The sequence below is a fragment of the Myotis daubentonii genome, chromosome 6 (assembly GCF_963259705.1).
Source record: "Myotis daubentonii chromosome 6, mMyoDau2.1, whole genome shotgun sequence".
Lineage (NCBI taxonomy): Eukaryota > Metazoa > Chordata > Mammalia > Chiroptera > Vespertilionidae > Myotis > Myotis daubentonii.
This window is the reverse complement of record NC_081845.1, coordinates 87,426,892-87,496,476: the sequence shown is the minus strand read 5'-3', so window position 1 is coordinate 87,496,476 and position 69,585 is coordinate 87,426,892. Positions and strand designations below refer to the sequence as shown.

Genomic DNA, 69,585 nt, shown 5'->3' with positions numbered 1-69,585 from the left:
TCTCTCCAGTCTCTCTCCAGCAGCATTTGTTAGGGCTGCACTTTGGAGGCTCCCGGAGGAGACCCCCACTCACCCCTCCCAAAGTTCACTGCCTTGTCAAATGGAGCTAATCTCTTATGGGAGGAAAAAGCCTCATTCAAACGGGGGTGGGGGGAGGGCAGGGGGAGGGGAGGTCTCCTTGGCTGCAGCCTGAAAACACCCCGGCCCATAATACCCCTTTTGTTCTAGGCTGGTGGGAGGGGGTGGGCGGTGGAATGAAAGAGGGGGGATATTAAAGGAGCAGGTGAAAGACGGGTGTCTTCAGCAGCCAGAGATAAGCGCTTACCCCCTTCTAATCTGACGGAGGCCTATTATCTTCCCGCCACAGTCATTACTATTAATATTAAACACCCCCCAATCCGCTAGAAAACAACCCGAAGGGCTGGCTCCCTGGCCCAGCCAGTTCGGCGGGGGAGACCTGGCCCTGACACCTCCTGCTACTGCACTTGACCACTGCTTGGTCTCCCCAGACCCCAGGTCCCCTTGAACTTCCCCAGGACCTGCAGCCCCCAGAGCTCCCCTTCTCCTCTCCCTCCTCCTCCCCCCCCCAGCCTCCCTGACATCAGCCCTTTCTCTCTCTAGCAGACCCCCCATTTCAGCATTATTTCTGGGGGTTTCTCTGTCCCGAAGCCCTCTTATCTGCGCTCCTCCCTGTAACCCGGGCAGGAAGGAAGACAGGAGCAGGAGGAAGGTTTATCCCCCCCCCACCCCCGACTTTGATATCTGACAGAATTGGATTTACCTTCCAGGCTGGGTGACCAGGGGCAAGTTCCTTAACCTCCTGAGCCTCAGTTTCTCATCTCTAAAATGGGCACCAGCTGCCCTGGCCAGTGAGTTCAGTGGTTAGAGCATCGGCCCACACACTGAAGGATCTTGGATTCGATTCCTGGTCAAGGGCGCAGACCTGGGTTTCAGGTTTGATCCCTGGTCCTGGTCCAGGCGGGCACGGTTGTCAATCAAATGATGCGTCTCTCTCACATTGATGTTTCTCTCGCTCCTTCCCTCCCTCTCTTCCATTCTCTCTAAAAATCAATGGAAAAAAATATTCTTGGGTGAGGATTAACAAGTAAATAAATAAAATTTTAAAAAATAAAATGGATGCAAGTTATAGTCCCTTTGCAATGGGATTGTCTTAAGGGTTACATGAAAGAACCAATGAAAGGGCTCTCAGTACGCGCCTCATACATTTTAGTGGCTCAGTAAACAGTGGTGGTAACTGTTGCTACTTGAACAAAAAAGTGACTCCAGGCAGCCGGCCCATCCATTCATTCCTTCTTTAAGCCACCGGACAATCCCCGGCCCGACCCCCTGCCCAGCCCCGTGTTGAGCACTGCAGAGTCAGGGATGGAGAAAACCATTCCTGCCTCTGAAAACTCACAAACCGGTGGCAGCAAGGGACATATAAACAAGCAAACGCATCCGTATAGTGCTTGGTAATATGAACCACAAGAGAAGTGAGTACAAAGGGCTCTGGGAACGTGGGACAATAAATCCCCCTCCGTGGGTGCTGCTGTGTCTACACTAGCAAAGGATTAATTGCCTATTCGGTATCTACAAGGCGGCAACGCCAGTTATCACCATACTCATGTCTATGGTTATAGCTCCCGAGAGGAGAGAGTCATCGGGCTTCTGTCAGGAGCGGCAGAGGTTGAGCAGGGGGCTGCGGGGGGCCCCTTCCCTGCTCCCGGGGTCCTGGATTGCCAGGCTCCCTACGGAGCCTCCAGATGTGCAAGGAGGAAACTGAGAACCGACATTTACACAGAGTCCTCCTTGGAGCCCGGCCCTGGGCTGGGTGTTTCGGTCTGAGGGCTCCCACTCCCTATCACCACCCCTCTCTGTACTCACGAGGCATCACTGCACTCATTTCACAGGGAAACACACGGGCTCAGAGAGAGGGCGCGACCTTCCGCCGAGCCCACTGCCAGCAAATGGCAAGGCGAGACTGTAAGCCACATCCCTCTGGCTCCAAATGCATGTTATTTCCATTTCTAGGGCATCTCAGATTTCCAAGCCCGTCTTCATCCCATCTCCCTCCTTAGCATTGGGGAAAGCTTGAAAAAATACACAAGAGGTAGGAGGGGACTGGGTAAGGAACACAGCCTCCTGCCAGCCCCCAACATTTTTTGGTATCGCCTGTTTTATCTTAGAAGTCTATATAAACTTTGACTTTTACTCCATAATATAGCTGTTTGTGTTATAAATAAAAATAATGTTTTAAAATAGAATTAAAAACTTTCCCCCTGCCCTATCCGGTTTGGCTCAGTGGGAAGAGCGTCGGCCTGTGGACCAAAAGGGTCCCAGGTTCGATTCCCGTCAAAGGCACGTACCTCGGTTGCAGGCTCCTCCTTAGCCCAGGCCCTGGTTGGGGCTCGTGCAGGAAGCAACTGATCCATGTGTTTCTCTCATATCAATGTCTCTCTCTGTCTTTCCCTCTCTCTTCCACTCTCCCTAAAAAATCAATGGAAAAATATCCTCGGGTGAGGATTAACAACAACAAACAAAAAACTTCCCCCAAAACTCTTGGACTGAAATGTGAAGTTCCCAGGTGTGGGGAGCATTTGTTTGTGCCTGCCCAGCAGCCTTGTCCGGTGAACGCACCCTTCCCCCCCCCAACCCCACCCCCTGCAGAATGGTTGCACCCCGTGCCTGAGATTCTATAGGGCTGCCAATCATAGCTCCCGCCGCTCTGGCCTCAGGGTGAGAGCAGGAGCCAGGCCTAGCCAATCATTGCACAACATTTTCCTAGCTGCTTGACTCATCTAAGAAGTGGGCATGTGACCCAAGCTAGGCCAATAGGAGCCTTCCCCTCGGGTTTATGGACGCAGGGTGCTGGGAGTGGCAGCGGCTGTCCTTCCGCTGAGAGGAGCATGAACTTGTCTGCCATGCTCTTCTACCCACTTCCCCGGCCTCCAGCAGACGTGAGCCCCGAGCTCCCCTTCCCTCCCCTTCCCTCCCCACTCCCAGTACAGAGGGTGGGGCATGAGGCCACCCCCACCCCCCGCCCCGCCCCAGGCATGCCCCTGCACACACATATACTCCCATCCTTCCTGGCTATTTGAGTCAATAAATGTCTTACTTAAACTGCTTGGAGGTGGGCTTCTATCACTCGTTCCCTAAGCAATACCTCCTGGGACACTCAGTCTACTTATTCCTCCCAGCTCGCCAGCCCCTGCAGGCAAGGGAAGGAGCAGGGGCCCAGCAGGCTTGGGGACTGCAGAAGCTCAGCCTATACGTGGCATGGGCATCACCTTCTTCTGCCAGGCACCTCTGCGGGCTCTCCCTCTGGAGGTTATGGGTTGCAAAGGACCACAGGCAAAGGGATGACAGGGAACCCATCCCAACAGGGGGCTCCCTGCATCTTCAGCAGGAGGCAGCCTCGGCCTCTGTCTTGGAAACACTCCCAGGAACCCTGTCTCTGAGACAGTCCACATCTTCCCAGCTGCAAGCAAACCTGTTTCACCTTGTCCTGCCCTCGTGAAAATTAGACAATAATTAGTCTTTCCCCTCCTTTTCCCTTCCTTCCCTCATCTCCTCCTCATTAGTCCTTTGCCCCGTTTGTGTAGGTTCACGTATGCAGTGTGTGATGTGGACTGGCTAAGAGCCCAGGCTCTAAACACACTGCCCAGACTCAAATCCTGGCTCTGTTACTTCTTAGCTGTGTGACTTTCGCCAAGTTGCTTGCCCTCTCTGGGCTTCAGTTTCCTCATCTTCAAAATGAGAACGATTATATGAATTAATACATGTAAAGGGCTTAAGCCATTCCTGGCACACAGTAAGCACTCAACAAATATTAGCTACTATTATTGTCATATGTTAATACTGGCTGTGTGTGTGTGTGTGCGCGCGCGTGTGTGTGCGTGTGTGCGTGCGTGTGTGTGTGCGCGCGTGTGTGTGCGTGCATGTGTGCATGTGTGTGTGCGTGCATGTGTGTGTGCGTGTGTGTGCGTGTGCGTGCGTGTGTGTGTGTGTGTGTGTGTGTGTGTGTGTAGCCTCCGCCATCTGACTGAGAGTTCCCTGAAGGCAGGAGACAGACCTTGTTCACCTTAGAAGGCCCAGGGTCGGGAAGTGCTTAGCATAGAGGAAGCTCAAAAAATATGAACGGAATGAATGGTGAGTTACAGAAGGTTGGTTGGCTGACTACTCTGAGGATTTGAAGCCTGTCCTTAGGTCAGTCAATAGCCCCGCCTGGGTGGTCATCCCTTCTCCCTTCTCCAGCCCCCAGGAGGGGAGCTCTGTCGGGAGGAAGGAGCTGTGAGCAGAGTAACAAGGAAAGCAAAAGCAGCCAGCTCTGCCCTGCGTCCAGCCCTGGCAGTGCCCGAGCAGGTCACACACCACACAGCACTGATGCAGACGGACCGAGCGCCACCCCTAAGTCATCTCACAGAAGAGGAAACTGAGCTTAGGGCAGTTGTGTGATTGTCCCAAGGCAGACACAGCTGACTGCGGCCCAGCTGGGGCCGGCCACCAGACTTGGGTAGATCTCTGTCCACACGTCCCAGTGAGCAGGTGCTCCCTCCTGCTCCCCTCCTGGCTGGGCAAGGAAACAGGCCTGGGCCGCGCCGCATCCACCACACCACCTGAGTCCCCCGCCGGCCAGGCAAGCACAGAGGGGCCCGAAGCAGATGACTGAATTCCTCTTCCATTTATCTTGACACTTGTCCAGCCCAGTGGGCGGGTGATGGAGAGGAAGGGGAAGCCCAGAGTCCAGGAGTGACAGTGACTCCAGAGCACACAATGGCCCATTGTGCCCACCCCCACCCCCACCCCCGGGTCCCCTTCCTCTTCCACCACGCCCAGCACACAGCGTCCTGTTTACCTGCCTCCGGGACCTGGCTCCATCTCAGGTGCCACTCCAACTGGGCTCACGCACAGGCATTGCCAAGCCCTCTGCCCACGGGCCGGGCTTGGCAGCAGGGCCCCTCCCTGGACTCCCCCGGCCTTTGTCCTACCCCACTCCCTCCCCCCAACATGACACCTCCTCCTGGCTCAGGGCACAGCATCTGGCACACGGGAGGCTCTCCAGAAATGGTTCCCGACAAAAGGAAGTGGTTCCTTGGCGACAACAGTCACCTTCGGCACACGGACCCCTGAGAAGGAAGGCCTCCTCACAGCCTCCAAAGTGGGAACCGCCATGGAAGGACTGGGCTGGGGGCCGTGTCCGCTAGACTTAGAAAAGGCTCCCTTCCCCGCTCCCTTTCCCTGAGCCTGGGGTTGTGGGGGAGGGGGGCAGCGTGGGAATACAGAAACTGCCCGTCTCTGGGGACACATGACCCATTTTAGGCGCTCTCTTGGTGCAGCTGGGATGCCATTCTCCCACTCTCTCCGAAGTCAGAGGTCAGGGGTCAGGGCACCACCAAGGCCTGTAGGGACAGAATCCCAGCCAAGAGGACAGATGGAGAGGCCTGGCTCCTTGGGCCCAGATTCTGTTTGGGGGTCAAGAAGCCAGGTAGAGGTAGGAGGGGGAAGCCTGGGGAATGAGTCAAGCATGAGTCCATCCCCACATTCTCCAGGCCCTGGGACTGTGGCGGGGGAAGAAAAATAGAAGGGGAAGTGAGCTAAGGGAGAGAGAAGGGGCACCCCTGAAAAAAGCCAAGAGGCAGGTGAGGAATGGGGGAGCAGGAGCCACACCCTCGGGTAAGGAGGCCCCAGAAAGGAGGGCAAGGTGCCCGCCCCCGCCCCCCCTCCCCCGTCCCCCACTCAAAGAAGAAGCAGACCACAAAGGCTGTGGCGGAGCTTGGAGAACATCCAGTCCAACCCACTCATTCTACCCATGAGGAGCCCAAGGCCCAGGGAGGGGACAGGTCTTGCCTAAGGACACAGAGCAAGTCAGGACTCAGCCCAACCCAGAGTCACAGAACAGTGGCTCCAGGCCAGAGACATTTCTTGACTTTCTGCTGAGCAAGGCAGGGGGCTTCGGAGAGTCCCGCTCTGCTTGGCTTCTGGAAAGTGAGAGCAAGAGCAGCCATCACAGATGGTCCCCCCGCCGTCCCCCCCCCCCCCCCCAGTGGCCAGGTACCCGAGGGAGGAGGCACAGCCAGGCCCGCTCCCCACTGCACACGGCACGGTCTACCTAGTGTCACCTGAGCCAAGGTTTGGCAGGTTTCCTACTTTAGCATCTCTTTAGCCTACCACTTACTCTGTGTGCCCAGCACTGTGCCAGGTGCTGAGGCTGGGAAGGGAGAACAGGGCAGAGTGCCAGGGAAGCTACAAGGTGGTCTGTCCACAGCCTTTGGGAGAGAGACCATTAAAGGGGTCATTCATTCAGAGCTCACCACAGGCCAGTTGCTGGCCCTGTGTCAGCCCAGCGGATCCTTACAGAGCATTTACTATTATTAGTCCCACTTTTCAGAAGATGAAATCAGGGTTCAAAGAGGCTGAGAACCCTGAGATCCCGCAGCTGATGTGGCAGAGCGGGAAGCTGACCACGCCCTCTGGCTTCAGGCCCTTCTTGCTCTTAACCACTAGGCTGAGCTGCCGCCAGAGGAGCTTCAAGAACGGGGAGCAAGGAGGCCCACCACCCGCACCCTGGGGTCCAGCACACCCCTCCTTCCAGCCCGGCCTGGTGAGTCAGTCCCTCCTCTGGGCACACCCTGAAGCTTTTATAAATACCACACTTGGGCCTTATTTTCTGCCTTGTCTCAGAATTAATTGCTGGCATGTCTGTTTCCTCAGCAAGTTTAAGGACAGAAATGGTCCGTCATCATGAAATCTCCAGTGCCCAGCACAATGCCTGGCCCATGACAGGTGCCCAATGGCTGCTTTTGGAAGGAGCGAAGCTGGGTAGCAGGACATCTCCTATGAACAGAAAACCCGGCCAGGAGAGGCCTCGGCTCCCAGGGGCAAGGAGGCTCATCCCTCTCCACCTCCTGCCTCTAGCGCGTGCCTGGCATACAGTCGGTGTCCATAAAGGCCTATTGGAATGAGTACAGTCCACACGGAGGATGGATGCTCCAGATAGGAGGCTTCTGTGGGGCCTGGAGGTCAGGAGGTTTGGGACTGCATCTGGATTGGGGCCAGAGTCAAGCGTCTCTCTCCCAGAAGCCTGAGGCTCAGCCAGGCTCCATGAGGGCTCACAGGGGACTGGAACTCAGGGTCCGGGACCTTTTAGGTGCACAGGCTGTTCCTAGGGACTCTGCCAGGACTCAGAGCAGGGGGCCGGGGGCTGGGTCCAGTGAAGAGGAGTGAGCAGGCGGGAGGTGATGCCTGAGGTCAGGGCTCCAAGCCGGCCACTGCTCTCTGCACCACTGTCCCTGACAGCAGAGGGGCAAATGCCTGCAACTTGGGCTTCCAAGTCTAGGAGAGGAGCCACGGAGACTGTGAGAGAGAGGCGCTGAGAGGCGAGGAGAGAGAGACCCACAGAGGCCTCTGGGGAGGGGAAGGAGGGTTACTGAGGAAGGAAGTCTGTGCTCTGGGCCAGCCAGGCCTCTGGCAGCAGCCCCACTAGGCCAGGGTCCCAGGGATTTACTGACTAATCCTCAAGTGACACACTGTCCCTGATCACTCTCTCCTGCGCCTCCTCACACCAACCCATTGTCTCTGGACGCCCGGGCCCAGGGCCTCTGCCACCCATTCGCTTCCGGGGCCATGGAGGTTCCTGGCCGCCTCCCTGGGCTTTGCTCTCTCCACCTGGGGTCCAGCTGCTAGGCCACCGGGCAGTGCCACGTGGGCGCCTGGCAGCGCCTACTCAGCCCGAGGAGCTGCTGGTGAGCAGGGGGATGTGCCAGAGCTGCTGCCTCCGTGCCGGCTGATGCCATTGCTCCTGGAGTTTGAGGGGGAGGCAGCTGGCGAGTGGGGGCGTGTCCCCAAGGAAGTGGGTGTCAGGGTGCTGGGCGAGGGGCCAGAGGAAGGCCAAAGTCGAGGTTTTCACTGACCCGAGGGGGCGGGGGCAAAGGGAATTCATAAAATGTTTCTTTCTTCTTTAATGGCCGTTTCTCCCTATCTGAGGGCCGGGGTGGGGAGGGAGTGAAGACGGGCGGCGGGGGCAGGGCAGGCCCTCCACAAGTGACACTTAATTCCTGGTCTGGACTGGGCCGGCGCTTGAAAGCAGCTAAATTAGCAAAACAGAAGTCAACTGTCGATTGCTTCATTGGAGGATTAAGTGTGATAAATGGGGGGTTTGTTCGCTCCCAGGTCCAGATGTTGTGTCTAAGTGAGGGTTTTTTTCAAGTTCTTTTTTTTTTTTTTTTTTTTTTTACATTCTTGGCCCATGGCCCATATATATTTTGGATACTGCTGGGAGTATATAATATCATTGGAAAATGATGCGGTCTGCTAACCTTTTAAATAACATTTCCTCCCTCCTCTATTTTCTAATAGTTTGTTTTTCTTTCCATGTTTGCCTTTTATTGGGGGAAATTTTTTTTGGAAATTAATGAGGCCCAAGTTTGGAGACCAAAATATATATATTTAAATATATATATATTTTAAAGGGAGTGTGAGAGGTGGAGGGGTGTGGAATAAGGCTGGTGCAGAGGGAGGGCTACCCTTTGTGTCTTTTAAAACTGTGCTGGTTTGATTTTTTTTTCTCTTTTTCTCCTCGGAGCTGCCGGTGCCCCTCCGCGCCGGGGCTGCAGGGCGACGCGCGGGCCGGAGCCGGGAGCCCGGACTCTCCGCCGCGCCCGGTGCCCGATCGCCCTGCCGGGCGGCCGCTGGGCTGCGCGCCGCGGGCCATTCCCCCCGAAGCCGGGCCCGACGTGAGAGGGGGCGGGGTGGGGGCGCCTCCTTCCTGAGTGAAACCTACGGAATCCGGCAGGAATTCGGGCCTCCCAGATTTAAGAAAACAAACAAAGGAAAGATTGTCAGAGAGGGGCCGCCAAGAGCCGCCGGGCCGCCACACTGCCCTCCGCACTCACCCTCGGGGCGCCCGGGATCTCCCGGCGGGGGCGGAACCCGAGGCTGGGGGGGCTCCCCCGGGTGGTCCCCGGTGGGCTTTCCTGCCCTGGGCCTCGGCCTGCCTGCCACCCCGCTCTCCCTGGGGATGAAGAGGCCCCGGGGCGCAGGGAGAGGAGGGTGCCCCTGGGGTGGCTGACTGTAGAGGAGCCCCCATCCCCGCAGGAGTCTTTCTGAGCATCCCCTGCCCCGCGGCAGCCCCTCGCCAGCCCCAACCCGCACCCGCCCCGCAGCGTCCAAGTCTCCATGCGCGTTTGGAAGGAGCTCTGGACACCGTGGTTGCTTTGGGGCCGGGGCTCCTCGCAGCCAGGACTAGGTCCCCGTGCGGCGGGCCCAGGCCCAGCTTCCCGGGTCCAGGAAGCTTTATAAAAAGCAAGAACGTGAGAAGGAGGTTTTGTTAAACGAGAGATGACACCGTAACACAGCAGCGACCGGCGATGAACATGGGGGTCTCCGGGCCGGTCGCCCTCCCTGTCCCTTTCAGCGTTTCCTCCGAGTCTGGGCCTCTCTCCATTGTGCGATGGCACCAGCCAGCCTGGTTCTTCCCGTCCCCCCCCCCCCACCCCCCCAGCCCCCTGCGTGTCTCTCTCCGGCTCTTCCATCTCTGTCTTCTAAGTCTCAGTAAAGCTCAGTCTTCTGGGCCTCCCTTTGTCTCTGGAGCTCTTTTGGGAAAAGTCTGTCCCTGTCTGTCTGTCCCTCTCCGTGTCCTGTCTCTGAGTCTCTGTGTCTCTCTTTCCCCCTCCCCAGCCCCTCTGTTTCCCCACTTGGACCCTGAGTAGTTCAGAGGAGCGACCTGGGGCCGAGGCCGCGGGGAGGGCCTTGCCCGCGCGGAGGGAGCCTCGCGCCCGCGGCCCAAGGAGCGCGCGGCGCGAGGACGCGGCATCTGGAATTGCGCGGCGCTCACGGCCAAGGCCGATTGTTTAGTCTGCGCGGCGGGGAGGGCGGCCCGCGCGGTGGCCCCACATCTGGAGCCGCGGCCAGACGGCCCTGCTGGCGGCTGGCCGGGGTGCGTGTGCATTTTTAACTCTGGGATTTGCTGACAAGTTAAGAAGTCAGAAAGTCAGTGGCGGCGGGAACTGGCGAGGCGCACCAGGAAGGGAGGGGCAGGCCGAGGGCCCGGCGCACAAGCCAGGAGGAGACACGCTCTCGCTCCCGGCGCGCACAGCCGCTAAGTGCGCTGGCCCAGCGTGGCTTTCCACAAACGTCCCCCCACCCTCAGCTGCTGAACGCCAAGAAAAGTGTTGACTTTTCTTCCAGATTGCTTCCCTCCCCCGGCTTTATCCCCTCCCAGTCCTCCTTCCTCTTCATTAATTAAATGTCTGAATTGTCCCGAAATCCCACACTCCACCCCCACTGGTCAGAGCTCCTAGGAGGCCAGCGGCCTCTGAGGGGGAAGCCCTGCTGGAGCTCAGGGCTCCTGTGCTTTGAACGAAGCGCCCAGAGGCCCAGAGAGGGCCAGCGACTTGGTGGAGGTGGCTCAGCACAGTTGAGTGGCAGAGCTAAGACCAGAGGTTAACTCTCTTGACCCCTAATAGGGCTCTTGGCACAGCTCCGGCTCCCTCTTGGGGCTGGTCCAGACCGATGAGCGTCCTCACATTGTCAGAGTTCCTTCCCATCCTCAAATACATGCCTTTGCTCTTCCATTCATTCATCTAACAAATATCCACGGCACACAGCGTACCAGGGTGGGGGAATGCGACTGTAAACAAGACAGTCATGTCCTTATGCTCAGAACTGATATTTGAGTGGGAAAAACAGAGCTGCGGGGGAGAGGGAGACTTCATCGTGAGCGAGTACACTCTGCAAAGTTACCAAGGAACAGGGACAACATAGTTCATGTTTATTGAGCACTTACTATAAGTCAATCATTTGCACTAACTCATCAGTTCCCCATAATGGCCCCTACCTGGGCAGGTCCCCCTTTGCAGATGGACAATCCGAGGCCCGGAGAGGTTAAGTAATTTGTCCAAGGCCACACATATCCACAGGTGGTGGGGCTGAGGTGCAGATTCAGGTTTGACCCCAAAAGCGGATCTCATCCTCCGGCATTGGGGGCTGAAGAATGTCACGGTTATTCGGCACTGGGTGGGGGCATCCGATTCCTCCCAGCAACACGACAAGTATTCACCGGCCTCTGCCGGAGCGATCGTCACTAGCACGTGTGTGCGGCTCCCCTCTCTGTAAGGCCGGCCACCACACCTTGGAGATGTAAGCATCATTGTCATCTCCACTTCCTCGTCTGGAAACTGAGGCCCGCCAGGGCCCCGAAACCTTCTCCGGAACAGGGAGTTCCTTTTCTCTTCAAGTTTGGTCTGATTTTTTTTTTCTTGTTTTCTTTTCCATGGAAACAGCCCTCAGCACCCACCCTCATCCCCAGGGAATAGTGCCCTCTCTTGGCCTCCGTATCCTCCCTTTTGAGATGGGCGGTCTGAGGCCGCGCAGATGTACTTTTCTTGGGCAGGAGCCTCCTTTGCGAATTCGCTGGAAGCTCCAGCTTACCACCTTAGGACAGTTTACACGCCCACAGAAGCCCACACACTCACTTTTACGAGTCTTTTTGGGAGATGTAGGGGCTCCTCAAGCTGATCCGTGGGCATCCTGGGGATTCCAAGACCGCCAAGTGGAGAATTTCTGTCCCGAGTGGTTTCTATACTCACCAGCCGTTGGAAACCCCACTGCTGACTTAGAAGTACGGAACCGCAGCACATCCCTCCGATGCCCTTGGATCCCTCTGGGATTCTTTCCACTGAGGAGTCAGCAGCTTGAAGCCCTGGGTCTTTTTTCTCTCTGGAGGCGTTCTTACCTTTGGAGTTGTCAGGGGACTGGAAGAGGTGGGAGGCATCCCAGTAGGGCCAGGGGCACATGCTTGTGTGTTCTGACCACGGAGGGTGTGTGACTAGGGTGCCTCTGGGCTCTTCCCACTTAGATGCCACCTGGATAGGGAGACCTCCCCTCAACCCCGTCACCACCAGCCACACCTTACCTGCTCTGAGCACCTCAAAGTGGTGGCTCCAGCTTATCACAAGAGGCCTATGGGACAGCAGAGAAGGTGGCAACGTCCCACTCTTACAGAAGGAGCAGATGAGGCCCAGAGTGGTCATGTGTTTTTTTTTTTAAGTATATTTTTATTGATTTCAGAGAGGAAGGGAGAGGGAAAGAGAGATAGAAATGTCAGTGATGAGGGAATCATCGATCGGCTGCCTCCTGCATTCCCCACACTGGAGATCGAGCCCGCACCCGGGCATGTGCCCTGACCGGGAATCAAACCGTGACCTCCTGATTCATAGGTGGCCGCTCAACCACTGAGCCACGCCGGCCGGGCCAGAGCGGTCATGGTCTTGCTCAGCATCACACAATGAGTTCAAAACTGAGCAGTGGGGAGAGTCCAGGTTTTCTCGGCTCTGAGCCCAAACCTCCTTTGGCCACAAATAATGATGGTTTGCCTACTGCGTGCAAAACTGTGCTGGAGGCTGGGAGATAGGCAAGGGCAGGCTTCAGCAGAGGAGGCGACTGATGCCACACCTCATGCCCCCCCTCATGCCCCCTGGGCCAGCCTCTCAGTTCATCTGCTGCTGTGATGGCCAGCGGACCATGAGCCTGGAATTGCCCACCCCAACCAGCCTTTCTGCTTCTCACCTCACAGTTTCTCTAGTGCTGGGCCTATGGGAGCTGTGCTCAGCCCACAGGGCAGCTCAGAAGTGCCAGGGGTTTACGGTCCCAGGGACAGCCCTCAACTAAAGAGGGGCAGGAGTGGGTGGATAAATGCTCAGTGGGCGGAGCAATTCTATGATGTGTCCTCACGCTTCCCCAGCAAGTCCCATCGCCCAGAGATGAGCTCTCATTAACCACCCTTCATTACCTGCTTTCCTTCCCTTCCCAGCTCCAGCTTCCAAATAAACTACATGCACTCAAGTTCTGGTCCCAAAATGTTTTCAGAGGACCCAAACTAGGACCAACCCTCTCCCACAACACCCCCAAACACACACACGTGCTCACGCATGCATGCATGAACACACACACACGCGCGCACACACACACATACACATGCACACACACATACACGCGCGCACGCACATACACGTCTCTTTGAAAAGGCAGGGCATAGAGAAGCGTGCTACCCAGTCACGTCTGGGTGGCACCAATAGTAAATGCTGACAAGCATGGAGCTCTGAGGCTGTGCCCCGTTCTGCACTCACTTCATTCAACTTCACAGCCATCCCATAGTGATACCGATTTTACAGGGTAAGAACCTGAGGCTGACAGATTAGCCTGCCCAGGTCCCTCTGTTTAGTGGTAGAGCCAGGCTGTGCGCTCAGGCCTGTCCACCGTGAAGCAGCTGTCTCATACTGACCACACTGGGCTCCCGGGGCCAGTGTGGAAGGAATGGAGCCCAGAGAGGTCCATGAGGGCCAGGGGTGGGGAGGTTTCCTGGAGGGGGTGGGGCTTGGCTTGGGCTTGAAGGCCTGGGTAGGCTCTAACTGGCCAGAGGGAAGAAGGGAAAGTTCTGGGCAGAGGGTGAAGAAGTTTGAAAACAACAGGGAGGAGCTGGGTCTGGCTGCCCAGGGCTGTGTGTCTGGGAACTCAGCAGGTTGAGGCCTGAACATCAGCCCAGGGGGGTGGCCTCTTCCCTTCCCCTCCCCCAAGCAACCTGTGTCAGAGAGGCCTCACCTGGAGCCATCTGCAGGCCCCGGGGGGAGGCGGAGGTTAGGGACTGGCCAGAAAAGTCCTGCTCAGGTGTGGGCTGCAGAGGGTTCCCACCTGGTCGGTCCCCTGTTTCCTGGCCAAGCACCCCTGGACGCAGGCGCTCCCATGTAGTAAATAGATGTGTAGAGCAACCACTTCCATTTAAAGCTCTGCAGACCGAGGGGAGGAGGGCCTGCAGGCCATCTGGGCCCTTGTTTGGCAATGTTTGTGCTCACAACAAACCTGATAGACAGAGATTTATCGCCGTTTAAATTAGCTGGGGTTGGTTCCTGCCTGCGTTTCCACCACGGCCCCTCCCCACCCCCACCCCCACAGACACTGCAGATTTACGGTGAGTGGGAGGGCCGGGGGCTCAGGGAAAGGGAAGGGAGGAGGCTAGAGCAAGGTGCGGGCTTGGAGCAGGGGGTGGGATGGCCAGGAATGATCCAGCAACAGAGACAGAACTGAAGGACAGTGTGTGTGTGTGCGTGTGTGTGTGTGTGTGTCAGGGAGTGGCCGAAAGACACCTGCAACAACACTCCCCACACACCCACACACACAGCTCATAGTCACCTTAACTGTTAGGCATAGGGGCGGTGACCTGCTAGGCCACCACTACCCGGGCGAGGGCAGGAGCCAGGGGGGATGCACAGCTTTGGCAATCAGGGCCCGCTGGGGTCTGCACAGGCTCATGCAGCGTCCCGCACGGTGAGGCGTTCTCTGCTCTCTGGGCTTTCTGTACGTGACCTCGGCTCACGCTGCACACAGCGCTCCGACACTGTGGACACGGTGATCACTGCTGTGCCCTCGGTGCCAGCTCCTTCCTCCCCTCACAGCAGCCTCTTCCTCCTCCTGCAGGAAGGGGGCCCAGCCTTGTGTTCCCAACTATTGCAGAAATGATCCTCACCCCTAGATGTTCCTGGGGTCCCCTTTCGTGGGTCCTTTCCCCCTCCTCGCAGACAGGACTCGCCGTTCCAGCCAGGCTGGCTCTGTGCCCACATGGACTTTGCCCGCCCCAGTCTCTGCATCTTTCCTCACGTCCTGCCTGGTCCGCCCTCCCCACACCTGAAATCCTCTGGCCTTCAAGCCCATCGCGACTTCCCCACGAGGCGGGTCCCGAGCTCTTTCCATGTGGCTCGGGCCTCACTGTCAGAGACACCTCGGTGCCCTGGGGAAGCACCTGACAGGAAGAGGAAGACACAGGCCAGGGGCTCCCGCCTCCAGAAGCTGAGCCGCCCTAGGAACCCTGGCTGGGATTTCATTAGAAACGCAGATCCTGTTGCTAAGAGGAAAATCAAGATTTCACCCAGTGATCAATGCCCACTTCCTCAGCTTATGGATGAGAAGCCACAACCAGAGCGGGCAAGTGACCTAACTGGCCCTGGGTCACACAGTGAGCTCAGCACAGGGCCAACGGCAAATAATGACGGCGTGCCTACTGTGTGCCACTGATGCTCATTCCGGATTCCGTGATGTTCCGTGTGTGTGTGTGTGTGTGTGTGTGTGTGTGTGTGTGTGTCCTTCTTCCTATGAGATTGTGAGCTCCGGGGGGCAGGGGCCAGATCCAAATGTTTCTGTCTCCACCAACAAGAAAACGACTGAGTGCCATTTCATGGGCTTTCGCCCCCAAGTTGGGCAGCTCTCCAGGGAGCCCATGTCGCCATGTCTGTGGTCCCCATTTGAGAAGGCTGTGGGCTGAGCCGGGGTGGGGGTGGGGAAGGGGCAGCTGCTTCCCCTGACAGAGTCCCCTTGAACTGGAACCCGCACCATCAAAGGCGCTCCCCTCAGAGTTTCCAGCACACAACGTGCCTTCCTTGCCAGACCCCGCGTCGCCCGGGCCCGGGGAGCAGAGCTGGTTACCTGTTTGTTTGCTTTTGCCTGGAAGCGTCCTCCGCTGTAATCCGAAGGAAACCAGAAGAACTTCCTCTCCCCCACAAACCGAACGTCAGCCCACCATCACCCTCAGGGCCTGCCGTGCCCCGTGGGAGGCGCCCTTGGGGCCGGGGCCTGTCTCCAGGTCTCCACTCCACCAAACAGGAGTGTCACGGGAGCTCTGAATAAGGCTGGCTCCCTCGCGGGAAGGAGAGCAGACTCCACCACACATTCCTGGGTTCTGGTCCCCGCTCAGTAACTTACCCACTGAGACCTCCCGGGCAAGTGACTTCACCTCTCTCTGCTCTAGTGTCTACACGTGCAAAAGAGGGAGGGCTCGCAGCGCCTGGCCCCCTCCTGGGCTTACCACCAGGACTGAATGCGATCCTGTGTGAGGGCCCGTCCTCACCCATCGATACTGTCCTGGGAGCAGGGGCCTCAGGAATATGCAAGTGAGCTGCTTGGCAAAGCTTCCAAGGAATGAGAGGATGTAGACGGTGGCGTTGAAGAGTCAGAGAACAGGGGAGCTGCCCGAACATGAGACAGCCCTGGTGGGGGGTCGGGAGGGGCCCAGGGGGGACTCTGAAAGTGGGAAGAGAAAGATCTGGCACCAAAACCAACTCGGACTCTTCCTGCCGGGAGCTGGCCCTCAGCTTGGCGTAAACCGCCTCCCGGGGCCATTTTATGTGATCGTGATGACAAATCTGTTACAGCACTGACGACAGGGCAGGCAGGCACTGCAGCTTCCCCCGGGACCTGGGTGGTAGGGGTAATTGGGGTTATTACCACTGTCCGGTCCTGCAAGAAAGGGCCTGGAGCCCTGAGGGCTGAGTAACCAGCCCAGGCCACTCCATCCTAAAGGGTCAGCCTGGGTCCGGCTCCCAACCCCCAGCCCTGCCCAGGCCTCACCAGCCAAAGGCCCCTGTAGTTCTGACCAACCTTCCCCTGAGGCCACACGAAGTCCGAATTTCTCACTATCAGGCTGGGATCTGATTCTCTCTCCAGCTCCGTGGAAATTACCAAGGCCCAGGGGCCAGGGATGGGGGTGCGGGAGGGAGAGTGAATTGGCAAATAAGACAGGATCCTGGCCTGGGGAGTTTTCCACTCACCCCTCCTGGACCAGGCAAAGGTACAAAAAAATAAACACAAAAAAACAATATGGAGACCCACATTCCATAGGTCTAAATACTTAAAAGGTATAAATCAAGTTAACAAACTGTTAAGTAAAATATGTTGTATGCTCCCATGCTGACACACACCTTCTAAAGATCTAGAAGGCCGGGCTCAAATGTCCATTTCTCAGTTCACAGGGAGGAACTGCCTCTTGCCCCCAGCCCCTGCTCCCGGGCGGCCCGCCTTCCCTTCCCATCCCCGGCTCCACCTGAGCCGTGAAGAGCTTGAGCAGCACACGCGTGACGCCCAGTCCGCACGCACAAGCTCTCTGCACATCCCCTGCGTTCAGCTCGGGGAGAGGAAGCACAGGCTGGCCCTGGGGAGGCGGCCTGCACGGGTTGCACACGAGAATTCGGGGGCCCTAGGTATCTGAAGAATGATCTGGAAGGAAGGGGGTTCCCCGTGGGCTCTACAGGCTCCTTGCCCTGTGAGGAGGCCCAGAGGAGGGCCCTAAGTAACCCCCCCTTGCCTGGCACACCCAGGCTAGAGGCCCTGGAGCTGAACGTGGGTCCCTCTTCGGTCCTGCCGCCTTCCGCTCCCTTTACCCCTCAGCCAACGTCTGACCATTTCGGTGACTTCCTTTTCTAAACACAGCTCCTGCGGTTCAGGCCTCTCTCATCTGTCAGGGGTCCCCATAGCAGCCCTCCGCCCTGCCCTCCCCTTCTCCGCAGCCAGAACGATCTTTCTCCAGCACAAACTGGATCACACAGGGGCAGGCTTGACACCCTCTGTGGCTCCCGGCTGCCCAAACCCTTCAAGTGGCTCCTGGCCCTTGGTGTTCACCCCCCACCCCTCCCGCCCCTCCAGCCCCACCCACACCCTGCCCTGTCTCTAAGTGGCGCCCTGGCTCATCTACGCTGATCCCTGGCCCCTGCAACATGGGGACATCCACCCCAGCTCCTGCTGTCCCCTCTGGCCCATCTCCCGTCTCCTCTCTGGGCTAGTTCTTGGTCATTTAAGATTCAGTCTGTGATCAAACCTCCAGCAATCCTTTCTGTCAACAGCCCGGCCGTGTCTCCAGGTCCACCAGGGCTTCCTAACTTGTGCTTTCATAACAGAGTGTCTGCACTGTATTATAATGATCTCTTCCCAGTGCCCCAGCCCAACCATCTCCATCTCTCCCTGGACTACTGCAGTAGCCTCCTAACTGGTCTCCATCTGTTCCTCCTGCCCTCAGTCCAGGCTGTCCGAAGCCAGCCTTCTAAAGCCTATGCTTGCTCCTGTCACCCCTGCTCAACATCCCCAGGGGCTCCCATCTCACCCTAAAATCCAAAGACCTTGCTAAGACTGCAGCCCCATGTCATGGGGCCCATCCCTCCCCCTCGCTCATTCTCCTCCAGTCACACAGCCTCTGGTTCCTCCTTGAGCTCAGGGGCAGCTCTGCCTCGGGGCCTGGGTGCAGGCTCTCCCCTCCCTTCACTCCGGTCTCTGCTAAAATGTCCCACCTCCAAGTCCTTCCTCCTCCACCACTCTGTTCCCTCCACGCTCCTCCACCTGGCAGATCAGCCAACACTTTGCTTAGGCATCACTGCCTGCCTCTCCTCCAACGATGCGAGCTCCGTGAGCTGGGGACTTCATCTGTTTTGTTCACCTCAACATCCTGGAACAGCAGCTGGCACATAATAGGTGCTCAACAAATATTTGGCAAAGAACTGAACAAATCTGTTTATGTTTCCATGTTCCAACTAAAGCATGTCATTCTCAGAGCAGGATCCTTGGCCCATCAATCCCATTGTCTGTTTCCCCCCCCCCCCCCCCCCAAGCCTGGTGCTGGGTACATAAACAGGGTCTGCGTTTGGATGGTGAGAGTGGTGGCAAGCACACAGCACACAAAGAGGCACAGAGGGGGGCTGGGCCAGGGGAGGCGGGGTTAGAGGATGGAGGCCCTGGAAGGCTGCAGGGAGGAGGTGACTGTATCTGATATGCAGCAGTACAAGGTCTTGGGCCAGAGAGAATTTTAAACAGGAACCAGGATGTGAGGAAAGAGCAATGCGGAAGGCACGGAGAGATGGGACTGACTTGGAGAGTGCGAAAGCTCCTGGTGCCCCCTTGCGGGGGGGGGGGGGGGGCGGGGACGGGGACGGCATCATCCTTGAGTCAGGCAGCTTTGCCCTCTGAGGCACCTGGACCTGCTTGCCTGGGGTTAATCGCTTTCTAACTCTGAACACTGTTGGTGAAGATGCTGGGAATGGCATGGGAGGGTATATGAGAGGAGGATTATATGTAAGGGACTTCCTGGGGGCGAGGGGTCAGGGACAGGGGATGACAGTGCCCCTGCCAGCTGGGGACAGTCGAAGGCCTCTTTCTGGCATCACCTCTGGCCCAGGCCCTCGTCACCCAAAAAAGCTGGGGAAACAGGGCGACAGAGTGTCTCGGGTCTCTTCGCCTCCTGGTCCCCTCAACAGGCTTTACTCTGGGTCAGTTGGAGCCTGAAGTGGCTTTTAAGCAATTAGACTGAGCGCCGGGCACTTGCAAATCTAATTGTTTCAAAAGCCCTTGAAGGGTTTGAGTCTGAGCTCTTAAAATGCCTGAGAAAGGGAAACAGTGATGTGGGAGGTGTAGGAGCTCTGGCTTCGCTTCCCCAACCCTCGGCAGTTCTGCTATCCATCCTCTCAGGGTTAAGGGAGGGGCCGTTTAGGGCAGAAGAGCCCCTCCCCCAGGCTCTAAAGCAGCGGTTCTCAACCTGTGGGTCGCGACCCCTTTGGCGGGCGAACGACCCTTTCACAGGGGTCGCTTAAGACCATCCTGCAGATCAGATATTTAAATTACGATTCATAACAGTAGCAACATTACAGTGATGAAGTAGCAACGAAGATAATTTTATGGTTGGGTCACAACATGAGGAACTGTGTTTAAAGGGCCAGAAGGTTGAGAACCACTGCAAAGGCTGCTGCTCTCCCCCAGCCTACTTCAGGTCTCCAAATAGCTGTCAATCAAATTCAATGCTCCCCCTCCCCCAGCTGAGGTGATGAGACCTAGGGCTGTCCAGTAGTCAGACCCCTCGCGTGGGCAAAGCATCTCCCTACACCCCAGCAAACATGTCAGCAGCTTCCTGTGATTGCACACCTGACCTCAGAGAGCCCACCTGTCCAGGGAGGAAGAGAAGACCGGCTTCAGGAGAGCAGAGACCCAAGGGAAGGGACGCCTAAGAGAGGTGCAAACGCTGGGAGCTCTGGGGACAGAGGGGGAGGTGGGCCCAGGACTGGATAAGGTAGTGGTTCTCAACCTTGGCTGCACATTAGAATCACCTGGGAATCTTTTTTAAATCCTGATTTCTGGGCCTCATCCTCCGGAAATTCTGTTTCGTTGTTACTAATGTTGTGGCCTGAATTTCCGGAGGATGAGGCCCAGAAATCAGGATTTAAAAAAGATTCCCAGGTGATTCTAATGTGCAGCCAAGGTTGAGAACCACTGGGTTAAGAGAACTGGGAAAGGCTCCACAGAGAAGGTGGCATCTGAGCTGACCCTGAAGGGTGGGTAGGATTTTGCAGGTCAAGTTCACCATGAGTCTAGGGCAGAGGTGGGCAAACTTTTTGACTCGAGGGCCACAATGGATTCTTAAACTGGACCGGAGGGCCGGAACAAAAGCATGGATGGAGTGTTTGTGTGAACTAATATAAATTCAAAGTAAACATCATTACATAAAAGGGTACGGTCTTTTATTTCAATAGTTTCATTCATTTCAAAGGGGCCGGATCCAGCCCGCGGGCCGTAGTTTGCCCACGGCTGGCCTAGGGAATGAGCATGAACTAAGAGCAGATCATGGGAGGGTGGAGGACCCTAAGGACCACCATCCTCCCCATTGTTCTGACTGCTTCCTTGTCTGAGGAATGGATCACTGAACTCACTTCAGAGTTCCACGGGGGAGCTTCGCCCCTTTAGGGGAGTGAGGGGGGTGAGTGTGCAGGGCCCAGCCACCCTCCTCACTTCAACCAGAGCTACAAGGCGTAGCTGCTTTCTATTTTGCATTTCAGTGTAAATTAAGTTTAAGAAAAGGCTGTGCCCTTTGAAGCCACTCTGCCCTTTGTAAACTACTGGAGTAGGTGATTCCTTGAGTCCCTCCCAGCTCTGAGCTCAGAGTCTTCCCCTAACACAGTGATTCTCAACCTTGGCTGCACGTTAGAATCACCAGGGAATCTTTTTAAAATCCCGATTTCTGGGCCTCATCCTCCGGAAATTATTTCTTTGTTACTAATGTTGTGGCCCTACCCCATAACAAAGAAACAGAATTTCTGGAGGATGAGGCCCAGAAATCAGGATTTTAAAAAGATTCCCAGGTGATTCTAATGTGCAGCCAAGGTGGAGAACCACTGCTCTAACAGCTCACAGTTAGCCCTTCTCCACTGAGAAGGGGAGAGAGAGAGAGAGAAATCCAGAGCCCCCGATCGCCAATGGCCCCCTTTGGAAATTCCACCCAAGGCCTGATGCCCCCTGGGCTCCTGCCCAGCTGTCCGGAGGAGCTCAGCCCTATGGCCACACAGAATAAACTGAAGATCCGCCATCAGAGCACCTCCCTTTTCACTTAAAGCGAAGTCCCCCCCCCCCCAACTCTTTTCATGAGGATGCATTACCTTTCCCTTCACTGAATTGTGAAAAAGCGTTTGGATCGCCGCCACGCCACGGTATCTGCATGTTGGGTAAGAGGGTGGAGGTGTCATTGCCGGCAAAGGCCAGAGCTTGGGCAGCTGCCCACCAAGCAGCGGCGATGTGCGGGCTGAGGCCTGCGGAGGGGTGGAGGGTCGTCGGGACGCCAAAGGAAATTGTTGAGTAAAGCAAAGAATGAATGGACAAACAAAGAGGCCACTGCCAAAGCACACTTCTCCCTTGGAAGGGTCACTTTAGAAGCTGTTATCAGTCCTGTTTACCTTGGTGTGAATGAAGTATCTTCGTGCAGCGTTGCTAGGGGGGACGGAAAGGTTTTCAAAACTGGGTGTCGTAAGAAATAATAGAAAAAGAAAGGTGAGGCGTGCAAGCAGACCGCTCACATGGCTTTGTCCTAGCCTGGACTACCTCCTGCCTCCCCACCCGCCTCACCCCACCCCCCTTCCTCACACGCTCCCCTTTTCTTCCCTGGAAGCTGGGCCCAACTCAGGGCCCAGGTGCTGAAAGGTGCTTTCAGGGTGAGGGGAAAGGTATTTGGCCCAGAGCAAGGGGGTGGGGGAGGCGGGAGAGGGAGGGTGTCAGTCTGTGCCATTGTGAGGGTGGTGGCCGCTGAGTGTAAACACGGAGGAGGGGCCATGGCTTCCGGCCTGAGCTACGGGCAGGAAGGAGTGGAAATTCCTACCTGCTGTTTGCTCCCTTCCCCACCTGCCCCACAGCCCCTCCACTTCACGCAAAAGCACAGACTGCAGTCAGTAGAGGCTTTGCAATGACGCCCACCTCTGCCCAGGGTCCCTGCCCTTAGGAGGCCCCAGGACTAGCCATGGCTCCTGCCTTCAGGGCTGGACCCGGGGAGGCCCCCACCCTCAGAGGCCTCTGCCCTGGCTCCAATCTCCTTTCAGGAGCAGCTTTTTCTGTCTACAAAAGCCCAGGTAAGTTTAGAAAAAGCCCAATACAAAACCTGTCCTGGGTCTTCCCATTCCTGGGTTGAGAAGTCAGGTGTGTGACTTAGAACAGATCACTTAACCTTTCTGGATTTCAGTGTGAAGACAGCCGGAAGAGCGCAGAGCACCCCTCAAGGGCCACGAATAAATATTAGGCCATTTAGCGTGGGGTCCAATCCTGCCTCCTCCTCCCACCGGCTGGATGGTCTTGGGCAAGTTACTAAGTTCTCGGTGCCTTGGTTTTCTCACCAGAAGTGCTCACGTGACCTACCTCAAAGCTTTAGCAGGTGGAGTAAAGGAGATAATGTATGCGAACCACCGAGCCCAGGCCCCACAGGTGGCTGGGGTTTGTTCTCTGTTACTGTGCAGTAGTTCCCCCTTATCTGCTGTTTCACTTCCCACAGTTTCAGCTACCCGTGGTCTAACGAGGCCTGAAATATTACATGGAAAATTCCAGAAATAAACAATTCATACGTTTTAAATTCCTCGCTGTTCTGAGCGGCGTGATGAAATCTCGAGATGTCTCGCTCTGTCCCACCGGGACATGAATCATCCCATTGTCCGGCATCTCCACACTGTATACACTGTCCGCCCATTAGTCACTCAGCAGCCGTCTCCGTTATTGGAGAGAGAGAGAGAGACCACATTCGCATAACTGATTACAGTATACTGTTAGAATGTCCTGTTTTACTGTTAGTTAGTGTTGTTCGTCTCTTCCCGTGTGCCTAATTTAAAAGCTAAACTCTATCATAGGCATATATTGGAAAACACACAGTATATATAGGGTTTGGTACTAACTGTGGTCTCAAGTATCCATGGGAGGGCGGGGGGGAGGTCTTGAAACGTGTCCCTGAGGACAAGGGGGGACTATTACTGTATTTCCTTGAACCTAAGATGATAAGGTGCGCGTGACTCTGTCCCACGAAGAACAGAATGGGAGACACATCTCAGACCCCAGAGACGCGTGCGCCTTCGCGTTGTTGCGGTTCTTTATTATCGGGAGGACGAGGAGTGGGCAGCAAGAGAGTGGTCTCTAGAGAAGCAGCTCTCCACTCGGGATGCATTTCAGAATCCAATGCCCAGACTGCATCCCACTTAAACCCAGACCTCTGGGGGAAGGGGAGCCCAGTAATTCATCTGTGCCTTGGTTGCCCCATCTGCAAAGCTGGGATAATTCTAGAATCTGCTTCTAGGGCTGTTGTGTTGAATGAGCTGATTCATGTAAGTGATTTAGAACGGTGCCAGGCCCGCAGAAATGCTGAAATCCATGTTAATGATTACTCAACCCTGTACCCCAGGTCCTGGCATATGCTAGGTGTTTCCTAAATGTTGGTCAAAAGCAGGAGTAAATACATTGTCACATGGCTGCTGCCCTGCCCTCCCCCCACCAACTAGGAGAGGCCCACTCTGGCCTCTGGCCAGGGTGTGGGGGCCCTAGAAGAGGCTTACCTGCCCCAGAGCCTGGGGTCCAAAGTTCACGGAAGCCCCACCCTTCCCCAGCACTGCGCCCCACCCCCAGGCTGTCCTCGGTGGGGTGGGCACTGTCGGGAGGGCCCTGCCAAGACCTCATGGAGTCGATGACGAGAACCAAACTTCTCCCCCAGCCTCCACCCCTCCCCTGTTCTGCTTTCCTTGTTTTCTTTTCCATAAAGATTAGTCTGTGTTGCTCCTCTAGCAAGGCCCAGAGGATAAACATGTGGTCCGGAGGCAGAGAAAGCCCAGGCTCGAAGGCCCCTGGCTGCCCCCACCCCAGCAGCGTAAACCCAGGGCTTTTAAGCAAGGAATGGTTTTCAGTAAATCTCTCCTATCAGCAGAAACCTTTGAAAGAGTTTGTTTAAAGGCCAGGGAGATAAACAGCAAGGAGAAGTGTTTGTTTAAGATGTATGTTCTGTGTGGGCACTCTGGGGCCCGGATTCACATCTGAGGGAGAAGAGCCTCTCAGAGTCTGGGGTGCGGGCCTCCCAGGGGCTCCCGGGGCCCTGGGTGTGGACTCCAGCCCCGGCAGGAACCCAGTCCTGGGGGGGACGGGGGAAGGGAAGGGAGCTGGACTGCACCTGTGGGCCCCTCCCAGGCTGGGGTGGGGATGGGGGCGGGGGTGAACGCTGCAGCAGGAAGGGGAAGGAGCCTTCCTCTCCCTGTTAGGAGGGAAGGGGCCCCAGGAGGATCTGCTGGTTGGTCTGCAGGCAGAAAGTCCCCAGGAAGCCAGCTGCCTCACGCCCCCAACTCAAAATTCAGAACGAGGGCCTGGCTCAGGGCCCTGACGTGGCTCTGTACTCAGCAGCCCAACGTGAATGAGAGCTTGACTCGGTATTGCCTGCTCCATGAACTTGGACAAGCCACCTAACCCATCACTAGAGCCCTAGGTCCTCTCTGTTGTGCAAATACCATGCTCCCTCAAAGGGCTTTAAGTACTCTTCCCTCCACTGGACAAACATGCACGGGGCACCGGTTGCATATCAGACACTGGTCTGAGTGCTTGGGGGGCGACAGAAAACACAGCCAGCAAAGTCTGCCCTTTGGGAGCCTAAAGTGAGGGAACTAGACAATGAACCTAGGAATGGGTGAAGTCTACGTTAGAAGGGGTTAGAGCTGTGGAAAGAAGCAGAAAGGGTAGAGGAACTGGGGAAAGAAGCTGGTCTCTGAAGCAGATCCAGATCTGAGGACAGAGGGGTCCCGGGCAGCTCCGGGCCAGGGCAAGGCCTGGAGAGCTGAGTGACATGCCCTCTGTCCCCCACACAACGAGGGCCCTGGAGCCTGGGCCTGCAGTCAGAAGAAGAACTGGCGTTGCTGTCGAAGCAATCACTGAGGGCAGGAGGGCTTCCCGGAGGAAGCAGGACCTGAGCTGAGTTTCCCCCGGAATTCCTTCCCCTGCCCGGGAGAGAGGAGAGACGGTGTCTCCGGAACGAAGCCCCTTGAAGGTGAGGAGACAGGCAGCCCAGTGACGGCGCTCACGGTGCCCGAGGGGCCTGGGGCAAAGGCAGCTGGATTCTCAAGGAAAGGCCTCAGCCAGAGCCATCGGGACAAGTGATTGCAGCTTCCCCGGCTGCTCTGTCCTCGACAGTAAAATGGGAAGGACATATCCTGCCCTCACGGGATGCTTGGGAAGAGGAAAGTGAGACCGGCCCCAGGTTGTGGGTTCCATCCCCGGTCGGGGCACATGCAAGAATCACCCAGTGGATGCGTAACTCAGTGGAATGACTCGATGTTTCTCTCTCTCTCTCTCTCTCTCTCTCTCTCTCTCTCTCTCTCTCTCTCTCTCTCTCTCTCCCTCTCTCTCTCTCTCGGGAGCACAGTAGATTCTCAGTAAGTGTTGGATTTGTGTTTCGGGCCTCCCTCGCCCTTTCAGACTCCTTCTGGCTCTTCCATAAGAGGGTGAATGGAGAGGTGACAGGCCCACGGGGTCCCAGAGTGGAAGATGTTGGACAGCTGAGCTTTGTCTTCATGTAGCCGAAAGGCAGTTTCACCAGAGAAAGCGTAGATTTGTTTCTGGGCTCCGAAGGGCAGGTGGGCATTTCAGGGAACAGCTGTTCACTCTGCTCAGGAGGAGCTGCTCCGGAACCAGGGGCAAAATGGACCTCTTCAGAGGTGTGAGCTCCTGCCCATGGTCCCGTGAGCAGAGGCACTGGGTTTGCAGTAGAGGCTGAGCAGAGGGGACCCCTGCTCTGGGAGGAGTTTGACCTGCTGACTTGGGGTCCCTCCCAGCTGAGATTTGGGGATCTACTTCCATTCCTCCCAGGCTCCACAGTCCATGGCAATGTGTCCGCCCACCAGACTTTCTCTAGCACCTCGTGCAGACTTGCCTGGCCTGTGTGCCCAGTGTTCTGCCATGTGACAGGCTAGCAGCTCGGACAGATGAGTCCGTGCTAGGTTTGCAGTGGTCACCGATGAGCATGCTGGCCCTGCCAGGTAACCCAGGGGCAGTGTAATGGGGTCCAGGCTGTGTTAGCTGGAAAGCAGGAGCACCGGTGACACACAGGCACTGGGAGAGAGACCCAGGGACGGATCCGGATCCGGATCCGTTTGGGGAAATACGCCTGAGTGGCTTATCAGATAGTCCCCAGTGCCCTCCAAACCCCACCCACAATAAGAGTAAATGTAGCTAAGATCACAGACCGTGGCTCAGAGATTTAAAGAGCCCGGCTGCCCAGCTCCACCTCTCCCCATGAACCCGAAGTACCAGGGGACCCTGGCACCTTCTCCCTGCCCCACACACGCCGTGCCAGCGAGAACCCGCTCGCCTGGCAGCTGGGAGCCACACTCTTCTTCTAAAGCTTCTGCATCTCCTTTCCCTCCTCCACCCACCCCCCCATCCCCAAAAGGAGGATGCCCCTTCTGTTGAGTACACAGCCTGTAATTTTGCTGTCAGATCTCAGCCAGGAGGTCAGTGTTGTGACTGACTGTTTAAGGATCGCTCCCTTAGGGTAATTACACTAAATTCCCTTCTGAAGGACAGCTCTCTCTGGATAGAATGCGAGAAAGCCCGCAGCCCCCATTCACGGGAATCTGTGATTCCTGTCGTTGTCACGGGCACCCTGGAGCTCCAGCTACTCTGCCCAGAGGTGAGTCTTCAGGGTGGCAGGACCCAGGTGTGTGGGGGGGCTGGGTGCAGTGGTGGGTGGTCCCACAGCAAGCAGGGAGGGGCCAGGGGGGCCACACTGGGAGCACCTTCATTCTGAGCTGGCCGGCCCTGAACTGGGAAAGCAGCAAGGCCCCTGCTGCCATCCACCCGTGAGAGGAGACCCTGGGGCATTCACGCATTCCTTTGTTTAACAGGTTGGCCTTGAGCGCCCATCACCTGCTCTGCTCTGTGCCAGGCACTGAAGGGGGACCCCCGCAAAGGGCAGCAGCCCCCTCTGGAAAGAGCTGGAGGGCTGGAGCTACACAAAGCGCTGGCACGGAGAGGTGGGTTCGTAGCCAAGCCCCTCCATCCCCAGGCCCCTTCAGAGGGGCAACACCCTGGCCCTGGTCCCCACCCGCCCCTGGGAAGATGGGAGAAATGGCCAAGACCTTCCTGATCTCATACCCCGGCACCCAGCAGCCCCTGCACTCACACTCCTCCCACCCCAGGGAGACCCCGGCGAGAGTTGGGGAGTCACTCACCCACGACAAACAGTTAAAAGGAAGAAAGCGGGTCTGGCGATATCAATGCACTTTGATAACAATAAACTCTGCTTTTAATTTATGCTAATGTGTAGGGCTGTGGTGACAGTAAGAACTAAATTACAGAGTGGCTTTCGAGCTGGTAATTATCCCTCCATTTTTCGCTGCTCGGGAAGATGGACACACAATTATGCTCTCTTGCTGTATATTAATACAGATTCTTGACATCTTCAGCAGACCTAGCGCTGTCATCCAGCTTTTTGTCTCCTTTAATTGAAAATTAATGGTTACTGGGTTGCCACGGAAACAGAGGCCACGGACGCCAGTGGCGCTCATGTCTCACTGAGGGACTGGCGGCTTTAGGAGTCCGGAATGACCTTGAAAGTTAAAAGGAAAAAAAACTTAAAAAAGAAGGGGAGAGGAGGGGAAATGAGGACAGGAGGGTGGGAGAGGGTGGGAGCTGAAGAGAGGAGGGAGGGAGGGAGGGAAGGAGGGAAGGATGGAGGGAGAAGGGGAAAAAGGATAAAAATTTAAAACCAGAAAATTTGCAAGAGGCTGGATGCTTGAGGAGAGAAATTAAATTAAATTAGTAAGTTTTACCTCTCAATTTTTGTCTCTTAACTCTCTCTCTCTCTCTCTCTCTCTCTCTCTCTCTCTCTCTCTCTCCCCATTGAAAAGCTGAGAGCTGGGGGCTCAGCTCCGAAATACAAGATTCTACAAATCTGTCAGGAAGAATGACAGCATCCGCCCAGAGCTCCGGGAGGAGGAGACAAAGGCTCCCTGGTGCCCCGGGAGGCGGCGGGCAGAGCAGGGGCAGGGCTGAGGTGTGCGGCAGGCACATCCCAGGGCCCATGGCTGTGCAGTCAGAAATGGGGACCAGCGAGGGGGCTGCCTCGTGGGGAGCCGGGAGCTGCCCGACATTGCTCCAGACTACGGAGCAGGCAAAGGGCTCTGTGGCTGGGCCCTCAGCTGGAAGACGCCACAAAAGAACTCAGATGAGTCAGAGATGAGGGTCTAAGGGGGCGGGCCCTGGCGGGGGAGGCCCCCTTTGGTTTGCCCGGGAAGAGAGGAGATAAAGTTCCCTGGGACTCAGGAAGGCCGGTGGCTCTGGGCTTGGGAATGTTTTTTCCTGGAAGCGGGCCAGCCCAACCGAGAGGCCGTGGGGACCTGAGTGTTCTAGCTGGAAGGTGGACTCCTTCCTCGTCAGCCACCACTTCAGCTCCTCAGCCCAGAGCCCAGGCTCCAGAAATGCAATGCAATCAGCAACTACTGATGTCTCAGGGAGCCAGGAGCCCAGCTAGTGAGTCCGGTGAGGAGCCTGCCCCAGAGAGCCTCCCCTCCCCTGGGGATAGACAGACGGGTAGAGGAACAATTGCAAAGTTACTGGAGGTTCGTCACAGTGTTGTTTATAACAGCAAGCATCTAGCGACAACCAGGACGACCAGCAGCTGAGAACCGATCAAGTGATACGCCTTACATTGTACCCAAAAGACGGAGGACGCCACAGTCATTTCAAATTACCTTGGAGAAGAATACTTGATAACCTGGGGGAAGGTTCTCGATATTTTGTCTAATGAAATAAAATAATTTCTTCAAACTGATAATGCATTTATGATTTCATGATTCTGTTTCTAAATTTTTAAAAATATATGGACATTGTGTTATGCTGTGAAAGTTACCTATATGTGTGTCAATGTGTGCGCATATGTGTGAGTATTGGGAATAGGTGTGTGAATACTCGTGTGTGTGCATATAAATATTTTTGCTTTTGGAAAAAAATGTTCAATTACAGTTTACATTCACTCTTATTTGTATTAGTTTCCGGTGTACAGCATAGTAGTTAGATAATCATATGCTTTACAAGTGGTCCCCCGATATTTCGGGTACCTGGCACCATACACAGTTATTACAATATTATTGACCGTGTCCCCTATATTGTCATCTACATCCCTGTGCCTATTCCGAGTATGTACATATACTGTATTTTTCAAAACTAAAAAATATGCAGGACAATCTTACCATGGTTGCCTCCGAGTGGTGGTATTATTATTATATGCACTTTATCTGCTTTTCTATGCTTTCCTGTATTTTCCAAATTTTCTATAATAAATATACATAATTTTTATTGACAGGGGTGGGGGGTGTTTTTGAAACTAGCTTCTGCAGAAACTAGTCCCCTAGATGTAACATCCCCCGCCAGGAGCTCCTCCCACACCTGAGACTCACGCCCTGGCCAGGTGCATTCCCCACAGACACTCAGCAGACCCTTTCCTCAATTACCAGAACCCCACCCAGCCCCTCTCCACCCCCAGCCTGTGGCAGGTGTCCAGAAGAGAGAACGGGATGAGGACCCCCAGGAGGAGCTGCAGGGAGGCCAGGAACCCGTCCTTGTTCCAATCTTTATCCCATTTTACAGCCCAGGCAACTGAGGCTCAGAGATGCTAATTGATTTGCTCCAAATCACACAGCTGGTGGGTGGCAGAGCAGGAGCTCAACCCCAGGGGCTGCCAGGTGTGTAGTCCCTGCCCCTTTCCCTGCTGCCTTGTCCCTCACCAGGTCCAGAGAACCCAGGAGTTCTGGAAGCCTCTGTCAATTGCTTGAATTTCTGGAATCAGCCCCATTCTGGGGAGGTCACCATGATAAACAGTGTCTTTTCATGGTCTTTGCGCCCTTGGCTTGCCCTTGGCAGGCCTGGGAGAGTTGTGTTACCCCTAGTGAGAGCAGGACCTTTGAGAAAGACTGGCGGATGGGGCTCCCGTAAAGGCATCCTTTCCACCTCTCACCAGACACTCCTCCATCCCTGCCCCTCCCGGGCCCCACACTCACCTGGCACGTGGGAGCTTGCCTCTCACCCCCAATCTACTCCTTCACCCCTGCCAAGCCTCAGCCTCCAAAATCCCATCCCGCACTCCCTCCCCCCAGAAGCTTTCCGGTGATTAACTTCACGTTGCCACTGCTACTGCTTCACTCTGCCCGTGCGACTCAATAAGACCACCCTCACTGCACACGTCCTCTGTGGCAGGCCTCCTCCTAGCATCCTCTCAACAGCCTCAGAAGGAGGTGCCGCTATTTTCTCCCTCTGAGGCACAGAGAGGTTAGCGGCCTTGCCCAAGGTCACACAGCAAGTCAGTGGCAGAGTCGGAATCTGAACCCAGGCGGTCGGAGACCAGAGGCCACGCTCTTAGCCACCACGCCAGTGACAACGCAAGGGACTGCGGTGTCACGGGAAGTCTGTAGCCCATTTGGCTGGGCTCCGGTGACATTTCAATGATGAGACAGGTCTTGGTGATGACCTTTTCCCAGAACAAGGGAGCCTGCATTCGAAGGCAGGTGGAAACAGTTGCCTTCACATGCGGGAGGTCTGTGGGCCTCATCAATCCTGTCGCCACTGGTCCTGCCCCCAACACTCAGGACAGGCTCTGCACATAGGAGAAGGGTAACAGGGGTCCGGCTGGCTGCCCAGGGCTGACTAGGGACAGTCACCCGTCACCAGGGAATGGTCCCAGGCGAGGGTCTGCCCTAGATGGGCCCTGAGAGCCAGAGGCCTGGCACCCTCTCCTCTCCTCTGCCCTCCGCCCCGCTGCCTGCTTTCTCCACCTCTCCCGCCCTCCCCGCCACCTCCCTGCCTCACCCTGTCCACTGCCCTCCCTGCCCCCTTTCCCAGAGCGAGAACAAGAAGACAAACTCAGCAGCGGAGCGGAGGCGGCGGCAGCAGTGGCATCAGCGAGGGGCGCAGGGAACGTGCCTTCGTTTCCCCAGCTTCCCTGATCCCGACCTTAATCCCCGCTCAGCATCCTGTCAGCCAGGCTGTTCTCAAGCTGACATTGCTGCAGGCGCCTTCTCGGCAGCCTTTCCTCAGATCTGCCTCCTCTGGGACTTCTAAAGAGGAGCCCGAGGTTTCTCTGTTACAGCCGGCTTCACTCGCTGCCCTCCAGCAAAGCCTGGGCTCCCAGGGGGCCGCGGGGAGAGGGGCTGCAGGGGGGCAGTGCCAGGCCTGACATTTCGGGGGGAGGATGGAGGTGACTGGATCCCGGAGGCTTCCAGAGGGAGAGTCAGACCTGGGCAGGAAGGAGCCTGGCCAGTGCTGTTGGCCGCCTCAAAGCAAAGGGAGCCTTGCTCAGATGCTTGGGCCTGAGAGACAGAGGGGGAAACTGAGGCTGGAGCCGGGGAATTCAGGCCGGCACGGGTTCCGGCTTGGAGAAAGCAGAGGTGTCGGTGGCTTTCGGGAAATCACAGCTCAGGGGGGTTTGGAGAAGGGCAGCGGGGCCTGCGCAGTGTGTATGAAAGACAACCCCTGTGTACGCACACGTTAGCCAGCGGACTTCCTGAGCCCCAGCTCGGTGCTCAGAGAAAGGGAAAGGCAGCCATGAAGGGGTGCAGTGTGAGCTGGGCAGGGGGTGGGTCCGCTTTTCTTTTTTGTCTTTTTTAAAATATATTTTATTGATTTTTTACGGAGAGGAAGGGAGAAGGATAGAGAGTTAGAAACACCGATGAGAGAGAAACATCGATCAGCTGCCTCCTGCACACTCCCCACCGTGGATGTGCCCGCAACCCAGGTACATGCCCTTGACCAGAACAGAACCCGGGACCCTTCAGTCCGCAGGCCGACGCTCTATCCACTGAGCCAAACAGGTCAGGGCCACTCTGCTTTTCTGAGCCCCATTTTTCTCATCTACAAGGTTGGAGGTTTTAATAAAAGCTTCCTGGCAGGACCCGTGTGACATTTAGGGACAAGTGTGCAGAGCTCCCGGGACTTAGGGTGATTTTTACTGTTCACGTCACCATCTGCAGGAGACGTGAGCGTCCAGAGCTTTGGGTCTTCCTGAGAGGGGGCCTGAGAGCATGGGTGCAGGCCAGTGTCTGCTGGGGGCGGGGTGTCCTGGGCAGGGCTCTCGGGAAACTACGGAGTCTCCAGGCCGCAGCCTGAACAGATGCTCAAGGCAGCGGGACCCCTTCCCCACACTCCTGCCGGCCAAGGCTCCTGAAACCCAGGGAGCCGCCACACAGCCCCCCTCCCCCGGGACCCCCTCAGAGCCCAGGGCTCCCAGGACTAAATAGGCAGGTAGCACCCAAGACCCCAGGTGCTCAGCATTCAAGTCCGTCTTGGAAACGTGAGCACTTGTCTAACCAGCCAGGATCCCTGTGGGACAGTCCCGGGGAACCCCTGAGGTCACCGGGCAGACCCGGCCCCACAGTGCCTTTACACACACCTCTCTTCCAGTCGGCAGGAGGTGGGGCTACCCGGTCCAGCTTCCAGGGTGGACTCGCATTCCTGGGGGCAGTCCCTCTGGGTCTCCCCGGCAGGTGGCCTGAGACACCCCTGGGCCTCCATGTCAGGCAAGGGCTGGGCCCCCTGCCTGGCGTTCCGAGAGACAGGCTCAGGCAGGGCTCCCTTCAAACTCGCCAGGCACCGAACTGGGTTGGGGGAGCAGGGCGGCTCCCTGCTGCCTCTTCCCTCCCTGGAGCATCCCCCCAAAGAGGGCTCCTTAGCGTTTGGGGGAGGACGGGGGGCACATGGCAGATCTCTGACATCTCACATTCCCCCACAGCCTTGTAACTACTCCCACCTGCCTGCGCAGAATTCTATCACAGGGTGTGCCCCTGGCAGAAGGGGCAGTGTGTGTGTGTGTGTGGGGGGGGGTGAGTTGGAAGTCCTGGCTCTCACAGCCAGTCGAGCAGACCATGGCCAGTCCCTCCGGGTCCCTGCCCCTCATGACCTCACCTGGGAAGCAGCAGCTGAAAACCAGGAGGCCTCAGAGAGACACGGATACAGAGTGCGGCGGGTACAAGGCCTGGATCTTTGCGGAAGGAATCCTTTTGGACCCTCCCTCCTGGCAGGTGCAGGCTACCCAGGAAGCCCCTTGTCCGGCCTCCTCTCGGCAGCCCGAGCCTCAAGCTGCCCAGCTCTAATACAAGCCCATCTGTTTGGGGGTTTTCAGAAGCAGCTGGGAGGGGACCTCACCCACCCAACTCCTTCCCAATGGGTGGAGTCAGAGAACCCCAGTCTGGCAGCCTTGAGCTTTGATGTCTAACCCAGGGTGTCGGGGAAGGCAGGGAGGGAAAGGACGGGGAGAGGGGGAGGGAGGAGAAGGGGTTCTGGGAGCCGGATCCCGAAACTCCCAGGGGCGTGAGACCAGAAACCCCAACCCCAGGCCCCCTACCCCGCCCCCCAAGCCACCGTCCGGAAAAAATAAACTATTTCCTGCAACCAGCTCCGAAACAAAGTCTGTGAGTGAGCTGTGACACATGTTACATAAATAGAAGCCGCAGAGGGGAAAAGCCTGTTTTCTCTTTCATTATTTATCACTCTCTAACCATCTCCAGCTGGGCGAGCAAACAGGCGCATTGGCCCGTAATGAGGAACAGGGCTGCCGTGGGGCGGGGGCGGGGCCCGAGGGCGAGGGTGTGCGCATGTGTCTGTCTGTCTGTCTGTCTGCTCCTGAGAGGGAAGAGTGGGAGTCTGCGATGGAGGAGGCTGTGGGGACACATGGTTCCCGACAGCAAGCGCTGTCCGCCTGGTGCCCTGGCCGGGGTGGACGCAGTGGCCGGCTGTGCCTCCCTGCCCTGAGGGTTGGTAGGGGACGGTGCGCTGGATGGAGGAGTCAGAAGGGGAGAGACTGTGTGGGTGGGAGAGGATGTGAGAGGTATGAGCCAAGTGTGAGGCTGCGAATGTGCCAGGTCTCAGAGCATGACCCCCAGGGGTGGCCTCGGAGTGTGGCCAAGGGGATGTGTGGGAGTCGGGGGGGGGGGGGGTGGAGGGGGGGGAAGGAATGTGAGGGAGAGTGACTGTAAGGCATGTGGGGGCTGGATGTAAGCTGGGGAGTCTGGGGGACAGTGTATGCATGTGAGTGTATGTGTACATGTGTGTGTGATGTGTGCGTGTGATCCTGGGGATATATATGGATAGGTGTGATTTTGCGACTATGGGAATGTGGGAACGTATGAGTGTGCACATCTGTGAACTTCAATAGTGTATACAGCTGAGCCCTTGCCACTATGGCTCAGTGGTTGAACATCAACCTATATACCAGGAGGTCACGGTTAAGTTCCAGGTCAGGGCACATGCCTGGGTTGTTGGCTCCATCCCCAGTATGGGATATGCAGGAGGCAGCCAAATGATGATTCTCTCTCTGATGTTTCTATCTCTCTCTCCCTCTCCCATCCTCTCTGAAATAAAAATAAATTTTTTAAAAAATAGTGTATTCAGCTGTGCCCTGGCCAGTGTGGCTAAGTTGGTTGGGCATCGTCCCATGCACCAAAGGTTGCCAGTTCGATTCCTGGTCAGGGCACATGCCCCGGTTATGGGCTCCATTCCCAGTGGGGTGCGTGCAGGAGGCAGCTCATCAAAGTTTCACTCTCACATCAATGTTTCTCTCTCTTTCGCTTTCCTTTCCTCTCTCTCTAAAATCAATGGGGGGGAATTTTTTAAATAGTGTATACAGCTGTGTGTGACTATGGGAGTGTGCTAAGTACATGAGGTTTTGTGGCCATAAGGTGTTGTTATGGGTTGAATTGTGTCTGCCAAAAAAAAAAAAAAAAATGCTGAAGTCCTAACCCCCAGCACCTCAGAATATGGGCTTATTTGGAAATGGGGTCATAACAGATGTAATCAGTTAAATTGAGATCATACTGAAGTAGGATGGCTCCTAATGCAATAGGACTAGTGTCCTAATAAAAGGTGTCCCTGCGAAGACACAGGGGCACGTGTCCCTGTGGAGATGGAAGCAGAGGTCAGAGGGCGCATCTGCAGGCCGAGAACACCTGGGGCGAACAGACGCTTGCGAGAAGCTAGCGAGAGGCAAGGAGGGCTCCTCCCCTACAAGTTCAGAGGCACCTAGAGTTTGGACTTCACCGCCAAGTATGAGACAATCAAGTCCTGTTGTTCTCAGCCACCGGTGTGTGGTCCTCTGCGATGGCAGTCCTAAGAAACTATCCCTGGTGAGTATACACCTGTGGGGTGAGCTCAGGAGTGTGTAAGTCAGTGTGGGGAACCATAGGAATGTGCATGTGTGAGATGCTGCTGGTGAAGATGGTTGTGGGTGTGACTGTCTGACTATGGGAGTGTGTACTTACAAGTATGAGACCAGAGGATGTGTGAATGTTGTGTCTGTAGGTACTGGCACACACACACTCTTAGTTTCTAAATATCAATATTCTGGCCCCAACCGGGGTGGCTCAGTGGCTGAACGTAGACCTATGAACCAGGAGGTCACGGTTCGATTCCCGGTCAGGGAGCATGCCCGGTTGCTGGCTAATAGGGAGCGTGCAGGAGGCAGCCAATCAATGACTCTCTCTTATCATTGACGTCTCTCTCTCTCTCTCTCTCTCTTTCTCTCTCTCTCTCTCCTTTCACCTCTGAAATCGATAACAATATATTTTAAAATAAGTATCATTATCCTGGAAACCTTCCCAGCAACCTTCCTTCACCTCTGGCCGCCTCTGCATGCCTTAGACCAGTGGATCTCAACCTTCTGGCCCTTTATATACAGTTCCTCATAAAATTATTTTCGTTGCTACTGCATAACTGTAATGTTGTTACTGTTATGAATCATAATGCAAATATCTGATATGCAGGACGGCCTTAGGTGACCCCCGTGAAAGGGTCGTTCGACCGCCAAAGGGGTCGCGACCCACAGGTTGAGAACCACTTCCCTAGACCCTACCCTGACCTTGGTGGCCCTGCCTGAGGCCAGTCAGCCCTGGAAGAGGGCTGGGACTGTCCTGAGGAGGGCTGTCCACAGGTCTTCCCAACATCAAGGCTTGCAGGAACCAGAGTGCTCATCAGGGACCCCATAAGGCCAGGCCTAGAGGCTGGAGGAAGAGGAGGGGTCAGTTTCCTTGTTTGTGGTCCTGGGCATGCTCACCTGAAGCCTGATTTTTCTCTAGTTTGAGGCTGGTTATAACTCCTGCGTGGGGAGTTACAGGGAAGACAGGCCGAACCCCAGAGATTCTTGAGACAGAACTGAGCACCTGTGTTAACCAGGCCTGTCCCAGTTGGACACTGGATGTCATGGAGCCAGCTGGAGCCCAGCCTCCAGGCCGCCTGTCCTGCTGGCCCAGCCTCTGCCCCCAACCAGGGGGCAGCACGGTTGTTCAGTTACTAAGCACAGGTCCCAAACCCTTGTCTTAGAATCCTCGCAGTTTTCCCAGAGAGGCCTTGCTGTGAAAACCCAGACAGCTACATCTCTCTGAGCCTCAGTTTCCCCTCTGTGAAAAAGGCCCTGTGTACTTTATAAGAATGGTGTCGGGATTAGGGGACCCGATGTACATAAACTTGTCTGATAGAGAATTGCCTTACAAAATACCCCACAGCCCGACTCTGAATGGTGCATCACTAAGGTAGCCCCACATGGGAAGACCTTGGTATGACATCACCATGGGAGTGGTCCGCGGTCTCCTCTCCCAGCTTCCCACAGTTTCTTCCCTTAGCTCTGTAATGGTTTGATTTCATCAGGGGTCTGAAAACTGTGGCCCCTGAGCCATGTCCTGCTGTTCTTGTATGCTCTGTGAGCTAAGGATGATTTTATAGATGAGCATATGCCATGGAGTTGAAGAAGGGAGCATGAACTTTGACCCCCAATTAAAAAATATATCCCCCCCCCATCCCATTCTCCTCATTAGTAGACCAATATGACAAAAATATTGGACTCAGTTGTTATTGTAACTGTAATCCCATCAGTAAACATTGGGGGGGGGTCTGTTTTCTCCCTTGTTATGTAAGTCCCCCATAACATCCTCCATTTGGCCTTGGCTCACAGGGCCTAAAAGGCTTACGTTTTGTCCCGTTGCAGGAAAAGCTCGCTGGAGCCTGCGTCCTCTGCAGTGCTGCCACTACAGAAACAAGTGGCCGGAGTTTGCCAGCCACAGAAGTAGAACGCTCTAAGCCCTTGGCCATTTCGGTTGGTTGGGGGAAGGGCAAGTAAATCTCTCCTCACGTCCCAGCAAGCCAGCATTTGCTTGATCAGTTCAATGCCCTGAACTGGGCAGAATGGGAGTCGGAAGCTGATGGGACTCCCTCCAAGCGCTCTGAGAATGAGTCAAAGTTAGCAACGCAGAGAGCCCAGCAGCAGCGACATAAGCCCCTGGATCACACAGCACCTGCAGCAAGCGCTACCCCTCCACTATTCGGTTGCACAAGCCAATCGAGTCCCTTTGTTATTTAAGCCACTTGAAGGGAATGTTCTAATACTTGCACAGAAAACGAAAGCATAAAACATGAGTGCCGCCCTAACCGGTTTGGCTCAGTGGATAGAGCGTCCGACTGAAGGGTCCCAGGTTCGATTCTGGTCAAGGGCATGTACCTTGGTTGTGGGCACATCCCCAGTAGGGAGTGTGCAGGAGGCAGCTGATCGATGTTTCTCTCTCATCAATGTTTCTAACTCTCTATCCCTCTCCCCTCCTCTCTGTAAAAAATCAATAAAATATATTTTTAAAACACACACACACACACACACACACACACACACACACACACACAAAAACATGAGTGCCTAATCCAAATGTGAGCATCCCAGGAAAACTTCCAAGAGGAAGTGTCATCTAAGCTGAGTCTTGGAGTCCGCCCTGAAAGCAAGTGGAAGGGAAGGTATTCCAAGGAGATGATAGGAGAGGAGAGAACATAGCACCCACCACTGGTTTCAAGTGGCAGAGCTGGCAGTAGCCAGGGAAGGGATCAGAGTTAACAAAGGACGCCTGGCCCTGCCCGGGTGGCTCAGTTGGCTGGAGCATCATCCCATACACCAGAAGGTTTCAGGTTTGATTCCTGCTCAGGGCTCATAAGGGAGGCAACCAATCAATAAGTCTCTCTTCTCTCTCTCTCTCTCTCTCTCTCTCTCTCTCTCTCTCTCTCTCTCTCTCGATGTGTCTCTCTCTCTCTCGATGTGTCTCTCTCTCTCTCCCTTTCTCTCTAAAAATCAATAAAAACATATCCTCAGGTGAGGATTGGAGAAAAAAAAATCGATGAATAAAGGACACTTTGTGTCCTAAACACCAGGCCAAGGTACTTGAATTTGGCCCTGGGGGAACAGATCTTGGGCAAGGCATGACAAGTTCAGGTTGGCAATTTTTTTTAATTAAAATTTTGTCAATTATAGTTGACATTTAATATATTAGTTCCAGGTGTATGACATAGTAGTTGTACATACAACTCACAGAGTGGTCCTCACGGTAAGTCTAGTACCCACCTAGCATGACACGTAGTTATCTACACTAATAAAAGAGAAAAATGGTAATTGGCGTACGACGATACCCTTTTCATTGGCTAATCAGGGCTATATGCAAATTAACTGCCAACTAAGATTGGCAGTTAACTGCCAACAAGATGGCGGTTAATTTGCATATGTAGGCACAATGCAGGGAGGCGAAAAGGAAAGCAGGAAGAAGCCCCCTGCCACTGACAGTGATCGGAAACCCAGGGGGGAGCTAAGAGCTGGGGGGCAGGGCAAAGGCGGCCCTGGGGCCGCCTTTGCCCTGCCCCCCAGCCATGATCGGAGAATCAGGTGCCTTTTCCACCCTGGCCAGTGATAGCAGGAAGTAGGGGTGGAGCCAGCGATGGGAGCTGGGCACGGTCGAAGTTGGCAGTCCCAGGAGCTAGGGGTCCCTTGCCTGGGCCTAAAGCAGAGCCCACGATCGCGGGGCCACTGCAGCTGTGGGTCCCCACTGCCCGGGCCGGACGCCTCAGCTAGAGGCGTCCTGCAGGGGCAGGAGCGGAGCCTGCGCGATCGCGGCGCCCCCCGCTGCCACTGCAGGTCCCCGCTGCCCGGGCTGGACGCCTAGGCCAGAGGCGTCAGGCCTGGGCAAGGGGCCGATCCTGCGATTGGAGGGTGATGGGGGTCAACGCCTGAGGGCTCCCAGTATGTGAGAGGGGGCAGGCTGGGCTGAGGGACACTCCCCCCCCACACACACACACCCAGTGCACGAATTTCGTGCACCGGGCCCCTAGTTACAATATAATTGGCTATATTCCCTATGCTGTGCCTTACATCCCTGACTGTTCTGTAACTGCCGATCTGTACTTAGTCTCTTTACCTTTCCTCACCCAGTGCCCCATTCCTCTCCCATCTGGCAACCATCAGTTTGTTTTCTGTATCTATGAGTCTGTTTTGTTTGTTCCTTTATGTTATTTTTCAGATTCCACAGATAAGTGAAATCATACGGCATTTGTTTGTCTTCCTCTGTCTGACTTATCTCACTTAGCGTCAAATCCTCTAGGTTCATCCATGCTGTCGCAAATGCTAAGATTTTATTCTTTTTTTTTTTTTATAGACAAGTAATATCCCACTGCATATATGTAACAACAGCTTTTTTTATCCACTCATCTATCGATGGGTACTAGGGCTGCTTCCATATCTTGGTTATTGTAAATAATACTTCAGTGAACATAGGGGTGCATATGTTCTCTTGAATGAGTGTTTTGGATTTCTGCACACAAATATACCAAAGTGGAATTGCTGGGTCATAAGGTAGTTTGACTTTTAATTTTTTGAGAAATCTCCATACTCTTTTCAATAGTGGCTGCACCAAGTCACAGCACCAACGTTGGCACTTTAGATAGCACTGTTTGACCTCTGTGGAGGATGGGCTAGAGGGAGGAGTCAGGAGGAGATCAGGTTGGAAGAGGGCCAGCAGCTAGGAGGCTGGGGGGATACCCGGGGAGAGATCATGGGGGTCTAGCTAGATCAACGACAGTGGGCGTTGGGGTGGAGAGGAGGAAATGACTCTGAGAACTAGTTTGGAAACCACATCTGCAGAGCTTGGTGATTGGATGTGAAGAGAAGGAATTGGGAGAACCAAAGGGTGAGTCCTAGTTTCTAAAGTGACTGGGTGGATCGTGTACCAGGCCCACCTCCACACTCTTAAAAGATGCCACCCTTGGGGAGGAAATGCAGAGCTGGGGCATGGCTGTGGAGACAGACGATGATTGGTCTGGGATATGTTGATCAGGCCACCATTGGAGGCTCACAGACATGGGGGTGGGAGCAAGATCCAAGTCAGGGACAGTGCTGGGAGTCACCTACTCACAGATGGTCGTTAGAACCACAAGAGTAGATGGACTTGCCCAAGAGGACATGTAGCTTTTGGGAGCAATGGGTCCCAAAAGCAGGCATTTAAGAGGGAACGTTGGGAAATGACACAAACTCACCGAGGAACATGGAAAGGGAAAGTCAAGGAGAAGAAGGGCAGGGCGAGGGTGGCAGGCGCTGGCGCCCTGCCAGTATCTCAGCACTTACCCCTAGAGGGGAAGGTTGCTGCCTGCCAACACGGCTCTTTGCCTGGGGGTTTTTTCCTGGCCTGGGAAACACTCTTGCACCAGCTCCAGGCAAGCCGGAAGTGCTGGAGAGTTCATGTGCCTGGAAGCTGCCCTCAGCCAATGACCGGAGGGAGTCGGTGGATAAATCCCCCAGCTTCCTTGCCCTGGGTCTGGAAGCGTGCCTCACGTGCCTCACGCATCTTCCGAAGTCCCCAGCCGGACCGTGCCCCTCTTGCTCACGTGGTAGCATAACCTGCATGAAGACACTCCCTGTGCTGGCTTCCTGCCCTTCCTTCGCACTTTCCCCCTCCCCTACTGGTATTTCCTGGGACTGTTTCCCAGATAAACTACTTGCACTGGAATCCTCCTCTCAGAGTCTGTGCCTGGGAGAACCTAAACTAAGAAGCAGGTGTCATGAAAACCAAACAAGTAGAAAATCGCGAGATGTTCTCTCCATGTAGCTTTTGTCTTTGGGGGATCATGTCCACCCTGCCCCATGCACCGTGCCCCCCTCCACAGTCATAAAGGAGGCAGGCCAATCCCTCCCCCACCTGGAGATTCTCAGCAGGGACTTTCCACATTCCCAGGCTGAGCACAGCTCACCATCAATCCTCTCCTGCCCTGGCTGGTGTGGCTCTGTTGCTTGAGCGTCATCTGAGCATCATCAGGTCACTGTAAGGTCACCAGACTATGCAGGAGGTAACTGATTGATCGATGTTTCTCTCTCTCCCTCTCTCTAAAAAAAATCAATAAAAACATTTAAAAAGAAAGAAAGAAAGAAATCAGAGCTTTGGCCTGAAGGGTCCCGGGTTCGATTATGGGCAAGGGCAAGTACCTCGGCCCAGGCCCAGGTCAGGGCATGTGCAGGAGGCAACCAATCAATGTGTTTCTCTCACATTGATGTTTCTCTCTCTCTCCCTCTCTCTAAAAAAAAAATTTATAAAAACATTTTTTTTTTTAAAGAAAGAAATCAGAGCATTGGCCTGCAGACTGAAGGGTCCCAGGTTCAATTATGGACAAGGGGACGTACTTCGGTTGCAGGCTCCTCCCCGGACCAGGCCCTGGTCAGGGCACCTGCAGAAAGCAACCAATCGATGTGTTTCTCTCACATTGATGTTTCTCTCTGTTCCCCCCCCCCGCCCCCCCCCCCCCCGTTCCACTCTCTCTAAAAATCAATGGGAAAATATCCTCAGGTGAGGATTAAAAAAAAAGAAAAAAGAAAGAAACCCTCTCCTATTTGCCCCTTGGTTCCTCCTGCTTTTATAGGGGCTGCTGTGTCCTGGGAAGTCTGATCACGGTCCCTCGTTAACATGACATCTTGGAGAGATTGCCCCGCTCCGAGCCCGCCCGCCCCTGGTGCCCTGGCGTAGTCCTCTCCCTTCCCAGCACTCACAATGGCTCTCACTTCTTTCCACTCGTTACATGGCCAGCCCTGTAGGTGCTCAGCGCTCTCTTTCTGTCTGTGACCCAGAGGCTGTCTGTCTGCGGGCTGGTGACTCAGAGAGGCAGGGAGGGCCTGGAGACACTCCCCTCTCCCAGTCAGCGATGCTGACCCGCCCTGCTCCTCTCTCCCAGCCTCTCAAGGCGAGAAACCAGAGAGTGGGCCTGAGCCAGGCTGGGGGGGGGGGGGGCGGGGAGCGGGGGGGGGGGGGGCGGGGGAAGCCACCTGGTAGAGCGACATCGGGGAGTGGGGGAGTGGAGTGTCCGCTGTGAGCACAGGCTCTGCCCTCCCCCTGTGTAAGGGACTGGGTGAGTCTCAACCTCCCCAAACCTGGGACTTGTCATCTGTAAAATGAAGATAGTAACAGCCCCCACCTGACCAAGGCTGGGTTCCCCCAGAAGCAGCCCAGACCACAGGGTTGATTTAGGAAGCCCCAGGAGAGAAGTGAGGGACTGAGACAGGGAAGGGAGGGAAGGCCATCGCGTGCCAGCCAGCCAGCCAGCTCCCTGAGTGGCTCAGTCTGCGGGGGAGACCCCAGGAGAGCACGAGGACACACACCGGAGTGATCCCCGCAGAGGGCCCAGGGAGGGGGTACTTAACGCCAGTTCCCATCGTCATGGGTGGGGGCCTTCTGAAAGGCAGTCATTCCCTGACACTTCTGGCCTCCCACGCAGTGGCAGCGTGGGCTCCAGAGCCCAGAGGCGCCCTCGGGCAAGGCCCGGCGGGCACCTGGGAGCGGAAGCCTTGGAGGTGTAAGTGGCCAGGCTGAGGGCATGGACGGGCACCAGAGCATCCGGCATGTCCGCTCAGAGGGCAGCCAGAGGTGAAATGAGGTCACGCGTGAAGCGTGGTTAGCACAGCGCCTGGTGCACAGGGTCCTCTCTAATCAAGATCCAGCCTCTCGCCAGCCCTCAGGGGCACTTCCTGCCCTAACGACCATGAAGGAGGCCTTGGGAGCTGGAGGGGTTAAGAGCGGAGGGAACTAGAGGAGAGAGGCCAGGAAGAAGAGAGGGTGCAGGAGAACCGGGAAGGAGGTGGCCCGGGCCCAGGCCAGGCATGGAGTGTGGCTCTCAGATCGGTATCTGGGCACCCCAGGAAAGGTCTGAGCCCCACTCCAGGGGCCCAGCCAGATGTCACATGCCATCAGGAACTGAGACACTCCCTTATCTCTCCGGATAGCCACACCACATCCATTGCCTCTGCCAGCTGGGGCACTGCCGCCTCCCCACACCATCACAGAAACACCAGCACAGTAGGACCAGAGACAGGGGCTCAGAGACACACACGGAAGTGTCCGGCACACGCTCAATTCGTGGCGGCTCTGTCCAGTGTGAGGCCACCTCGGCTTTGACTTCTCTCCTTCCCACTGCACCTCCCCACCCCTCCCCAGCCCCTCCCCGCCCCCCCCACCCCCCTGCTGGTGGCTGTGAACCCTAGCGAGGCCCTCAGGCGTCCATGGGGAAGGAACGCTCCTCTGGCTAAAAGCTCTAAAGCAGCGGTTCTCAACCTGTGGGTCGTGACCCCTTTGGGGGTCGAACGACCTTCACAGGGGTCGCCTAAGACCATCGGAAAACACATATCTAATTACATATTGTTTTTGTGATTAATCACTATGTTTTAATTATGTTCAATTTGTAACAATGAAAATACATCCTGCATATCAGATACTGACATGATGATTCATAACAGTAGCAACATTACAGTTATGAAGTAGCAACAAAAATAATATTATGGTTGGGGGTCACCACCACATGAGGAGCTGTATTAAAGGGTCGCGGCATGAGGAAGGTTGAGAACCGCTGCTCTAAACATCCCCATGACGGGCAGCAAGGGAGCAGGGAGGAGTGTAAGAGTGGGGAGCATGGCCCTCTGGGAGGAGGAGATGGCCCTAGGGAGGGAAGGTGCTGCCTTCTCCCATGTTCTCCCCACATCCCCCCCACGCTGACCTCCAACTCTTTCCCGCCAACCACTGGAGACACAGTTACTACATAATAAGTTTTAAGAGCCCCACCAGCGGATACCTGCAGGGCACCAACTTGTCCTGAGGTGTCAGGCTTTCTTTCTTTATTTTCTTTTTTTAATGTTGCTCTAAATTATCAAATCATAAAATAAACTCAACATGCGTTTACTGTGCACCTACTATGCAAACCACACCATGCTGGGTGCAACAGAAAATCCCAAAATGAGTAAACTTGTGGGCCCCCCTCTCAGTTTACTATCTGGTTGGAGAGACGGGCATACAGGGGTTAACAGTTAAACAATACAATGTATATAAAGTTAGGAGGTGCTTATTAAATAAAAGTCAGCGAACCAAACATTGTAGCGTCCACGTGTGTGCCACAGAGGGGAGGGAAGAGGTGGGAGTGGGGGAGGTAACCAAGAAATAGTGACAGCAGCTCGGACCTGCCCAGCGCCTGGCCGAGAGCCCTCCTGAGCTCCCCTCTCCCTCGCAGCGTCGGCCAGACCCTCATCTTTCTCCCCATCCTGCAGCTGAAGAAACGGAGATCAAGCCCCTTGCTTCAGGATTTCCGGCTTGAGAGTGGCAGAATGGCGCCTTAAACCCAAGCATCTTCAGGAGGGAGGAAGACATGGGGCACCTCGCCCAGGATGCAGACCTCCGGGGGGGCGGGAGCGTTCTTCCCTCTGAGCCGGCTCCATCCTGGGCCTCTCCCTGCCCCAGGCCGCCCCTTCCTGGGTGCATGGCTGGGTGCTGGGTCAGCTGTGTGTGTCCTGCTCTCTCCCTGCACGGACAACCCTCCACGGAGGGGGTCCTGTTCGACCCAACGTGTTCTAATTAATGGAAAATTGTCCACTGCTTGTCAGGTTATTGTTCATTTCCTGATCCTTAATGACCGATTTTCCACCAATCAGCCCTGAGTCCCGTGCCCACGACCCTGAGGACAAGGTCTGGGCCCCTAAAAGTGACTACAGAGGGGTGTGCAACCAGAGCTGGGGCACCAGGAAGGGCAGCCGGCCCATCCCCCCTCCCGGTGCCCTCCCCGCCCCGCCCCGTGGGACAGATCCCCACACGGTGGCGGCGTGGTGCTCTACTCAGGGCAATGGGGTAAGCTGATAAGCCTCCCCCCCAGGAGTCTGAGCCCCCCTTAGAAAGGGGGAGTCTGGAGAGTGCCTTGAAGGTTCCTGGCACAGTTCATTAAGATATCAGCCCTTAATGAAATATTTCTTTGTCTAAATCGTCATTTATCTTGGGGAACAGTGGCCTTTGTGGCAAAGGGAAAGGCTGCCCCTTTCTACCCCTCCCCCACCTCTCCCAGCACGGACCCTGGGTCTTTCTGAGTCAGAAAGATTGGGAAGCAGGGTGGGAGGAACAGCTGGGAAATAAGCTGGGGAGGGGAGGAGATTCCAGAACGGGGAACCACAGGGGAAAGGGGGGACCACTCGCCTGAGCAGGAGGCAGCAGAAAGCCCTGGCAGCCCTCCCCCCCCCCCCCCCCCCCCCGCTAAAGGAAACCCCATTGCAGTGTGACCACAGTGGCCATACGTCTCGGAAACAACCCAACTATCTGTCTATCACGGGAGGCCTGGCAAAGAGACCAGACCAGGCTCACGGTGTGATCCGTGCAAGGCTCCAGAAGCCTCTTCAATGAATGCCCTGGAGATACATGCAGCAAACCTGCCTTCATCTCAGCAACCCGAAGTTGAGTAAGAAACAACAACAAAACGTAAAAGCAAGGAGCCGAAGGACCCCTTTCACTTAACATTTCCAGATGCCCACGCAATGCTAGCTGCGTGCGAATATAAAACTTAGTTGGGAAGGCGAACTACCAGCTTCAGGAACCGGGCTACCTTGGGAAGGGGAGGATGGAGAAGGAGAGGACAGGATAGGAAAGGACCTCAACCAGAGCCACAACCATTTTTAAGCTTTTTTTATTTTTAGGCCAAAAGAAAGATGCATAAATCACAAGTGTACATGCAGCCCCATTAATTTCCACAAAGTGTGCACACCCACGTAACCAAATTAAAAACACACACAAGAACATTTCCAGGCACCTAGGAAACCCCCCATGCCCTCCCCGTCGTCACTCCCCCACCCAGAGTAGCCACTCTCCTGAGCTGTAACACCATCCATTAGTTTGACTGATTTTCGAATTTCTGATCAATGGAATCATACTTTTATGCCCAATGTTCTGGTTGTGTGATTTCTCCATGTTGCTGTGTGCGGCAATAGTGTGTTCATTCTCATTGCCAAGTACTAGCTCATATATGCGAATACCAAGATTCATTCACTTCATTCCACTGTTGAGGGCCATTGGTAATAGCGCTGCTAAGAACATTCTAGTGTATGTCTTTTGGTGAACACACATATGTCTGCATTTCTGTTGGTATGTACTTAGGAGTGGAGCTGCTATGTTATGCCGATAAAGTTTTATTCCTTAACAACTAAAAAAAAGCTTTGACGGGGGAGAAAGGTAAGAGTCCATCGGTGAAGATGGATGGAAACAAAATATCTGGCTGTAGACTTGTAGGGACTGTGGGAATGAGGAGATAAATGTTTCCGAACATGCACAGCCCTGAGCCAGGCCTGGACCTCGGGACAAGCTCACCCACTCGCTCACTTCCCCCGAGCAGGGAGGCAGCTGACCCTGGGCAAGGGCCTCTGCTTCAGAGTAGGTAGACCTGGGAACAAGAGGTGGTCCGCACCACCTCTTAGCTGTGTGACCGGGGTGAGTTGCTTGACCTCTCTGAGCCTCAAGTTCCTCACTTATAAAATGAATAGAACCACCCTGCTGAGCAGTACATGAAGTGCCTGGCATACAGTAGGCATTTAATAAGCATAAACATATTATATGCACAATTTGAAGTTTTGTGAGGTCTACATTCCTCATTTTTAGGCGAGGAAACTGGGCTCACAAAGGGAGAATGAGCGTTTATGGAAAGCGCTTTGAGGTTCGGAGCTAGACTTTGCCCACACTTGTTCATGCATCTTCCCACCGCTCTGGGAAGCACCCTCCCAATGTTTGCAGATGAGGAAACTGAGGCTCTACCCTGTGCTCTTAACCACAGCCTCCTCGCCAGGGCCCTGGTTCCTGCCACAGCCAAAGCCCCTGGCCCTGGCCCCTCTGAAGGAACAAGGACAGAAAGGGACCCCCCCCACCCCGCCTGTTCCCAGTCCCTCCCACCTAGGAGGCCAGGGCTACTCTTTTAAACCCTCATACAGAGCTCCTGCACCAGAAGGAAGACCTTTGGACTGGCTGCTTTGATTTGGGGGTGTTTGTTTTGTCCCTTTCTTTGGTGAGGCCCCCTCACCCCCACCCACTGTGACTCACTGGGTGCTGGGAAGTGAGCTGGCCTGGAGATGAGGGGTAAACGGAAATGAGGGCCAAAGCATTTCCAGGAAATCTCTTTGGGCAAGAAGGCCCGCATGTGAGGCAAGGGGTCTGCTGCCGGGAGAGGATGGAAAAGGGCTGGCCGTGAGAGCCAGCCAGAGAAGCCCCGTGGAGGTCCCCTCCTTCATCTGCCCCTGCAGAAACCCACCTCAAGCCTCTGCAGGAAGGATGGGGAGGGGGTCGTGGTCCAGCTGGGCTCACACAAGGACCTGCCAACTCCAGGCCCGCTCCCCACCACCCCCCCCCCCCCGCCCCCGCCAGTCCACACAAGCTGAATCCCATGGGAGCTGGCTCTCCATAGAAGATAAATCAGATCACATGACCAAGGACTTCCTTTCCCCCAAACTGTACTCCCAGGTAACCCCCAAGCAGGCTGTACTGCTTTAAAGATCTCCAGAGCTTTCCTGTCCTCACCCAAGTGGCTCTGGTTGGAATCCTGTCTCGTCACTGACCAGCTGTGTAAGCCTGGGAATGTGACTTCGCCTTCTGTGCCTCAGCTTCTGCCTTTGTAAATGGAGATAATAGCCCTACCCACCTCGTAGGGTTATTGTGAGAATGAAATGCGTCCTAGGCCTGGGATGTGCTATGGCTCCAAAGTAAGATGTGTTGTTTTGTTCTTATGGCAGCTGCTATTGCTGTATCGGAAAGGACACTTTCCAATAACAGTATCCCAATAAATGGCACTGAGAGTCCTGCCCCCAACAATTTCACAGAGAGATACCTGAAAGGTTCCAGCAGGACCCTGGTTTGCTTGACATCCACCCACCCAAGAGGGCAAATACACAGGATCTGGGCCTGGACAGGTCCCACTAACATTACAACTACTGTCTGCACTCAAAGCCAAGAAATGGAGCAAGTGATACAGAACCACCCACGAGGGAGGCGGCCTCCTCCCTGAAGACCCTTTTCTTCCAAGCCCCATTGGAAGGCCTTCCAGAACAAGAAATCCTCTCCCCAGGCCCCAGCACTGACACTCTGAGCACCAATCCCTGAAGCGCCCCGAGCTCACAGGCCACAGAAGCAACAAGTGTCTGCCCACCCCCACCTGCCTCAGGTGATCTGGGCCGGGAGAGCCTTCAGGAGCCACTGCCTTCCGGCGTCCACCCACAGCAGGGGCCTCCCTTGGTCCTGGGCACTCCTCCACCGTCCCTCGCCTCTCCCCACCCCGACACACAGGGCCAGATGGGAAATGTTTGGGCGGGGGAGGGTGGGAGGGAGGACGGAGACGGGCACGGGGCTCTGAGTGAGGCATCTGTCCCCAGCGCAGCCCTCCCCCTGGGATCTGGGGCCTTTCCTCACCCGGACTTCCCCCTCCCAACCCAAACACGCACCTCCGCCACCACCTCAGTCCCCTCCGTTCTCCGGGGCAAAAACATTGAGTTTTGTTTACAGTCTAATATCTCCGAAGAATTGAGTCTACTTTGCATTTCTCTAGGCCGCGTGGATCCGGCTTGGGGCCCCTTGTTCACCGGTGCGCAGAGCACTGTAAGGGAAATTCCCCTTCCGAAGAGGGAGGCAGCGATCGCCCCGGGTGGCCGTGCACAAAGCCCAGAAGAAGCCGCCCCACACCCCCGCCCCGGCTCAAACGCCCACCCCGACCCCCACACGGCGGGGACCGGGAGCGAGGCGAGGAGGGGCACAGACCGGCACCGGCTCCGGCCCCGACCACTGCCCGCGTGGAGCGCAGCCCGCCGGGAGCCAGTGAACCGTGTGGGAGCAGGGCTGGCCGTACCTCCAGACTCCAGAGAAGGGCTGGGGTTTGCAAAGCACGTCACAGAATTCAAGAGGCCAGGGTGAATTCCTGGGGTCTCTCCATCTCCCCCCCGCCCCCCGCCTTTTCAGGTCCACAGTCCCACGTCTTTCCCCGGTGTCCCCACTTTGCTTCCCCTAAAGTTGGGTCCACGTGGTCTCCTCTCGCTCCCGGCCGGCAGCCGGGCCCGGTGAAAGCTGCTGCACCTGCTTTAGGCGAATTATGGTAGCGCTAGAAGTTGGTCTCCCCTCCCTCCCTCCGCCGCCTGCTCGCTCGCTCCCTCCCTCCGCCCAGGCTCTCGGCGCGCTCCCTCCTTCCCCCTCCGCCCGCCTCCCCGCCTCCGCCCGCCCCGCCTGCGCACCGCCCGCTCGCAGCCACTCGCAGCCGGGCTCAGTCGCAGCCCCTCGGAGTCCGGAGCCGGTCGCCCCTGCGGACCGGACAGTGCGCCCGGCGGCCGGGACGGAGCCCCCATCCAGCGAGGAGGGCGCGGCGCAGGCGGCGGCGGCGCGGCGGGGAGGAGCCCGGGCCGGAACCAGGGCTGGGCCGGGGGCGGGGACGCCGGGGTCCCGGAGCCGCGGAGCCGGAGCAGCGAACCAGCGTCGCGGGAGGACCGGGAAGGAGGAGCGCCGCCGGAGCCAGCCGAGCTGCCCGCAAAGTGCGATGCCCCGGCGGGGCTAGGGCGCGCGGCGGCAGGCGCGGCGCGGAGGGAGGACGCTCCGGAGCTGCGCGGCGCTGGGCGGCGCGGACGGGCAGCCCCAGCGGGCGGCGGCGGGCCCGGGCTGCGACCCGAGCGAGCCCCATGCCCCGCGCGGGCTGACGGGCCGGAGCCCGCACGGAGCGGCCGGGCCGGACAGGTAGGTGGCGGGCCGAGCCCGGGGACGAGGAGTGGGGGCTGGGCCGGCGACCAGACCAACTCCCGAGCTCGCGCACTCTCTCGCCCGCTCCCTGGCTCACTTTGTGTTTGCAAACTGCCCGCCGGAGCCGCGCCGGGAGGAGCCGGGCCCAGGCCGGCACACTTTGTTCCAGCCCGAGCCGGCTGCTCGCCCTGACCCCGCGCGGCCGCGACACCCGCCCCGGGCCGGGCCCTCGCGGCCCCGAGCTGCGTGGGGAACAGGTGGGGGCTCCGGCGCGGCGGCGGCGGGGGGGGGGCAGCCGGAGTCGGCCGGAGGGGGGGCTGGAAAGGGTACCGAGGCCCGCCCTTCCCCAAGAATCCGGGCTCCGCCCCCTCCCGGCCTGACCGCTGGGAATGGGGTGTAAGGGGGCGCGACACCCCCGCCCGCCCGGAGTCAGACAAAGAATACTTCCCGGCCCCGACTTTCCTGAGCTGGGGAGGGAAGTGGGGAAGTGAGTTCCTCCAACCTCAGCCGGCCCAGGACTCCCCACAACTGGCCGAGGCAGATGGGGGGCCGCGGTCCCAACCTCCGCGTCGCCTCGGGTCTGGAGGGGGACTCGTGTTGCCGGGGTCGCACCTGGGAGGGTCCGGGGTCAGGCCGTCTCGCCCCATCCCTCGGTCAGCTCGGAGGTGGAGCGGAAAACTTCTGAGGACTTGAGTGCGCGTGGAGCGGGTCCTGTGATTCTGGCGCTCGTGGTGGAGCGGGGGACGGACCTGGCCCTGTACCTGCATCACCCCATTCAGGGAGAGCTCTTACCTCGCCGTGTGTGTGGGGGGTGGGGGGGGCAGGGTTCGGAGCCCACCCGGAAATTGCCCTGAGGCCAGCGGGACCCTCCCTCAGACTGAGGACTAGGGTCTCCTTTGGACGCCCCCCACACACACCTCTCTTTGACCCGCGGTCACCCCGCTCCCGCCTTGCCGCCCCCCATCCACGTCAAACAAACTTGAGCCCCGGCCGAGCCTGTGACGCTGGGGCGCCCTGAGCGACATGGGGTCCCGGACTCCCCGGCAAGGGGCCGTGTGATTTCGTGGGACGCGGATTCTGAGGCCGCGGCCGTCAGGGCGGCAGATTCCTCTCCTCCAACTGGGGGGACCCCGTGAACACACCGGAGCCCGCTCGGACTCTCTAGGTTGGGAGAAGAGGATATGGGATCGCGGAAAACCCGAGCTCACAGAGCACCTGGCCGGTCCCTCTGCACCCCGTCCCTATTCCGACCCCGCTTGGCCGATTTCCGCCCTCGCTGGGCGCCTGGGGTTTAAGGCGGCTGGAGGTCACCGTGCGCCTGGCACCCCAGCTCCGGGCCTCCCTGCAGGTTGACCTCGGAGCCTGGAGCTGGAGCTGGGGTGTGTGTGGAGGAGTCAGCCCGCGTCTGGAGCTGCGCCCGCCACGGTTCCCATAAAAGCCCAGGAGCGTTTTGGCCAATGCGGGTTTTTACTTGCACTTCAGCACCTTCATACCACCTTCCAAAGCCCCACCTGCGTCCCCACACTGACCTGTGATGGGTCCGGGATTGAGGGCCACGGGAGTGAAGCTTGCGGGCGAGTAAGGTTGGAGCCTGAGGTTGGGCCGGCTGCCCGCCTCTCCCACACAGAAAGAGGCTCGGGGTGCTCTCTGCGGCCTGTAGCCTCCGCAGGGTCCAGCCAGCCCCACAGGACTCGGCAGTGGAGACCACCGCACTGAGAATTTGAACCCAGAAACGCGCTTTCTTTGGAGAATGGGGACTGAACCCTGTGGATGTTGGGCATTTCAAGCTCCTGACGTTCCTCTCGAGCCATCCAGTGGGTTTAGGGCCCCAGAGGGCAGAAGGCTGGGCTGTGCGGGCCCAGCTGGGGAAGGAGAGTCACTTGCCTCAGACAACCCCTGCCCGACTCCTTCCTGGGGAAGGGGAAGTCTGCAGGCTTGTTGCTGTTGTTTTTTGTTTGTTTGTTTTAAACTTGAGAAACTTTGTCTCCGCCTGGGTTCCAGGGCTCTTTGTCACCTGGCCGGCTGGAGGGAGAGCTGAGAACTGCTACCAGCACCTGGGCACCAGTAGATCTAAGCCTTCCCAAACCAGGCCTGTGCCTTGGGGGTGGAGGGGAGGGCTCCCCATCTGGTGTGACTCTGGTTCTTGCCAATGGGGCAAGGTGGCATGGGGAGGAAGTGGCACTGTGGGTGCCCCCCTACACACACACACACACACACACACACACACACACACACACACACTCAGGACCCCACCAAGATCTGAGTCACTCCTTCTGGCCCCTTCAATCACTACCTTACTCTGGCCCCAGCCTTGGCACTGAGTTGTGGGAGACCATGGGAACCTTCTGGCACTGAGCGCTGGGCCCCTGGGTGGGGTTTTCTGTCCTCGCAGTCCTGGGCAGGTTTCCCAGGAGTTATAGAGTTGGGGAACCCCTGAGCCCTGCGGGGAGAAAGGCCTGACAGCAGTGCTGGGGAATGCCAGGGCAGGGCAGGTTGGGCCCAGCTTGCAAAAGGACTTGCCCCTGTTTTTTTTTTCCCTGTGTAGGTGCCTTTCTTACACCTAGACACCCCCACCCACCCCCTTTCCTCTGCCTCTGGCCAGAAACTTCCTTTCTGGCTGCTGGCAGGTAGGTCCCTTCTTGCCAGGAATGTGCATATCCTGCTGGGCCCCTACTCCAAACACACCTCTTCCTTGGGGGGGGGGGGAGGAAGGCAGGGGGACTTGGGGGGCTTCCTTTGAACCAGTAAATCCCCAAATGTTTGCTGAGCCCCTACTCTGTCTGGGCAGGTACCAGGCTGGGCACTGGAGTGCCCAAGCAGTGAAGGCTGGGGTTTGCTCTCCGGACCTCACATTGTGGGAGTAGGAGAGACAGATAAGATATCGCATAGGGAGAGGAGGGTGGGAGCAGGGTGTCTGTTCTAGAAGAGAGGTGTGAGGTGCAAGGGGAGGGAAGGTCATCTCCCCAAGATGGCTTCCCTGCTCCACCTCACCTGGAGCTGGACTGGCCTTACCTGCGTCCTCACCCATCACTGCCCCACTGCCTTGGTGGCTTTTCTGTCTCTCCAGCCGAAGTGCAAGCCCCTCCACCCTGTCCCCAAGCAGGCACAATGTCTACTTTTCTAATAGCCCAAACTGCAAAATAAGCATTTCTCCCATCCAAGGAGCTCGGCAGTTTCCCGTCATGATCTTCCAACTCTCCCGGCTTCCCAGACCAAGGCAGGGCAGGCACCATTTGGGACAGGATTCCGGGACTCCTTTGGCTGGAATGCCTTCCTCCCACTGGGTTCCAGAACTCACCCGGGAACCCGGGGCAAGGAACTCGGCCTCCCAGGGCAGATCATGGGTCGGAGTGGGAAAGGCTTTGGAACTTGCCGGTGGTCATGGGATTCTGGGGGACTTAATTAAGCTCTTGGAGCCTCAGTTTTCTTACGTGTAAAGTAGGTCAATAATACCCATGTAGAGCCCTTTGGGGAGTTGAATTGGAGAGCAGATGTAAAGTACCTAGCACAGTGCCTGGCACATGGTAGCTCTGACCAAGGGGTGGCTTTTATTATTAGAGTCCCAGCACTGCCCGGCCACACAATGGACCAAATCCTGGAAATGCTCGAGTGCCATCCTCCATTTTATGGAGTGGGAAGAAGTATCCCCGAGAGAAGCAGCAACTTGACGGAGGGTGCACAGCTAGTTAGTGTACGGGCAGGGACTAAAATTTGGCGCCTCTAACCCCCAGTGTAAGAGTGGGGCTTGAGCCTCTGCTGCGGGGAGGAGGGGAGAGAGAAGGGCATGGGAGGTCCTGCTGATTTCCCCCTCCCTCCTTCACAAGCTCAGGAATGGCCCACCCCTCTGCCCTTGACCTTGGAATGTGCCGTTTTCTCCTTTCCCTGGCCTCCTAAGGTGCTGGTGGAGACAAATAAAAATGGGAGGGATAGTTCCCAGAACACAGGAGGACAAATAGCTGGTAGCACCACCCTCTGCAAAAAGAGAGACTTCAGTGGTTTGAAACCCTAGCTTCATCGCCTCATGGAATACACGTCTGGCAGCCAGTCTCAGATCCATTCGGTACCTACCCTTGGATGGATCATCTCGGAACAGCAAAAGGAAGCTTCCCTTGAGCCTGGAGTTGCGGGCTCTTTCAGCATCGCCTTCCTGGATTCTCTCTCTACAGGCAGGAAAATGCACAGCCCTTCCCTCTGCCCTCCCACGCTGGGACCAGAGCAGGACGCGTCTTTACTCCAAACCTGTGGCTCGCCTTGCAGTTGTGGCGGCGGCGCTGCGTGGGCCCCACGTGGAGCCTGGACTCGGGGCACACCTGAGCTGGAAGTCAAGAACTCTTAGCACAAAAGGGGCACACTTGGCAAGGGCTGCAGGGACAGGACCATGGAGTCAAAGCTTCAGTGCCTCTGGGGAGCCATCCTGGCCTGGGCCTGGCCATGCCCTCGCTCCCCTTGCTCCACATCCCAGGACTCGCACTAACCCTCCGTGGGGGTTTTGCCTTTGCTGGGCTGCCCTCTGTCCAGTGCAGCCTTGCATCTTTCCTTCCCTAGCCCTGGCCATGGCCATTGCCATGTGACCTGTGCCCCAATCCCAGCAGCTCTGCCCACCTTCCCAGGCCCCTTCCTCTGCCCAGCTGGAGCCTGCCAAGCTGGACCTGAGGGTGAGTGGGACCATTGGTTACGCAGGACAGGGTTTTCTCTCCCACTTGGAGTTTCTGATGGCACCTGGGCTACCATGCAAAGGCAGATGGCGGGGGCAGGGATGGCGAGATGGTGTGTTTTCCTCAGACAGTAACCAAGTGGAGTGCATTTGTTCAAGGTAGGCAGGGTTACCCAGAATTCCCACCCCAGTGCAGGAGGGACAGGTGACGAGACTTGATGGCAGGGTGGCTCAGGGAATGGAGACAAGGACTCCTCTTCATCCCACAAGCATTGTGGAGCTTCGTGTGTGCGGTGGCCCTGTGAGGGTGGCTGGCTTGAACTGGGAGAGTTGGAAATGGATCGAGTGCCCCAGCACGCATCTTTCGGAGACTGGAGGCAGGCTGTGGTCCTGACACCCCACCCCAGCTGGACAGGATGCCTGTGATGGCCCCTGGAGAGCCCTCTGGAGGGCTGGGCTGCGTGAAGGGACACTGGAGGGTGGATGGGCGAGGGGGCTTCTGTTCGTTTCCTTAACTGGCAGCCAAGCCCACACTTCCAGGAGACCCAGGCCTAGAGAAGTTGGTCCAAAAGAGGGTAGCAGCGTGCTTCCTTCGAGGGTTCCTGGGGCAGACGTGCATCTGCACCCTGCAAGGAAAGGGCGCTTTCGGCTGGGGAGGGATGTTGGCAGTTGCAGATTTGCAGGACTCGGAGGGAGGGCAAGGGTGAGGGAGGGGCAAACGGCGGCTGCGGTGAGCGCTGGGGGAGGAGCTTGGGGACCTCCCTGGCTTCCGGGGGCTTGGGCCTCTCTAGGTGGGAATCGTGGCGGGATGGGAGTCTGAAGGGCCCGGAGGTGTTGAGGGTGCAGTCGGTCCATACGTGAGAATCCCTCCTTTCAGAAGCCTCTGGCTTCCGGGACCTGTTCTCCCCAACTGCGCGCACTGGCTCTGGGCTGCTAGCGGGCCAGCATTTCCCTGCGGTCAGGGCGATTGGCAGGAGCTCCTAGATCTCTGACACCTGACCCGCCCCCCCCCCCCCCCCCCGCCAGGAGGAGGTGTCGTCGCAGACAGACTCCTCCCAGTGCCGGGGTCCAGGGACGCTGGAAGAGGGGCGGCTCGGCCAGCGTGGCCTCCGCCTTGTAGCCACATGGAGGGTTCCCACCCGTGTGCCGCCCTCCTCGCGCTGGGGGGTAACTTCTCGGATGTGTGGGTTTCGGGTCTGGGACTCACCGGCGAGCGGCAAAGCGCTCTGTCCCAACTTCCTCATTCCCTCTGCGACCTTGGGCATGGCCTCTTCTCCCTGGGCCTCACTTTCCCTAACTGCACAGTTGGTGAGGGAGCAGCCCTGCGCCCCCTCCCTGGCCGCCCCTTCCCGCAGCGAAGGTGGGGCTTCTGGGAGGAGAGACCCGAAGGTCTCAGCGCTCTTCCCCTTTGTTTCACCGCGGCCGGAGCCCTCCGCTCTGTCCCCAGAGGGTGCGGGCGGGCAACCCCACGGCCCACGCAAGTCTCCTCCTTCCCAATTAGGCAGCGCGGCCCGATTAAAGGGGCGCTCCCCGACCCCTCCCTCCCGATCCCCATCGAAGAGATTTCCCTTCATCAGAATCTCACATCCTCCAGAAATTAATTTGATGCCTCTTGTTATCAATTAATTGAATCTCGTTGGGAGAGAGAGCTCAGCCAGGCGGCTTCGGCTCGGCCCTTGTGTGCCGCTGTGCGCTCTCCCCCCTTGCCACCAGGACAGCCTAGCTTCGCCCCCTCCCCATTTCTCATTTTCTGCCTGGCTGTTAATTTTACATGTTTTCTAATATAAAAGCCACTGCTATGGGCCCCTTTTCCCAGTCGGCTTGGATGAAGACCCATGGGCCGTGCACTGCCTTCCATTCACCCTTTTCTGAGCAAGGGGGGGGGGGGGGGCGCTTCTTGTCCCCTGGGCCCTGTGTGATCCTTCCTTAAATCAACAAAGCCTCGCCCTTTGGGAATTTGGCCCTGACCCTGACCCTGACCCTGACCCTGAGTGCTGCAGGGGGTGCTGGTGAGAAACCTGGAGAACAGGATTGGGGGAGGCAAGTCTGGGGACAGACTCCAAAGAGCCCCCCCTTCACATAATATACCCTCGCCCAGGAAGGGGGCACTGGAGGACAGGCTAGGGACCTGTCAGCCACCAGGATTTTTGTGAAAGTTCTGTCTTTTCTAGAGGAGACATTTAGGAGCTGTTGCCCCTACCAGGGCTGATCCCTTCAAGGGCGGGGGGAGGGCCCAGGTGTGTGGTGCCTCCTAGCTACCTAGCAGCCAGCTCAGGCGGCTGCAGAAATAAGCCCTCAGCATTTCCAAGGCCACTTGGAAGCCCAGACTCTGCCTCCCGCATGGAAGATGGAAGAGGGAGGTTCTAGAAGACCTTCCCATCTGGGAGGAGATGGTGGCAGGTACAGAGTAGAACTAGGTGGTCAGCAGACCCTGAGTGAGGAACCGTGTTTTGCCAGGTCACATACCTGCCTCCTTGTTCCAATAGTGACACTGACTCTCATTTGACAGGTGAAGGAGCCAGGCCTCAAGAGGTGATCTACCTTGTCCAGGGTCACCAGCCAACTGGAACCCGCCCCTCTGGAATGCTGGCCGTAAGGGCTGAGGCCACAAATTGACTAAATTCACCCCGTATGCATTTACAATGGTGAATTTCACACAAATATCCCCAGTTGGCTCTTTTTTTATTTTTATTTTTTAATTTTTTAAAAATATATTTCTTTATTGATTTCAGAGAGGAAGGGAGGAGAGAGAGATAGAAACATCAATGATGAGAGAGAACCATTGATCGGCTGCCTCCTGCATGCCCCCTACTGGGGATCGAGCCTGCAACCCAGGCATGTGCCCTTGGCCGGAATCGAACCCAGGACCCCTCAGTCCGAAGGCCGATGCTCTATCCCAAACCCTGTCAACACCAAACCTACATTTCTGTGTGGTTACGGATAGACTAGGATGAGTGCCCCCCACTTCTCCCGAGGCCTCCTAGGTGACCAGCCTCGCCCTTTGGGCATTACGGCTGGCCCCTCCGCCACGGAGACTTCAGCTGTCGAACGTGGGGTCTGTACAAGAGCTCGGAGGAGGCCTTTGCGGATGTCCCTGACCCAGTCTGATTCTCACACAGCTTCTTAAGAACTGATGGTGTTCTCTAGTTTTTCCTGCTTTTTACCGTGGAAAGAATTATAGGGCCTTGTTTCTCAAGGGGCCTGATCCAAGCTGAAACCAGCCCATCCCTGCCCAAAGGAACTCCTCTAGTCTGCCCCCAAACTTATGTACTGTGAGGGTGAGGGAGACTTTGTTCTAAGGATAGAATCACAGGTTGGGACTGGGGAAGGACCCGGCAGAAGTCAGCCTTCCAGAACTCAGCTGGGAACAGGGAGAGAGAGATGTGGAAGGACGCTGGAGCTGGCACATTCAGATGTTGATGTGTTTTGCATTCCCCTGAGTTGGTACCTAGGATCCCTGTGAAAGCCAGACCTAGATGGATCATTTCAGAGACAAAGGGTTGGGCCAGACCACCTCGGGTGGGCTGAACAGAGCAGCCAGGGCCCCAGGGAGGGCCAGGCCCTGTGATCTGGCCCAGGCTGGCTGGAACACCCCCCATGTCCACAGGAGCCCCCTGGTGCCAAGGGCACCATCAGAACCAGGCTCCAGATGGCCACTCAAGCCATGGGTGAGTAACCCCCTTCCCTTAACCAGCCGGCCCCCCACAAAAGACGTCACTATTTAATTAGCCATCTCTGATTAACCAAACTTGGCATTCGCCTCCTCTTGCCCTCATCTTTCCCAGCTCCGAATCAATGGCTTTGATATGCTAATTAGGGAGTAATTTAATTTCAAAAGGCCGCAATTAACAAGGGTGTTGTGGACATGCTGTAGTTAAGCGGAGTAATCTAATTTGCATTAGTAACAAGCAGGGACTAATTAGAAGCTTAATTAGACACTTAGATGGCTCTTATGTTTACTTTCTTAATGAGATGGAGTGGGATCTTTGGTTCTTTTTCTTTCTTTTTTTCTTATTGTTAATTTTTCCTTTGGGTCATTGTACTGGGAAGGAGTATTGAGGGAGGCCACCTTGCTAGGGCCTGGTAGGAGCCTTTTGGAGCTGGGGCCAGTGAAAAGTGAACTGAGTGATGGAGGTGGTGAGGAAAGGTTCAGATTCCAGGGAAATTCCAGAGTGACCACCCTCAGGGCTTTGCCACCTCTGAGGGGTGGGGAGAGCACTGCTTTGGGAGCTGGAAGAGCGCAGGTTTCAGTTGGGCTCAGCCTCTTAGCAGCCAGGTGGCCTTGTCAAGACATCTTCAAAGTGTGGCTCCTCCTGCATCTGTCAAAGTGAGTTCCAGGTTGTGTGGAGAAGAGAGGAGGGGACAGGGTATGGGAAAGGACTGTCTAGGACTCAGAGTGGAATGACTGCTATTAGGAGTAAAATATATTCACCAGTAGTGTGCTCAGGCCTCACTTCCGAATGACAGCTCAGAAGTCGCCTCCTGCAGGAAGCCTTCCCAGAGTACTCCCATCCCCTCTAGGCACCCATAGACCCCCAGTGTCTATTTAACGTGATATTTATAAAGTTTGTATGTTGTGTAGGGCAGAGCTTCTCAACCCTAGCTGCACCTGAAGTTTAGAATTCTTGGAAAGCTTTTAAAACTGTCCACTCCTGGGTCCCAGTCTCCAAACAGTGCAATTTAATTGACCCAGGTTGGAGCATAGGTATGGGTATTTTTGTTGATGCTGTTTGCCTGTGTATCTCTCTCCTCCACCAAATTGTAAAGCCCCCCACAGCAAGGGCTGGATTTTACTCGCCTTTCTATGCCCGAGACCCCAGTACTCAGTATCAGTTGCAGGCAAAGGCCCCCCACCCAGCTGTGTGCCTCGTAAACTCATCCAGATTCGACAGGGTTTGTAGTGTTGGCCTTTGAGTGCCTTACGCAGGATCTGAGAATCTTCTGAAGGAGATGAGAATGGAATTAAATCTCTGAAAAGCTGAGCGGCTCGTGAGTCTTCTGGGATGTGGCCTATTGCTGAAGGGAGGGCAAAATTGGTACAAATTTTATGACATCAATTAGGGAATAAACGTATCAAGAGCCTTAACAATATGCAGTTCTGCCTTTCAAACATATGCTAAGTAAATAGAAATGCAGTGTGTTCTGTTCGCATAAGGGTGTTTATTGCAGTCATAGCAAAGGCATAGGTAACAGTCTGGATGTCCAACTCCAGGGGGGTGGCTAAGTAAGTTCTGGAACATGTGGCCCATTCGAGCAACTCTGTGACCACTAAAAACTGCTGCTTAAAATATTTGATGTCATGTGGAAATGGTTATGATAGTAAGTGGTGAGTGGAAAAATAGGAAAATTCAAACCACGCACCGATTCTGACCCCGGTTTCACTTTTTCAGTGTTTATATGCCAAGCGAGTGAGAGTGGACTGACTGGAAGGGGCGGGGCCACAGGGCTGGCTCCCTGGGTGGTAGAATTATGGGCACTAATTGTTTTTTTCTTTCATGTTTTTCTTCAGAAATTTCTACCAAGATGTTTTTTTACTTTTGTGATTTTAAAAAAATAGTTATTTGAAACTTGGGAGAGAACCTGGGCCAGACCTCGCAGGATGTGGCCCACCTCCCAGCACTGCCTGTTGTAGCCTCTGAGGCTGTCCTCACCCTGCCGCCTGCACTGAGCTCCTCAGGCCCTGAGTTTCTGTGCTGAGAAGAGGCCCTAGATGGTCCCTAGGTCTGGGGCAGGTAGCTCCTAGAGCAGTGGTTCTCAACCTCCTGGCCCTTTAAACACAGTTCCTCATGGTGTGACCCAACCAGAAAATTATTTCCGTGGCTACTTCATCACTGTCATGTTGCTACTGTTATGACTCGTCATGTAAATATCTGATCTGCAGGATGGTCTTGGGCGACCCCTGTGAAAGGGCCGTTCGCCCGCCAAAGGGGCCGCGACCCACAGGTTGAGAACCGCTGCCCTACAGTGTCCTTTAGGGAGAATGTCAGGCAGCAGTGGGAGTACAGGGGAAGCTCAGGGTGTGAGCCTCTGACCCACCCCCACCCAAGGGACCATCCCAGAGTACCGAGGGCAGGGGGTGGAGAGGGATGAAGCTTCTTGGGAACTCAGGGAGGGAGCCCCTCTGTTTGGGGAGAGGTGCCGCCGGCCTGCTCAGAGCGCCAAGTAGTCCTGCGACTCATGACCCTGCTCTGGTTTGGCGTCCCATTTTGGAGCTGTAGAGACATTCTAACCCGTGGGGTCCTGCTTCGTTTTCCTCGAGTGCCGAACCAAGGGCCGGGATCAGTCTTTACACCAGAGCCCACGCCGAGTTGGGTCGAGCAGGGTCTCCTGGGCCCCGCAGTTGAGTGACTAGCCTTCCCTGCACACCGTCACACGGTGCGTTTTATTGGATACCACAGCGACCCTGAAAGGAAGGGTTATCGGTATTAGCCCCAAATGACAAACGAGGAATCCACCTGGTGACCGCACTGCTCAGCGCTCTCATCACAAAGGTAATTAGACACCAGAGGAGGGTCAGCAGGTAGGATGGCAAGTGAGTGGCCGGCTAAGGAAGGCCAAGGCCAAGAGAGGCTCCTGCCTGAGCCCTCCCCTCACCTGGCAGCCTGAAGCCAGTGGGCCTTGGGGGCCTGAGCTCGGGGGGGCGGGGGGTGTCTCTGGGCCTTCGGATGACAGATTGGGAGGCATCCTTCAGTTATTTGTAACACCAGTGCTTGCTGGGCTGAAAAGCCCTCGGCTGTATGTCCCTTGACACAAGTAAGACCTGATCCAGGAACGCGAGAAAGAAAGGAAAAGAGAGAGAAAATATATGGCAAAGTCATGCTCCGTTCTCTGTGGTACCCACACGTGTGCCCTGAAAAAGTCTTGAAACTGGTGACCTCGTGTGAGAACGAAGGGCGGTTGCATATGCTGTTTCCCCTGCATTCAGTGGACTCTGCCTGGCCAGTACCTTCTTACCCTTCATTTCTAAGCGTAAATGCCATTTCCTCAAAAGAAGGCCTGCCCTGCCCCCCTCCCCCATTTAAATTAGAACCCTCTGTTTATTCTCTGTAGTCATATTTGATACAATTTATTTTATTTGAGCTTATCTACTTACTGGTGTCCTTATTTGTCACCTCCTCTCCCGCCCCCCCCCCCCCCCCCACACACACACACTGAAACATAAGCTCCAGGACAGCAGGGCCTAGGTCCTGTTCCGTTCAGGTCTCTATACACACACAGCCTGGCACACTGTAGGTGCTTCAAGATTTGTTGGACCAGTGAATGGATGAAGGGTCATTGCTGGTGAAATATGCTCCTGGCCAGCCATTGGAGAAGAGAGAAGAATGAGTTTGTTCACAGCCCAAACTCTATTAGTGGCTAAACTTTCAAAAAGACAAATGCTAGATTTACTCAGACAAAAAGAAAAGGGGCGGGGGGAATAAGACCTCATTATTACCAGTTGCCCACAGAGCATTTAGGACATTACTGCACTGGCTTTTTAAAAAAACTGATTTGGGAGAGAGAGAGAGAGAAACATTGATTTGTTGCTTCCCTTATTAATGCATTCATTGGTTGATTCTTTTATGTGCCTCCTGACCAGGGATCGAACCTGCAACCTTGGCTTATCAGGACAACACCCTGACCAACTGAGCTACCTGGCCAGGGCTGCACTGGCTTGAGTTTTGTAAGCCTGTGTAGGGCAGGGGTCCCGTTTCAGTTTCCTGTAGACCAGCGGTTCTCAACCTGTGGGTCGCGACCCTTTGGAGGTCGAACGACCCTTTCACAGGGGTCGCCTAAGACCATCGGAAAACACATATATAATTACATACTGTTTTTGTGATTAATCACTATGCTTTAATTATGTTCAATTTGTAACAATGGAAATACATCCTGCATATCAGATCTTTACATTACAATTCATAACAGTAGCAAAATTACAGTTATGAAGTTGCAACGAAAATAATTTTATGGTTGGGGGTCACCACAACATGAGGAACTGTATTAAAGGGTCACGACATTAGGAAGGCTGAGAGCCACTGCTGCAGACAGATCTTCAGGGCTTGGCTTACTCAGTCCATGGTGAATGAATGAGTGGCCTTGGAGATGTGATGGCTCATCTGGTTTCGGCCACCAGGAGGCTCATAACTAGTCAATACTCCTCGTAGCCCTATTGCCTTGGGAACTTTTTTTTTTTTAAATAACTGTTCTCAGGCTCACTGCAGACCTATTGAGTCAGAAACTCCAGGCCTGGGGCCCCGCCGTCTGTGTTTGAACAAGCTCTCCCAGGCGACCCTGATGCGCTCAAGTTTGACATTCTCAGGCTTAAAGTTTTAATCCATTTACTCTCCCTTCCTACCACCCCATGATAATATATTTTAAGAATCTTTATCTGTCGTTCGTGGCAGGCTGCTGCCCAGTCTTTCTTGAGAAGTTGATAGGGGTATACATTATAAATAGCTACATCTAGTCGCGTTTTCCCCAGTATCCAGAGGAGAAAAGCGGGCAGTTAACCTGGCCCAGGTCACTCAGCAAGTAGGAGATAAAGCTGGGACCAGAGGCCGGGTTTCCAACGCCTCGTCTCACCTAGACTGTCAGGGCGCGTCCATCGATCATAGGCTTCTGAGGGCTGGACACAGTGTCTCCTTACTTCAACTCAAATCACCATCACTGCTCCGGGTACAGGTAACCGGTAGTCACACCCTCGCCCTCCAAGCTTCCCAAAGAACTGCGGGTGCGCCCCCTCCAGGGGCGCGCATGCACGTGCGCCCTGCTAGGCTCAGCCCCCAGAGCAGCGCTGGGGGCTGCCCCGCCCCCTCCTTCGCGGTAAACTCCGGGCATCCATCAGTCTGTTAATTGCACTAATTAGAGATCGCGGAGGTGTTAATTGGAAAACCCTGGTATTGTGCCTGTTTGGGGAAGAAACCGTCAATAAAAATTAATTGATGAGTTGGCTGGGCCGGCAGCGCTGGTTCGCAGCGAGGCGCCGGGTGTCGTGGCAAATGTTAGGGCTCAGACTAAGCGATTGTTAATTAAAAAGCTACGGTAATTAATACTCTCTTACACCATATGGGCCCGCGGAAAAGGCACAAAGGTTTCTCCACGTGTAGGACTCCCCATCCTTTTCCCCCTCCCCCGAAAGCACCCTGGCTCTTGGGTCCTCCCTTTGGTCCCAAGGCAGGTGGAGTTCGTCACTTCCGCCAGGGAGGGCACTGGGCGACCCAGAGGAGTTCCAAGGCGTCCCCCACGGTCACGGTGCACCTTACGGGGTTCTTAGAAGGGCCAGGAGCCTCTGGGGAAGTGGGAGCCCCCAGCGGCCCGCAGACTCCCCCAGAGCGGAAGAGGCCGCTGCGGCTTTGACCCAGCTTCCTTCCTTCTGAAGGCCGGGCTCAAGGCCCTGGGGTGCCCTGGCTCCCGAAGGGGAACCCCGAGAGATGGGAGACTTGGACCTGCCTAAGGGCAGGATCAGAGCCCCAGACGGAAACCCTAGGTCACCTGAGGTAACTCCGGGGTAGCTGCTCTTCTCCGCCCCAAGCGTGGTTGCAAGGGGTCTGGGAAGGCTGGAGTGGGGAGTGAGGGCTTCCGTGTATTGAGCCCTAGAAAGACCTCCCAATCCCCCATGCACACGTTGTATAAAGGAAGAAAGAACAGCCATTAACTTGGGAAAGGCAGTGACTTGCCCAGAGTCCTGCATCAGGCCCCTGAAACCAGGTAGTCCAATTCCCAGGGCTTCTCTCCTCTCTGTGGGTGTCCAGCTGCTGTTTGCCCAGGAAATGCGTGACTGAGGGAGGAGCGTGTGGACAGAGGTGGAAGAGCAGAGTGAAGGGAGGAGGGGACTCATGCAGGGTGCCCCCCTTACCCGGGCAGGAAGCTCAAGTCTGCTCTCGCCTTTTGAGACTAGCTGTAACTCAGATGAACCCTCACTGGCTCCCTCCAGCCACTAGAACAGTCTGGCTTCATGTCCACGTGCTGGGCCAGGGAATTAAGAGACCGTCAAGACCACCTCTCCGTGTAGAGATGGGGAAGTGGAGGCCCAGAGGAGGAGGAAGGCAGTGCGCACAGCTGGCTGTGGCCGAGCTCAGGCTGCCTGACACCCAGGCCCCTGCCTTCTCCTCTAGCCAGGGTCCAGGTTCTCATGGACACGCTTCCTCCACTACACCCCACATTCTTGTAGTTGCAGGGCATGGATATCAAGTCTTACCTCCAGCACCCCACCCACCCCAACCCTAGCAGGCTGGGCCCCAGGCACCGGAGCTGCTCACCCACAGTGCAGGGAACACCCCAGTGCTATTGCAACACCCCGTGGAGAGGTGAGCTGGAGGCTTGAGGCCGACGGTGTGCTCATTCTCAGAGGGCGGGCGTCGCAGGGCAGAGGTGAGCGTTCCGACGCCTGGGAGCACCAGCCTTGCTGGTTTCAGTGGGTGTAGGTGGGCCGGCCGGCTGGAGCGTGGAAAGAGGTGAAGTTCCCAGGAGGGGGGCAGAGCGTGCCCTGTGGGAATTAATGCCATTCATATACCCTGCGGAAATGACTTTTCAATGCATATAATCTCAAGCATGCAAATGAGAGGCTTGCTTCACCCTGTTTAATATGAATGATTGGCCCTTGAATAGCTATTATTACACGCCACATTGCAGCAATTATGTTGTTCACTGGGTGTCGCTATGCCCCCCCCACACACACACATTAAACAAAAAAAAACAGAAAAGAAAGGGACACCTCTGTTTGCATCCTCTTTACTTTTTCTCCCTTTCTCCAAACTTGCTGTCTGGTCTACAACTTTATGGTGTGAGTGTGTGAGTGTGTGTGTGTGTGTGTGTGTGTGTGTATTAAAAGGGGGCACTCATTCTTACCCCAGGAAAGGAACTGCTGGATTCTCTTTCCTTTCTCCTGTGCACACACACCCCTGAGGCTCTGGTCTTTGTCCCCTGGGGCCCAGGAGTTCTCAGATCTCAGAGAAGCTAAGCTTGGAATCAGGGCCGGCAGCTGCTCTCCACCCCCCGCAGGGCCAGTGTTGGGGGAGAGGGAGACTAGAGTATGCCCCTGCTGTCTCCCCACCCCCCTCTTGTAGCTGGGGCCCAGGCCCGAGTGGGGGAAGGTGCTCTGCAGGCTGCCGGGAGGGATCAGGGTGGGTGGTTGGGGAAAGGGGGGCTGGAGCCCTGTGCTCTGGCGGGTGGAGGATGGCGCCCACCCCATCCATCACTTGGCGGCCACTGGCCCTCTGGCTGACACGGCCATTAAGGCCTGAGACCGAGTGCTCAATCTCTTCCGAACCATCGCCCCCAACCTCGCCCTCTCCCTCGCCCCTGGCCCAGCTCCTCTGGCCCCCAGAGTGGGAGCAGCAGCTGGGGTGGGGGGACACACAAGAGAAATGCACAGACACAGGACACTCCAGCAGCACAGGTTCACATAGGAAGCCACACGGAGACGCCTAGAGTCACAGAGGGAGAGGGGCCTTACGAGCAGTGATGTGGGTGGCACGTGAACTGGTGGGCTCCCCAGGGACCCTTAGCAGCTCCCTGTCCTGCCCCCCAGGACCCTCACTTCAACTGGTTTTGCTTCCAGCAGGGATAAAACAGAGCACGTGGCCCTCTGAGGGGGAGAGGATTCTCCCCGTGGTGCAAGGAGAGAATTTGGGGGCAGGAGAGAGAGGCTCCTGGGAGCTGCATTTTGAGGAGGAACTAGGGAAATGATCCAATCTTTTCTAGTAGTTTCTCTAATTTGCTACCTGCAAGGCCTCTTGGGTTCGGGAAACCATGTGGTTGTGGGGGTCTGCTTAGGCCAAAGGGAGGGCAGAACACTGGCTGACTTTCACAGACCCCACCAGCTGCTCCTGTGGCTTCTGCCCCTTGACCTCTGTGTGACCTGGGCCAAGTCTGTGACCTCTCTGAGCCTCAGGGTCTTCACCCTTACAAATAGGGCCTGCGAGGAGGGGGGTGATGGGAGCTTACCTGCTAGGTGGTTTGTATGTGCTGTTTTATTTACTCCTTACAGGACTCTAGGAAACGGAGTTTTAGGGGGTTTAAGACGTGTGTGGAAGCCCTGGCCGGTGTGGCTCGGTTGAGTGTCGTCCTGTGCACCGAAAGGCCACCAGTTCGATTTCTGGTCAGCGCCCATGCCCACATGGTGGGTTCAGTCCCCCGATCGGGGCTCATGCAGGAGGCAGTTGATCAGTGCTCCTCTCTCACATTGATGGTTCTCTCTTTCTCCTGTTCCCTTCCTTTCTCTCTCCTTCTCCCTTCCTCTCTCTCTGAAATCAATAAAAACATCTTAAAAAAAAAAGACGCGTTGAAGCCCTAGCCGGTTTGGCTCAGTGAATTGAGCGTTGGCCTGCCGACCAAAGGGTCCCCGGCTCAATTCCGATCAAGGGCACATGCCCGGGGTTGCGGACTCGATCCCCAGTAGGGGGCCTGCAGGAGGCAGCCCATCATGATTCTCTCTCATCATTGATGTTTCTATCTCTCCCTCTTCCTTCCTCTCTGAAATCAATAAAATATATATATATATATATATATATATATATATATATATATATATTTTAAAAGGATGTGTTGAAGATCAGTGGTGGATACCAGCCATCTCCTGTTTCGCTAAAATCCATGTGCCTCTCAAGCAAACTTTGGGGGTAGTTGGAGACACCCCAGACGTCGAGAACAGCTCTGCCTGTTCAGGTTCCCCATCGCAGGGTGGGTGCAAGCCCCTGAGGTAGTGGGACCTCCACAGGTTGCAGAAGGAAGTCCAGGCCTCCTCCTCCTCCTCACTGCCCTTGACCCTCTCTCTTTCTGGGAGGCAGTTGGAGTGGGAAAATGAGGGTATGGAATTCAGGCCTTGACCCTTTGCCTCTGTAAATCCCCAAACTCTGGACCCTCCGCTTTCCCATCTGTCCGGTCAGGATGATAAACACTCTCACAGTCTTGTGATGAGGAATCATGGTGCCTGTGGAGACAGTGTTACTGAGGGTCTACTTCTGGCCGGACCCTCGCCTGCCAGCCTTAGAAGGGAAGGCGGAGAAGTGGACCCTGGCTGCCTGCACTGCACAGCTCCAAGCTGAGTCTGGCTCCCAGTAGGTGCTGGGCAAATGGCAGCCTTTCTGTTGTGGAGCAGATCTTGATGAGAACCTCAGTGCCCTCGGGAAAAGACTAGGGAGGCCCCTGCCCCGGGGAACTCTCTGCCTCCCTGCCCTGGGGAACTCCCCATCAAAAGCACAATGGCCATTACAGGTGTTTGTGCCAAAGGAGGAGGGAATACAGTGAGTCCCAGTGAATAGCTCATCTGCTTTTAAGTTCTTGCGGAACCCTCACCCCTCCCTCCCATCCCCCCAATGCCCTGGCCAGGAGGGAGCGGCTGGAATAGGTTTGGGGGGGCAGCATCTCCCCCTGCCCTGTAGAGGTCTTCTGGAAGTCAAGTTGAGAAAAAAGTTTGGGGAGGAGGGGGCAGCTGCAGTCTGGAGCCGCCCCTTATCCCTGCCTAGGGGAAGGATGACACTGGGAGAGGTTGCACCCCAAGAGGGGTGCCAGGAGGAGATGCCCCAGGCCTGGGGTGGGGTGTTAGGTGGGGCCGTTGAGGGACATGGTTGCTGCCCAGGGTAGAACCCGCACCTGCCCTACCCACTGAGCCCCTTCTCCGTCTCTCCTCCCGCTCCAGGTCCCGCTAGAGCGACATGATGGTGGAATCTGCCTCGGAGACAATCAGGTCAGCTCCCTCTGGTCAGAACGGCGTGGGCAGCCTCTCCGGGCAGGCCGATGGCAGCGGCGGTGCCGGGGCTGCAGGCGCTGCTGGAGGCGGTGCGGGCAGGGACGCAGCTGCGGGCGCTGACAGCAACGGCGAGATGAGCCCTGCGGATCTGCTGCACTTCCAGCAGCAACAGGTAGGAGCTGGCGCCCCTCCTCGGCCCTGGGGACAGGGAGGGGGCACGCCAGGCCTCTTCCCACTCCATCCTGGCCACTGGTGCCACTGCTCCGGGCCAGGCAGCTCCCTTTAACAATCTTGGGAAGGTCCAGCTCCCAGGGACTCCCTCTGCGCCCTCCGTGCTAGTGGCCACCTTAACCAAGGGAGAGCTGAGCTTTCCAGAGAAAGAAGCAGGACTCGGGGTCCTGAGATCATAGCGCTTCGGACAGTCTCAGAAATGCCCACCGGGACAGACAGACTAGGGAAGCAGGCCTGAGTGTGCATCCTGGGTGGGCGGGCACCTGGGCCCCCCTGCCACTGGCTAAGCTAACAGGGTTGGGGAGAAGACCCTCCCTTTAGAAGTGTGTCCACTGGGGAAAGGGGGCTGGGCACATAGGGGTATCTCCGCTTTATTTGTGTTGTAAAATAACCCGCCCACCCCCCAATGTCTGCTTGGGCCCCTGACTCAAGCTGTGAAGAGATCAAACTTCCAGACACCAGAGGCCAGAGCGCTGGGAAAAGGCCAAGAGCCAGAGGCAAAGGCACACCTCCATTTTTAGGGCTCAGACTGGGCACCCCTGTCTGTATCCACTTTCCCTCTTCCCCTCCGTCATTCCCACTCTGAAGTGCAGAGTTCAGGAGTTCAAGACCAGCCTTTCTGTGGATAGAGAGGCCCGAGGGTGGGGAGCCTGGTTGGGCAATGACAGAACAGGGGCCCCAGGTCCCAGCCCCACCCGGGAAACAGGGAGAATCGTGCTTGACAAGTTCACAAGAACCGGCCCAGCCAGCCTGGCCTGGAGAGCCTCCTCTTACTTGACTCCCTGCTTCTCGAATCACTGCTGGTGGCACTGGCCCTTAGGGGCTCTGCTGGGAGTAAGGAAAATTCAGGTCCTGCCTGCCCCTCCCCACCGGACTCCCACCCCTGCCTGATGGCCTTAGGTGCGTGCCTGCCGGGATGTGGGTACCTTGCCCTCGTGCTGGCTCCCAGGTTCACCGTGGGGCTTCTCCTCCCGCTCCACAGCCCCTAGGGGGCCCTTTCCCCCCACATGCCTGGGAGCCGGAGGTCAGCCTGGAGCAGCCTGGTCAGAAGCTGGGCGACCTGCACGGAGCCGGTCAGCCAGCACTGA

The 69,585-nt window shown here is 56.2% G+C and overlaps 1 protein-coding gene and 2 long non-coding RNA genes across 10 annotated transcripts in view; 2 read left to right on the top strand and 1 right to left on the bottom strand.

Moving 5' to 3' along the window:
* The first annotated feature begins 26,733 nt into the window (after nucleotides 1–26,733).
* LOC132237342 (uncharacterized) lies at nucleotides 26,734–29,290 on the top strand. Its single transcript, XR_009453512.1, has 3 exons — nucleotides 26,734–26,758; nucleotides 26,973–27,101; nucleotides 27,978–29,290. It is a non-coding gene; the product is annotated as an uncharacterized LOC132237342 (long non-coding RNA).
* On the bottom strand, nucleotides 27,353–33,405 carry LOC132237341 (uncharacterized). The gene is made up of 3 exons (XR_009453511.1): nucleotides 33,022–33,405; nucleotides 29,319–29,399; nucleotides 27,353–27,676 (listed from the first exon to the last, which is right to left on the bottom strand). It is a non-coding gene; the product is annotated as an uncharacterized LOC132237341 (long non-coding RNA).
* Nucleotides 33,406–49,442: 16,037 nt separating this feature from the next.
* FOXP4 (forkhead box P4) overlaps nucleotides 49,443–69,585 on the top strand; it is a 53,129-nt gene continuing 32,986 nt past the window's right edge. For 2 of the 8 annotated variants that reach the window (XM_059701740.1, XM_059701741.1), the window contains exons 1-2: nucleotides 49,443–49,940; nucleotides 68,216–68,438. In XM_059701740.1, the coding sequence (XP_059557723.1) occupies nucleotides 68,232–68,438 (207 nt within the window). In that variant the 5' untranslated portion in view covers nucleotides 49,443–49,940; nucleotides 68,216–68,231. Of the gene's footprint in view, nucleotides 49,941–67,486; nucleotides 67,635–68,215; nucleotides 68,439–69,585 lie in introns of those variants that run through there. The other 6 variants (XM_059701742.1, XM_059701737.1, XM_059701739.1 and 3 more) reach the window with 4 other exon arrangements.